The sequence below is a fragment of the Ursus arctos genome, unplaced genomic scaffold, assembly GCF_023065955.2.
Source record: "Ursus arctos isolate Adak ecotype North America unplaced genomic scaffold, UrsArc2.0 scaffold_19, whole genome shotgun sequence".
Taxonomy (NCBI): domain Eukaryota; kingdom Metazoa; phylum Chordata; class Mammalia; order Carnivora; family Ursidae; genus Ursus; species Ursus arctos.
This window is the reverse complement of record NW_026622863.1, coordinates 16,603,623-16,675,711: the sequence shown is the minus strand read 5'-3', so window position 1 is coordinate 16,675,711 and position 72,089 is coordinate 16,603,623. Positions and strand designations below refer to the sequence as shown.

Genomic DNA, 72,089 nt, shown 5'->3' with positions numbered 1-72,089 from the left:
CAAAGGGATCCAGGAAAGGTTAGGAAATTGCTGATTTTTCATGGTCTCCAGAAACCCTAATGCATCTAATTTTGGTGTAATATCTCCCACAAGTTAAGGCTTACAGGCTAGAGCAGGCTCTGTCCTCTGAACGCATGCTCTAAAATTTGCCTGGACCAGGGAAATGTCAAACATCCCAGGAGCTGGTTTTCCACTTGAGCTTTCTGTTCATTGTCGTGGCACACTGTGCACATTCTTGACATTGCATGGATCACGTTGCAATGTCAGTGTTTGACCATAATGGTCTCCCTCACTAGGATGGAGGCATCTCACAGGAGTGCCTTATTTTCATAAGCATATCTGTGTTTTTACTGGAACCTGGATTAGTCCTCAGTAGAGTGTAACTCAGATGTTGGCTGGGATCTCCGTGACTCCTCAGTTTTTATGTAAGTTTATCTGGAACGCCCATGTTCATGACATGGAGAAGCCTAAAGCCTTCTCTTTTAAGAAAAGTTCTAGGGAGGTGCCTCAATGGCTCAACGGGTTAAGCATCTGACTCTGGATTTCAGCTCAGGTCGTCATGTCAGGGTTGTAAGATGGAACCCTGCATCAGGCTCTGTGCTCAGCAGGGAGTCTGCTTGAGATTCCCTCCCTCTCCCTCTACCCCACCCCCCCCACTTGTGCATGCACTTGCTTTCTCACTCTCTCTCTCAAATAAATAAATCTTAAAAGAGAGAGAGAGAGAAGGCTTCTAGGAACTTATTTTTCCATGGAGGCTTTTGTTTCTGAGTGCACACCTCTGAACATGTGAGTTCAGACATGACCTAAAACACTGGTTTCAACACACACAAATCACTTACATATTTTCCCTAAATACAGTAGACCTTATTGGGGTAACATTTTACTTTGCATGCCCAAATTCACTCATCTCAATCCTTCCTGTATTAAGACAACCTTGCCCAAATCCCAGTCATGGGTTGCACTTACATACTCCCCTTGGTCCCTCTCCTTTTCTCTCTCTTTCCCATTGTCCCCTTTACCCCCAACACCAATGCTCAAGAACAACAAATTTATATCTCTCTTTTGTATTTTTTTAATCTCCAAATTTTTATAATAAGCTTACCCTGCCTGTCAACCCTAAACATAGTTATCAAGCTATTTTATTTTACCAGACCAAAAAATAAATAAATAAAATCTCATCTATCAAGAGAGAGGAGAGACATATATTAAGGCTAGTCTATAACAAGGTGGTAGTAAGAGTTCAATGCATTAGAAGATAAATAGCTGAAATAACATATTGAGTACACAGTTTGTATAGCTGGACAAAGGGTAGGGTCTGTTTGCCCAGCTCTAATATACAGAATAGTGTAATCATAGTTTATACCGCAGACACACTAATCTGCATTGGAAATTAGAAGTCACAGACTCATTCCTAGTGTAGGATGAATTCATCTCTGAGTTAGGACTTCCACACCCTATGAGGCAGAGAAAGCTATTGCTGAAAGCATTAAGCAAAGACTGTGCTAGACATGGCAGAGCATTGAGTGTTGCTCAGGCTAAAAGTATGAAAACAAAAGCTGGAAATTTCTTCTGTCCACATCTCTCTCTTCTTATTCTCTAGCTAACCAATCTGTTTATTTCTGGGTACTCGTATGAGGAACTTTTGTTTTGTTTTGTTACTAATTAATTAATCTAGAGAAAAAGATTTCTGCGGCCTCTTGATTTGCTTTCGAAACAACATTCTAGTGATTGTTAAGTAATCTTTACAAAACTCAGTTTTAGTTTCTCCATTAACTGATGGATTAACCACTACTAATTTTGGCACATCTGTCAGACTTGTAATTCGGAGGTTCACGCCCAGGCTGTGAAAGGCTTCCATCCCGATGGCATTTCCAACCCGATTTTCAGAGTGGGATTTCTGTCGGCCCCCAGTCAGTTTTTAATGCACCTCCCTCGTTGGAGCACCTGCATTTCATTACATCATTGCAACTAACTCCTCAGAGAGGCAGAGGCCTTTCAAATTGCTGAAGAAGAGCAATCCAACCTGCTGTGGAATTAAAATACACGATGGCCCCAGTTCTTCTATTCCAAAGTCTGCCATGATTGCACACGTACTGATGGGGACAGCAATTCCAGGAGCTGCTCAAGTATTATTATTATTATAAGGAAAGAGCCAATGAGATGTAACCTCATGCCTCTACTGATATTTTTCTTAAACTATGGCCTGTCTGCAACACATCTGGATTTTATGTTCTTGAAAGTGCACTAAGATAGTCACCATCTTTATGGACTGTGCCACCTAAAAAATATTTAAAAGCCTTAAAATTAGACCTACAATTCCAAGTCTGAGAAACTGTTTTCCTGAAGATAGCCAACTTGCCATCTACCCTCTCACACAGTCTCCCTTTGAGGCATGAAATTGAATGTACCAAGACGCTTGGTACTTATATTTAGTTAATTGTGGGTGCAATCAGCCAATTGAGGATACAATTAGACACTGCAATTAGCGGCTGTGGTCCAAATTATCGAAGAGAGGCAAAACAGGAGGTCTAGTCAAAGCCTCTTTAGAGATGCAGGTCTGTGGATGAAATCACTGATGAAAGTCATTCAAATGAATATATCCACGAAGCCAAAGAGAAAATGGGAAAATCGCATAAGCTCAAACGTATTTGTACAACAGCGGGATAATAACAGTATCACTTCACTTGCATATGAGTACATATTTTTTGCAGTTTACAAAGTGGCTATCAAAGTCACTGTATCACAGGCTTTTTTTACCTAAAAGATGTCCACTTCAACTACCTAGTAGAAATCACAACGTGAAATTTTGAAGCAAAGACAGAAAAAAATCTCTCCCACTAGCATATACCATCTGAGATCAAATGTTCTCTCTCCTGTTATAATTCCACAATTTGATAAGGCAAGAAGGGAGGAAAACTAATATTTACTTACCATCTCCTATGTTCCAAGACATGCAGTGGACACTTGACAAGTAATATTATATGTAATCCTCATAACAGTTCCACATGGGATATGTTGTTTCTTCTTTTACAGATAGAGAAACTGAGCCTCAGTGGAGGTAATGGTTAGACAAAACTCAATAGCACTGATAAAGTCTATATGATCTCAAAGGCTCTTTCTTCAAAATTACAATTTTCCAAATATGTGGCTTATTTTCTATAAAATTTGAATACCACCAAACCTAACTCTGGAAAATAGAGCTTGAACCAAGGTCTAAACTCCAAGAAAACGTCAATCACTTCATTAAGGTTGGTCTTAAACACTGAGAAAAGGATCCCTTTCCTTGGTGGGAGATCACGCTGATAATGAATAACAGCTTCACAGATGTTGTTCTATTGCATACATTCTCATCATTTTATATATACTTCACGTGGTTACGGTTCCTCCAGATATTGGGGGCTCGGGGAAGGAGAACTGCTTTGATGATTTACCAGTGAGTTCTTCCATAGAATTTTAATTTTGAATTACATCTTTGTTTCAGCATTTAATTAAATTCCTTTTTAGAAATTCACCAAAATGGCTAAAAGAGGGGGAAAGATAAATGGTCATATGGAATTCAATGCTTTTTAATTACAGGAATCCATTCACTTTGTAATATCAGTGTAACAACTCCTTAATGAAATTGAATTATTTCTTTTAAAATCGACTTAATTAATGATTCAATTTATATTAGATTGATTTTATAATCTAATTTTAACTATAATAGTAAAGTTTAGAGTTCCTTAAAAAAGATACTTTTAAGAAGTATTAAAATCTGAACTTCTCTGAAATGGAAGTTTACATGGGAAAAAAAAGATGCGTTTAGTTAAGACACTCAAAATTTTACTACTCTATTTTGTTTAAGGAAAAAAATGCAATAATTTTATATTATAATTAATTTTAGGGTTTTAAAAATCCAATTATTTCCTGAATAAGCTATTAAATGTTATTTCCTTATGTAAGAAGTGAATTGAACGGCTTAGAAAAGAATGGCTCCACAGTATTTAACGGGGTTTTAGTCTGTTAATGAATCCCAATACTCGAAACCTGTAGGCTCTCAAAGTGCTCACTTGAAACCTGTCCCCCCTTCTGCCTAAGCCTAGGCCTACACTTTAAATCTAGTCCTTTGTGTTTCAAAACTTGTTCATAATCATAGTTCACTAAACAGTTACAGAGAAAATGAGAGGAGTTTACTCTCTTCCACAATTTCTCATAGACTCTCCCTAAGGAAGCATATATTGACTAGCCCCTGGCAGTCAGTCTTCCAGAAACTTCCAGGCTTGGGATAAACCTGAAAATCTCCCAATAGTTAGAAAAACAGTGGCAAGAAGCCCTCATTAAATGCCTTCACCTTTCTGAAGGTCTCTCATATTGAAAAAGAAGGTGTGTATTTACCTCATCACAAATATGTGGAAATGAGAATAATTGTGATTATTGCTACAAATAATACTGATTCATTTACCACTTAGTCACTAATCATCCCTGTATCAGCTTACTATTGCTGTTGTATGAAATTACCACAAATTTAGTGTCTTAAAGCAATACAGACTTCTCTTACAGTTCCGGGGTACAGATGCGTAGAATGGGTTGGCAGGGCTCATTCGTTATGGAAGCGTTAGGGAAGAAATGCTTCTTTTCCTGCTTCTAGAGGCTGCCCACACTCCTTGGCTCATATCCCCACATCTGCTTCCATCCTCCCAAATCCTCCTCTGTCTCTGACTCTCCGTCTCTTTCCTATAAAGACCCTTACGATTTCATTGGACCCACCCAGATAATACAGGATAATTTCATCTCAAAATCCATAATTTATTCACATCTGCAAAATCCATATTGAGAGGCCTCAGGGATTAGGATGTGGACATCTCTGGGGAGCCATTCTTTAGCTTACCACAACTTCATATAGAATCCATTTTTCAGATTATGGATTCTTTCACGTGGAAAAAAGAGGAGGGTGGGAATGAATTCCACTTTCTTGGTCCTCTTGTGCAACCTTTCTCAACTCTTTCCCCCTGTCCTCACACACCTAAGGTTATATGTGCCTTTGCTTTTACACACACACACACACACACACACACACACACACATGTATATGTAGAGAGAGATATATATACACATATATATGTATACACACACACTCACATAAAGTTCCCCCATTCCATCCTGGAGAAGCAACAGTCTAAGTTAAAGATGTGCTTCTCCTCATCTATAAGGGAGCATAGATATATTTAAAGGGGAAAAAAAAACATTGATAACATTTTCACACATTAAAGACGACCACTCCCCCCCACACACCCCTTACAAATGATACAAGATCCAGAAGAAAAGGAAAAAGGGAGAACAAGACGCAAGTCAGATTCCACCCTGCCCTCCTTAGTCGCCTGAGGCTGCCCAGAACAGTTTCAATTATCTGTTCGTTTGCAGGATTCAGGTTTTGAAGCCTCAATTTAATTTATTTTGTGTATCACTTGCTCCCTTTTTCTCTCCCCTACTAATCCCACCTCCCTCACGAATCCATTCTTTCTTTTGAAAGAAGCTAGAAAAGCAAGAGTCACCTGTTTCTTCTGTCTCTTACCTTGCTAACCAGGAAAATTCTGTCTTCTGAGGTCGGTTAGTGGAGATAGTTCTCTTGGTCTGGAAAAAGAGTTTCATTCAGCAGTAAAATAGACCCACTACACAGTTGCTCTTCAGCCCAACATATGTACTGTCATTCAGGATCCCTCTCCCCAGCCCAAAAGAACCCTCTTTCTCCCCTCCCCAAATCTGAAACCAATTGAGAGACCAATAGACAGATGGAGGTAAAAACCCAAACTTCACTTCTAAAAAAGCCGGTTAGAAAATGCGGTTTCTTTTCAATCTCAGACAGAATAAGCATGCCATCTCTTCAGTCCTGAATTAAAACTCAAAGCCAGATTGTAGCGGCGTGCTGTGAATATACACCCCGCTTACTTTGAATATATGCAGAGCAGAAGGAGAGGGGGAAAGAAGGCTTCGTTCCGCTCCCAAAGTCACTAATCAGGTGAATTATTTTCTTCCCTTGGAATTTGTGAGAAGCTGGAATTACTTTCAGCTTCCTGGGAAATTAGATGGATATACTCCTCGTTTGGGAATCAATATGGTACAGGTTGGGGGCAAAAAAAGTGCTCCGTTCAAAGAGGGAAATTTTATTTCCAAAGGTAATGACATACAGGTTAAATGCTCTCAACCAGACCTATTAGCAAAAATGTCTTTCGAAACCAAGTATAATGAAATAATTTTAAAGCGCTATATTGCCACGTTGGAAAACATAGTGAAAAAAAGGCGTGAGAAAAGGTGACAAGCAATGTACCGTATGGAAGTAGCTGGAAGAATGACTGGTTTGGCAAAAGGATCAGCGTGCTTTAGGTGAGTCAAGAGAACTAAAGCAAAAGAATTTCAGATCGATGAATAGATCCTAGCTGAGCTGTGAATTCCTTAAGGGCAGATACTGAGGCTTTTTTCCATTTGTGTACCTGACTCTTGGGAGAGCACCTGACACATGGTAGGCGTTTTATACCTGTTAATGATGTCAAAAGAAAATTCAGAGAGCTTTACTCAATGGGAGTACTCTATTGAGTAGGAAACCGAGTATTCACAGAGGACTTCAACCCAAACTTGGTAGAAAGTGCGGAGGCACGATGTTACAGGATGGCTGATGAGGTGAAAATGAGGAACTCATTTTTTTTTTACTTTCACAACGATTTTTACTTTCACAACGATTGGTTTTTGCAATGGGGGCTTCCAGATGGCAGGGGATTGGTTTAACATGATGATCTTATGCCACTTTAGGAAAAGGACTTAACATTTTGTTTATGATTATCAGAATCATTCACAAGAAATAACCTATATTTCACTGACGTTCAAGAAATAAAGCTAAATTGTTTTGCTCACACAGCTTAAATGGCTTTGTCTGTTGGGGGATTTTCAAGTCTGGTCTCCATTTCAATTTATTTTAACAGTTAGTTGACAGGTCTGGGATATTGCCTTCACCTTCTGAGGCCTCAGTTTCCTGTTTTGTATATAGTGTGTCTGTTTCCAAAAGCCCTATCATATCTAAAAATTTTCTATGTAAGTGAGTCTTCCCCCTTTCCTCCCTAATCAGACCCTGCTACAAATTATTTTGCTTCTTCCAGATAGTTTCCTGACACAGGTTTTTGTTTTTTGGTTTTTTGGTTGTTATTTTTTTTAAATGGCTTTAACCTCATTAACAAGCTCCCAGTGAGCCCTTTAATAGACTACCTTAATGCCCAAATTCGCTGTGAGTTCCAGGAGAGAGAATGCTTTTGAAGGAAACCCCAGGCTGGGTTTCAGGTATTCTTAATCCTGTCTACACGAGAAGCATCGAGAAGCATCGTTAGATAATTTCAAAAGCATACGCCTTTAGGTTTCAAGCTGTTAATGTTTGCAAACCAGACAACCACCCTTAATACCACTGCTGGTTTATTGACACAAACTCTTCGCTTCCCACAGCTTGTAATTGAATCCCCCCACTGCTTAATTGGAAATAGAATGGCTCCACAACCAGATTTGAAACATCTTCTGAAGCTGGTAGGAACATCAGCTCTCCCTTTTAAAAATAAAAATTATATCATTAACTATGTTAAGTGAAGATTGGTGTTCTGTTGAATATCAGGAAATGAGTGCACCCCAGGACTGTCTGAATACAGGGCAATTAGGGATGTCTTTGGTCTTACAGTGTGTGTACACATAGCCTCCCTCCCCACCGAAGCAAAAGGCTAAAGCTGGATTAGTCTGTACCCTGGAAAAGTCCTAATGTTTGCACTATTTAGATCCCTTTTAAAGATGTTTTCTCTTAAACTTACATCCTTTAACCAGGAATCGCATTCAAAGAATTCATTATCGAGTCCTTATTGCGAGCCAGGGACTCATCGAGGCATGGTAGATCAATAGTGTAGGAGAGAGAATAAAAAGGAAAGTCCAAGAAACATGTAGAAACATATACACATGCTTAAACTCTATCAAACTGTATAGAGAAAATTAATCTTTGATTATTTTAATATTTTTTGGGTTTTGTACATTTAAAAATTTTATAAATTTTTTTCATGGCAAAATAGACATAATGTAAGATTTACCATTTTAATGATGTTTAGATGTCAATTCAGTGGCATTAAGTATTTTCCCAGTGCTGGTCAACCATCATCACTATCTATTTTATGAGACTTTTTTTTCCTATTTTTCTAATTGAGGTATAATTGACATACAACACAATACCTTAGTTTCAGGTGTGCAGCATAATGATTAGATATTTGTATATATTGCAAAATGAGCTTACAGGACTATTCATTGCAGTGCTGGTTGTAGTAATATATTAAAAACAAACTGATTACAAAGGGGATCAGGAAAATAAATTATGGTATCTTTGCTAAGGTATTATACAGGCAATAGAGTAAAAATTTCAAAGTATATTTAATGCCATGAAAGCATTTAAGTAAGTAGAGGAGTATAGTACAACTTAGATATTTTATTTATTTATTTTATAGGTTTTTTAAAAAATTTTATTTGAAGTAGGCTACACACCCAACGTGGGGTTTGAACTCACCATCCGGAGATCAAGAGTCACACTGTCTCCCGACTCCTTACTCCTCACCTGGCCTCCTCACTTGGACACCTGGGTTGGGTGTCCTCTCCTGCCCTGTCAGCATGTCAATGTCAAGTCAAGATGTTCTGTACTAAGACGCGGCACAATGAGTCTGCAGGTGTGGTGGGGTGGAGGCAGTCACTTACTCCTCACCAGCGACTTGCCATGGCATCGGACGTCTTGTAATTCTGGTCTCCGTGTGGTTCTCCCACCCCTTTACCCTGCCCTTCCCTCTGTGTGCGGATTCCAGCTGCATGACTCTTCTTTCTCTGGAGCATACCTGCAAAACCATGCCCACCTCACTGCCCTTCCCATTGCCCATCTCATTTCAGTTAGCAATTAGAGCTGTAATGTAAGTAAAACAGGGTAACGAGGCCAACCCCCCCCCCCCATTTTAAACAGTGCATTCAGGGAAGGCATCTCCAAGAAAGTCACACTGGATCTGACACCTGGGAAGACAGAAGAAATGTGTCATTCAGCTCTAATTGCTAACTGGAATGAGAGTATATATTGGAGGAGGCAGGTGCTATACAGGTTCAATCAATGTTTGTTAATCAATGAACCGGTGTTGCCACCCCACATGTGCGAATTGTGGATCACAAAATCTGAAAGAGATGATGCATTGTCCCCCCCAGGAGTTTGTTCAAACTCCATGCAGTCACACGGTGGCAGGAGAACTTCTCTGAAAGACTTTTTCTCTATCCAAGCATTTCATAAGCAGTCTAGTCAGACAGAGCCTACTGAAGAAATGACTTCCCTTTTCAGGGTAGCCTACTTTACATCCTGAGGCTCTGCCCTAAAAATGAAGAGAATCTCTGTCTGTAGCTGAGCACTTGAAAATGAGCTGCAGTGCTCAGTCAAGTAGCATGTGTGGAAGGCCTTCAAGATGTTCAGGATGGACAAACGGTTGCCAGTCATGAGATACGCATGCACACTCACAACCATGCTGAGAGCTTTGATGTTGCCCTAGGAGCATGAGACTAGGTCAAGCTGCACTGTTAGAGATCTGATAAGCCTTCCCTGAGCGAGAGACTAGGAGATCGGAAGGGTGAGAACGGGTTAATGAGGCATCTAGACAGAGTGGAAGGAGACTCTAAGCCTTCCAGAGAAGGAACAGCATGCGCACATTTCCTGGGCAGCAGGAATAGGGATGTGTAAGCACAGTACCACCCTGAGATCTGAGAAGGTAGGACTCTGATTTGGACTCTATGAGGATGACCAGCTTGTCCGTTTGGCTGATTTTAGCCTTGAATAGCTTACATCTGGGAACCCTGCAGTCCTGGGCTAATAAGTCATTAGGTCACCCTACCCAAGCTTTAGAGGGCTCCCACTCTGGTCCTCTTTCAGCTGTGCCTCTTTTAACAGCATAAGATGTCTGTAGAGCCAAGCGGATTGGCTCACCTGCAGGTACCCCCTTCTAGAACTTGCCCAGGTATGTAGCCCCCAAAATTCCTTTCCTTGACTGTCCCAAGCTTGCTTTGAGATCCTTTGATACCTCTTCCCTAAGTCTGCCCTTCTGAGGATGGATTACATCACCAGAGTCTGCATCCCTTACCCAGAGGACAGCAAAGCATAGCTATTGGTGGAAATTATGGTAAGTGCTTGGAAATGCAGGCTGGGGTTACACACATATTCACTTGAGCTTCTGGTGAGAATGAAGCCAGATTTGGGATGGGCAAGGCAGCAGATCATAATCTTTGGCCTTGGGACTGGCTCTGCCTAATCCACCATGTCCCAGTACAGATTTCTAAGGAATCTGAAACTTCTAAATTCCTACCTAGTCTTCCAGCTCATTATAAAAGTCTGTCTTTCATAAGATACAGTGCCCATCTGCATTTAATTGTCTGGTAGCTTGCTTTATACCTTTTATATATGTAGACATGGGGTATATGACCCTCCATTTTTTTTTTTTTTTAAGATTTACTTATTTACCTTAGAGAAAGAAAGAATGAGAACACAAGTGAGAAGGGAAGAGAGAGGTGAAGAAATCCCAAACAGACTCTGTGCTGAGTGTGGAGCCCAATGCAGGCTTGATCCCAGGACCCTGAGATCACTACCTGAGCCAAAACTAAGAGTTGCCTGCTCAATCGAATGAGCCATCCAGGTGGCCCAGCTCTCCATTTGTATGATTGCACTGGTCTCCACAAATGTTATTTTTTGTGAAGGGAACAGTAACTGTTACTCTTTTCTTTTCTTTTCTTTCTTTCTTTCTTTCTTTCTTTCTTTTTTTTTTTTTTTTTTGTGGGGAGGGATGGAGGGGTGGGGTAATGTTCAGGTGTGTAGGGAGAAAAATGGTTCAAGATGAACAAAAGAACCAAAAGAATCATCAAAGCAATAACAATCATTATCCAATGCTTTGGTAACACTACTGTGCCTCCCAGATCTGACCTCATAATTGAGAACTTACTGTCCATTGCTTGGAGTAGCCCTCTCTGGGAATTAGTTAAGGCTAAAGATAGCTGCCTCACCCAAAGGACAGACCCTCACCCCAATCCAGGACAATTCAAAAGGGCCCTTTGAGATCTGGAGCTCCCTGTGGGGCTGGCAAAGACCTTCTCATGACTGTTCTCCAGCCCAACTTCCTCCTCAGCCCAATCCAGTTTCCTTGCCTTTACCCCCAGGTACAGATCCCAAGATACTTCTAATAATCTTTCTACATGTTACCCTCTGTCTCAGAGTCGGCTTTCCTGTAAACCCACCGGCCACCATGTTTCTAACTACCATTTTACTCTTAGGCTCTTTCTGAGCATTTTCTGTACGTCGTTTCATTGAATTCTCCTAACTTTCTGATGAAGTCAGTGCTCTTATTAATACTCATTTTTGAAATGCTGAAGCTGAAAATTCCTCAGTGCGTGTGGCTGAGTAACAAGATCACACAGTGAGTGGGGGAGCAGAAGCTTCCACCTCTGGCTAGCTTCTGGACTTCACTCTAGCGATGGTAGGCACTCCTTGGATTTTGAAATTATATTTTCAGTCACGATTCATTTATTTACCTATCTTTTTTATGGGGGTTGGGGGGGTGGGTTGGTCATCTGGATCCATTCAAGGCTGTAGTTTGACAAAGTCCATATAGGCTATCATTCCCCTAATAGATTTATAACACAAAAGAAAGCACGACAGAATGTTGATGATATTCAGAAGAAAAAAAGAAATGATGCAACAGGGTGTTTAAAAGGTAGGAAACACTAACTTGCTGTGTTCTGAGTTCTACAATGCAAGAGTCCTTGATACCACAGCCTAGTTGGTAGAAGGCTGGTGGAGAGAGCACGATGCTCTAAGATACTCAATAAAACAGGGACGTGAGGAGGCACACAGGCAGCAGACCTGTTCTCGGGCTGACATCATTCCTAATGAACTTCCTTTTTCCTTTTTAGTTTCCTAATCATCTATTTAGCCAGTAACGGTTACACTTTTTTTTTTTCTTTTTTCGTGGGGAGGGATGGAGGGGTGGGGAAGAATGTTCAGGTGATAACTTATGGAGGTTTCCAATGAGATGCAGTGTTTGAGATGTGCATTCATGAGGAGTCAGTAGAGGTGAGAGTGTTTTTAGCAGCTCCTGTGCAAATCATGACTTCTTATTCTTGCCTCTGGGCCCTAGCTTAAGATGTTCCCTCTGTTTGGGAGCATCTTTAATCTCTCCCCGATGATTCCAACTCTTCCAAAAAAGGGGGTGACGTTAAGCTAATTCTTGAAGGCCTGTTCCTTGGCTCCCTGTTAGATTAGCCATCCTGGCTGTGTATAGCTTGTACTGCTCCCATTGCACAAGTCACTGGGGTAAAAGGGCTGTTAAATTTCTCAGAGCCTCACCTCCTCATCTGTAAAATGGGAATGCACACTCCTGTCCTGAAGGGCAGTTGTAATAACCTTAATTACTTTCTATAAATTCCTATCCAGAGTAGATCCTTGAGAAATTTTTACTCTTTTCTTTCTGGACATACATCAAAATACTTATTTATGGAAATGTGCAAGGATAGGCTGGGAAGGATTTATCCTTCATAATCTAATCTCTTTTCCAGTTTCACCTGGGGAATGGCTAATAACTGACTGTGTGTTGCTAAATGCCTGAATCACATCCCTATATCCCCATTTCTCTACAGTCAAAAGAGCAGCCTGAGGGATACCACCTGGTTAATAACAGCTTTCTTCTGATAGGGAGTTAATAAAGGCATAGCCTAATGCTCTTTTCGATGAGGAAGTCTGAGTTCTTACTGCCATAAGGACCTGGCAACTGAGGGAGTGGGGTGGAGAAAAGGTGAGAAAAGGGGGGGGGGAGGGTGAGTAAAGGGAAGAGGGGAAGTGGGAGGGGAGAGGAGAGAAGAGAGATTAAAAATGGAGAAAACGGGAATTTAAGTTCATCCGACCAGGTCCTTCATACCCAAGAAAGAAGCCTGGTCAGGCTGCTCCAACTGCCTGCTCCCTCCCAGCTTCTGAGAAATCCTCACAGGTTCAAGATGTGCTACTGAGTATTCATTAGAGCCTAACACTTTGTCTTAAACCTACTGGCCTTGCAGAGAGGGCTCACTCTGCAATTTGATGCAGTTGCAAGTATGCTGGAAAACAATAGCTTTAGACACCAGGGAAAATGATATGCCATTCAACAAAAGCCCCCTGTCATCTGCTTTGTGATTGGAAATGAGGTGGGGAGCAGTTTCCCAAATACTGTATATTACTGAGCAGATGTATAAGAATCAAAGGGAAAATGGTTGCCAGGGAGACAAGACACTCATGCCAACTCTGTTGCAGACTAATCATAAAACGTCTCCAGGGGGCATTTTATAGCCACAAGCACAGACAGGAACACAGCCAAGCCAGGGATCCAGATGTTGCCCTTGGAACTGGGCACCCATTTCAGGGGCTGGCATCTGCCTTCTGCCAAACAGAATGTGTGTGGCCACATCTGCTCACTGCAGAAAGTTAACACACACTAAAAACAGAGGAAAGGTTGCCATAAAATAATGATTTGGCACAATGCAGAGGGAAGACATTAAATATTAGATAACTCCTCTGTTAACCCTAAGCACATTTCTGCATTGCTCTTTCCTAACTCACAGCTCACCCATATCCTATCTCTCAGCAATTTCCATTCCATTCACCTGAGAACAATCTTGTTTGCAAATAATACCTGAATAATTTACAATCTGCCTAAGTGCATATGACAGCAAAGGAGAAAGAAAGTTGGAATGGACTAGTTTCACCAATTAGTCCAATAAAATACAGCTTTTACTTTACAGCTCTTAAAGAAGACATGATATACATTTGTATCTGAGACTCTGCTATTAAATTACTATCTCCGATAAAAAGAGTGGATGACAAGGTATTTTCAAAGTGTTTATGTTCACTTTCATCTAGTCTCACTTAGAATGATGAGATTTTTGAGCAGTAAGCTATGCTATTTTAACATCTCAAGAACTTTTTTTATGACCAGAGAAAAGTTCAATGAGGCATAATTTAAACGAGTGCTGTATCTGATTTTGTATATATGTCTAGCATTTTCAGTTTACAAGTCTTTTTTCACTTATCTTCTATGTTATTCCTAAACTATCTGAAGCAGTTGCTTAGAACAGGTACTATTATTTTTTTTTTTTTTTGAGTTGAGGACACTGAAGCCAGAGAAGTTTAACGATTTTTTGATAGTCAAAGCAGTAGTAATAAGAGACTTATGATCAGACTACTACATGTGAACTGCTGACCGCAAACTTTTTTGTCCTCTGCGTTAAAAAGACCATCCTTAGCTTTTGAGGAACAATGATCAAAACTTACCCACACATGAATGGCAAAATTTTAGTTGGCTGGATTGAATCAGAACCTTCCTGGGGCGCCTGGGTGGCTCAGTCCTTAAGCATCTGCCTTCGGCTCAGGGCGTGAACCAGCGATCTGGGATCGAGCCCCACATCAGGCTTCTCTGCTATGAGCCTGTTTCTTCCTCTCCCACTCCCCCTGCTTGTGTTCCCTCTCTCGTTGGCTGTCTCTACCTCTGTCAAATAAATAAATAAAATCTTAAAAAAAAAAAAAAAAAAGAACCTTCCTGCCTGAAATAGTTTCCAGTTGGTGTGACAATTACCATCAATTTAGCAGCTAAAACAAAACCCATTTATTATCTCCCTACAATGCCTGTGGGTCAGGAGTCTGGGAACAGCACAGCTCCCCAGTTAGAGCCCAACCTTGCTGTTTTCTGTTCCAGAGACTCTGAGCATGAGCTCCTTTCCAACCTCATTCAGGTTATTGGTGGAATCTAGTTCTTTGAAGGTGTAAGTCCGACTGGAGGACTCCATCGCCTTTCTGGCTGTCAACTGGGGGCCACCTTCACCTCTTCGAGGTTGACAGAGTCCTTCTCACATGTCCCCCCCATGTTCAAAGCAGCAGCATGTCACACCCCTTCAAATTTCTTTGACTCCTCTTTTCCTTCCAGAGTCTGCCATTTAAAGGTCACATGAGATTAGATCAGGCTCAACTGGATAACCTCCATATCTTAAGGTCAACTGACCTGAGGCTTTAATTACAACAGCAAACTCCTTTCCCAGCAGTACTTAGACTGGTGTTTGATTGAATAACCAGGGTCCAAGGGTCTTGGCTGGAGAGGGACATCACTAGAATTCTGCCGAACACTCTACACGAAATGTCCTCAAACCAACAGCATCAGCATCACCTGGGAGCTTGTTAGAAATGCAGAATTTCAGGCCTCACCCCAGATCTAGTGAAGCAGTAATTTATCAAGATCACCAGGAGACTCATATGCATATTAATAAGAAGCACTTGCTTAGACTGTAGTTATTAGGGTGTTGTTGTTTTTTTGTAGCAGACACTAAGTTGGCAGAAACGAGAAGTAGACCATTCAGTTCTTTATTCCATCTTGTGAGTGTTTCTTCTCTCCCATTCTGACATGGAGAAAGGGGGTCAGAGAAGGCCAAAGGCAACTTTATGGATCATGGCCTGAAAGTGTACACAGAGCTGTGTCCTGCTGAGCTGTGGAAGGAAAGGGATTTTTCAGAGCATTTGCAATGGAGCTTTTGATGGTTTATTACTTCTTAGCCTTTAGCATTCTTAGTGGCACTTCTTTGCTGCTGAGAGTGGACGATCTTGAGAATATTATGAAATCTTTTAGTGTTTGTTTATGGTGCATGGCTGAAATGTTTGAAACTTTAAATGAAAATAGATCCCTCTGCAGAGCAGGGATAATAGTTAGAAGACAAAAATCAATTTTGTTTTCGATGGAGGGAATTATGCACCATCTGATTGTTACAATATGCTGCATTATTTAGAATGTATCTCATAGGGGCCAGCTTTCCATGAGTGCATATTGATTTCATGTCCACTTAGCTATAGACAGGCATGAGACCATAAGGAAGTCCAAGTGCTATTGGTCAAGGGTTTTAAACATATGCTCAGCTGCCCAGTGCTAATCAACCTTACCAGGAGTGCACTGAAACAACTAACTGTACCTCCACTTGGTGCCAGCATGCCCACGATGTGGCAACTCCTCAATCCTGAGTATAACGGAGTATAATGTAAAGCGGATGTAATGAAAGAATGGTGAGATCAAAGTTCTACTGGGACTATTGTAGCCAATGAAAAAGTGAACATCTGCTGAGAAAGAAAAAAAAGAGAGTGTTCAGATCAAGAAGTGTTTGAATTCAGGACATGAATGTGTGTGTGTTTAGGGTAGAGCAAAAGAGGGAGGCATTGAATGTAGGAAGAAGCCACAAGACCTTTTTAACGGTTTAGAGCCAGAAATACCTAGAATACATTTTGAAGAAGGGCTATGACTCACATAATATATGCTATGAATGCTTCTTTATTGCATTATATTAAAACTGCACCATTATCCCTGGTATATGGTAGATATAGTAGGATTTCTTTCATGCTTTAGATGAAGCATAATGGGAATTTATTCTCTGATTTCTGATTTTCTCCCTAATGGTAATGTGTCCAAAACTGAAATAAGGACGCCTCTCTAATATTAATGGTACTAATATCAGTGGGCTAATATTGTCACATTTAACAAGCATGTCTTGAATGATGGACACCTCTCTGCCAGATGCCACGCAAGGTGCTGTGAATACAAACATGAAGATGTCTTTGTTTCAAGAAGCTAGCTGTCTATGGATGTAGACGGGCAGGCAGAAAATGATAAGATAATTTGATTTGAGTACCAAGAGGCACGTGAAAATTGTTATGTGACCACAAAGAGGGAATGGCCAAATGTGGGAGAGTAGGTAGAGGGGCTGAGTAAGTCTTCGGAGAGATGAGGACATAGTGATGTGTCTTCAGGGACAACAAAAGCTCATCCAACTGAGCAGAAGAGGGACTCTGAAAAGTAAAATAAGTAGGTTATTATTTTTTTAGACCCTTAAAAATAAGTATATTGGTGTGGACGAATTGTAGCAACTCTTTAGGTCAGTGAGCAGATGAAACACCTGTTTATAAGGAGGGAAATTGGGAAAAAATCATAAAAAATAAAATACTGTATATAATATCTGAAAAAATACTTTATAGATTCTAATATTGTGTAAATACTTTGCTCCTTGTCTCAGGATTGTCCCCTCATCCTGTTGGGATGTAGCAAGTAGTATTATCCACATTTTACAGATGCAAAAGTGGAGGTAAAATGATTTGCTCAGGCGTTTAGAGCAAGGAAATGTTCGAAACTCTAAGACTGCCATTTCTACTATAATCAAAGACCTCCCACAAAATGAAACTTTCCACTCCATGTTCTTTTGGCTATCGTCTTCTGGTTAATTCTCAACCTTTCAAAACTGGATGCAAGAATTAATAAATGTGAAGCTGGGGCGCCTGGGTGGCTCAGTTGGTGAAGCGTCTGCCTTCGGCTCAGGTCATGATCCCAGGGTCCTGGGATGGAGCCCCGCATTGGGCTCCCTGCTCAGTGGGGAGCTTGCTTCTCCCTCTCCCTCTCCCCCTCCCCCTGCTTGTGCTTTCTCGCTCTCTCCTTCAAAAAATAAATAAATAAATTATTAAAAAAAAAAAACAAAACTAATAGATGTGGAGCACAGAGCACAGTGCGTGCTCCCAGAAATCAACTGATGGATTTAAGGTTCCTTTTCTTCTTCCTTCTGCAGAATTACATTGCCACCACTTTTCAAATAAATACTCTACATGTTAAGCTATGATACCATCAACACCTGTGCTCTACACCTAGCCCACTGACCAGCTCCCTCCACGCTGGATCTCCAAATCACTCATCCTTTTTTTTGTTTTTAAAGATTTTATTTATTTATTTATTTGACAGAGATAGAGACAGCCAGCGAGAGAGGGAACACAAGCAGGGGGAGTGGGAGAGGAAGAAGCAGGCTCATAATGGAGGAGCCTGATGTGGGGCTCGATCCCATAACGCCGGGATCACGCCCTGAGCCGAAGGCAGACGCTTAACCGCTGTGCCACCCAGGCGCCCCTAAACCACTCATCCTTAAGACATGCCTTCATCAGTCTTCTGTTTGAAACTCTATGTGGGTTTATTAATAATAACTAATGTTTATGAGAACATAAAGTGTAGCAACCTCTGGGCTGACCATTTTGCATGTATTATCTTAATTAATATTAAAAATAATCCTTACAAAGTGAGCACTCTAATCATCCCTCCCTTTAGGTAGGGGTCAAAGCCAGAGTGACAAGGTTAAATTTATTTACACAATATAAAGAGGCAGGGTCCTGATTCATACCCGTCTGTTTGCAGTACACATGCTTTTAACCCCTAAGCTTATGCTGCCTCCTGCAGCAAGCTGATGGCCAAAAAGGTAGAAAAAAATACTTATTGGATATGCAGAGTAGATACAACACAGGTGAGGAGCTGTAAACTTTGTCTTCTCTGATTTGGGATCTGGGCCAGGGAAGATAGAAGTATATCCACTGAAAATGAAACTTTTTGCAATTTGGAAAAACTGCAGAACATTTCCTGAATAAAACTATTTTCTCTTTTTTTTTTCTCTTCCTTCCTTCCTTTCTCCCTTCCATCTGCCCATCCAGCCTTCCTTCCTTCCTTCCTTTTAATTTAAAATTAGAAGCTCAGAATCAATTGCTTTGCTTTCCTTGGCTGGAGTCATTTTAGAGAACGGGCATCATCATCTCCATCAGCAGCAGCAAATACGATCATTAGGCTGTAAATTGCCCTTACATTCATGGTCGTTTCCTAGTGCAGTTGGATTTAAACTTGGTTATTACATTACAAAATGGAATGTGTTAAGTTTGCTCAAGTTCGGCTCTGGAGTTTACATCGGAGTGCTGTGATTATACAGTACTTGGACTAAAGCTAAAATTGACGTTTTCTTAGCATATATAAAGATTAGATTAAACTATTTCCCCAAATAAACAAAGACTAAGAAAACCCCAATCAGCTTAAAGGTCTGAGAATAGACCTCTCACGTCACATGCAAAACTTACTATACGTGCAGCAGCTCCAATGTCTAAGTCAGAACCACAGCAAATGCTGCCCGGTGATTGGATTTGGTGCCAAAACCTATCAACCCCAAATGCTGGAAATGTTCACAGCTGGTAGAAACTCAGCAGTACGGACCTGAGAGTTGTTTAAGGTAGATACAAAGAGGTGACTTCTTGCTGTAGCAATTATCTGATCCTGTTTCGAGATTTCTTACTTATGTCAATTTTGATTTTATATGTAAATTTAAAGTTCCATCAATGGCCAAAAAAAAAAAAAAAAAAAAATTCCATCAATTACAATGTCACTTCCATAACAGCATGATGTCGTGTGGCGGTGTAGTGGTTTTCACACGCTTATTCAAACTGCAGATTTCTGGGTCATCCCGCCGCCCCCCCTTACCCCCACTAGAGATTCTATAGTTCTGGAGATAAGGCCCAGCCAGGGATGTCCCATGAAAGGCAGCCCCTAAAAATGTGCAAATGCATTCCCAGCCAGGAGTCTACACCCAATGGTGAGTCTGCTATAGCTGATCCACGAACTTTTGAGAAACGTATGTCGGGACAGAGCAATGGCTTTGCAGTCAAAATGGCTGGGGTCCGAATCCCAGATTCTGCCAGTCAAGGACTCCAGGAATTGGAGAAGTCTGTTAATCCCTGGCAGCCTTGATTTCTTCATAATAGAGATAGGAATATTTATCTGTCAGGGCATCTCGGTGGCTCAGTTGGTTAAGCATCTGCCTTCAGCTCAAGTCATGATCCCAGGGTCCTGGGATCGAGCCCTACATCAGCAAGAACATGCTTGTCCCTCTCCTGCTCCCCCTGCTTATGCTCTCTCTCTCTCTGTCCAATAAATAAATACAGTCTTAAAAAAAAAAAAAAACGAATACTTATCGACCAGGATTGTTTAAAGGATGAAAGCAAACACATGTTCATCACCTTGTGTTGTGTTTATGTGTAGTAAATACTCAATAAAACAATTTATTTAAAACCTTATGTTAAAAAAGTAAAAAGATGAGGATGGTGACAAAAACAGCCAAATTCTACAGTGCATAGTAACGCACTGTCCCATCTAGGAAAAAAGAATGCACCCTATCTCTACCGACCATCTTCCCAACCCAAACACACATACACATCCATAAACACACTTTTAAACTATGCTTTAACTTGTAACAGACCATGAATTCCTCACTCGGTTAGAAATAAAGAGACCTTTCTTAGTTCAGTTCAAATTCCATAAACATCTACATAATATTAATTAAAATGCTGTGATGCTGTGTTCATTGCTTGAGAACCTTAACATGCTGTGGGTTGTTGGACCCACCTTCTAACCGAGCATCCAATCACACACGATCTACTCACACCTACCCGACCCTTGGGAAAGGGGTCTGTGACTCAGAGGCTGTGAATCTGTCACTGAGACTATACCTGAAAAAAATTAAACGTGGGTTTTGAAAAAAGAAACTAAAGGACTATTCCTCCATTTTGTGATTTTTAAAATGAGAGTCAATTACCATGACTAATTCACTTAATTGATTTAATTTAATACAACAAATATTAAGAGTTGTCTATTAACCAAAAATCAATGCTAGTGGCCCATATATACCAAATGGAATTCAAAACAAAACAAAACAAAAACATGGTTCCCTTTCTCTTTGAAATCTGACTAGAAGGGGATACTACATTAAGCATATTTTAACATATATACAGTAAAAAAGAAAAAAAAATGAAAGGAAACCTCACCTAAAATATAGTTGAAGGCTGCCTGGGTGGCTCGGTTGGTTAAGCCTCTGCCTTCTGCTAAGGTCACGATCTCAGGTTCCTGGGATTGAGTCCCACATCAGGCTGGAGAGCCTGCTTCTCCCTCTGCCTTCCCCTCCCCCTGCTTGTGCTCTCTCTCTGTGTCAAATAAATAAAGTCTTTAAAAAATAAAAGAAAAAAGGCAAAGGAAAGGAAAGGAAAGGAAAGGAAAGAGAAAAGAAAAGAAAAGAAAAGAAAAGAAAAGAAAAGAAAAGAAAAGAAAAAAGAAAAAAGAAAAGGAGAAAAGAACAAATAGAGTTGAGAATCCCTGAAAGGGGAGCTCTCAGGCACTACCACCAGCAGTAGGAAGCATACCTCCCTTCCCGCTACAGGAAGAAGCTTGCTTTACATACCCCTGCGCAAGGAAGGAAAAATGACCCTGTGCAACAGTTTAGCCAATAAGAACCCAGGAAGACAGCCCCGCCCAACTTCTTCTTTTCCCTACAGAAGCAAGCCCCTCTCTTCTGTTCTCTGGACTTGCTATGGTTCACCGTATTGTGCCTGTCCTGAATTGCAATTCCTCATGTTGCTGGTAAAATAACTGGCTCTTTTGTTCTTTAATGTCAACATTACATAATTAAGTATATTCACCATCATGGTGGCAAATAGAGGCAGGATTTCAGAGGTGTATAAAACAGGAAGAACACACACACTTTGAGAATGTTGTAAGCAGGACGTTTCATGAAATGATAAGATGAAGAAGAGTTAGGGATCCCCTAAGCGGTTTTTTGTTTTGTTTTGTTTTGGAAAGATTTCATAGTAACCACTGAAATCTCTTCTTGTCAAGAGAATGACAAAGAATATGCCATGCAAATATTTCTGGTTTTGCTTTTAATCTCAGATTTATAGTCCCAACTTTATAGGCAAGGTAGAGGAGAGGAAAAATAAAGAATGCTTATTTCTCTTGTTTTCTTCCTAAAAAAACAAATGAACAAATGAAATGGAGATATTTTTAAAAGTGATTTCTCTGCTAATAAGAGAATGAGATCCAGGGTGTTATGCAGGCATAAACGTACAGTGACGGTAGCTTCAAACCTCATCACCAAGTTCAATTTAGCTAAAGTTATTTAATAACATGAATGGAATACCTTAATGGAGGGAAATTGGAGAAATCTTAGAAAGTAGTCTAATATCATGTGAGCTCTTTTCTTCCAGTTCAACTCAAGACCTTTGCAGGCTCGATGCTGTGCATACCAATGACAAATTTCTGACATTTGAGACTGCAGAGTATAATTCCCCCTGTTATCTTTTGCTTTTTGTCAATTGAAGGTCTCATGTTTGAGCTTGAGTATACACAAGTCTTAATTCATCTTAAGTATCTACAGACCCCGAGCTCCTATGGAGGAATACAAGTTCTATCACAATGCAACCAACCCCCACTGCTTACTATTCTTCCTGCATCTTTATTTACCCTCCATGCACACATAAGCATGCACACATGAACACACTGCTACTATACCATCATTGGCAATTTTTTAAATATGCCATGACCTTCCACATTTCTGAGACTTTGGGCATTGGCTTTCTCATGCCTGGAATGCCTATTTCTAATCCTTTACTGGCTCAAAGAATTCAGATGTAGATTCAAAACTTAGCTCAGGTCTCCACTTCTTTAGGAACCATCTCTTCTTTCAACCAGACTTCCATCTTCTGGGGCTTGGGAAAACACCCTCCTCTATGACAAATCTGTACTCAAGTACATATTTCTATTGCTCCATTAAACTATGTCTCTGTCTTGTCTACTCAGGTCTGGCTCCATGGATATGTGACCAGTCACTTCACCCTTTCCAGAAGGATTTCTGCTTGGGGAACAATGCTCTATAGTTGCTATCTTCAAATATTTAATTTTTTTCTTTGCATTTATGCATTGTATGATGGGTCAGTGGAACATGTGCCTGGAGCTTGGGGCCTTGGTTCACCCATGGTTCTACCTCCCATAACCTGAGAATAGATTTTCAGCTGTTCATTCCCTTCCTCCCTGGGATCATAGCCCATCCAGCCTCCCCTCCCCATCCCTGCTCCAACACTGCTGCCTCTGTCCACTTCCTGCAGCTGTGGGAAAGTCTGGGTGCAATACCCCATAGCTTCCTGGGGAGGGGCATGATGGCAGCCATCCCACATTGACCCGACAGTACCCCAGAGTTTCTGGCAGGTGGCTGGCCATAGGGAAGCTGCTACTTGGTGGGAATATGTCTCAGTAACCCTTATCTAGGTACCTAGCACTTCCAGGCACCAGGCTTAAAGCTCCTTGGGGAGTTTGTCCATATGCCATGGTTGAGGTGATGGGCTCATGAGAAAAGGGAGATGCTTCACTCAAATTCCTACACCTCATCTCTGGCTAGGACACTGGGAATAGGTCTGGCAGCTGATATGAGGGGCAATGTACCTGTGAGAGTCCTCACTTGCTTCACGAGTATCTCCCTGCTCTGGAGCACTCCATCCTGTCTAGGGCTCTCCTCTTTTCCCCCTTCCAAACTTTCTGAGGCTGGCTTACGTTCCTCTCTTCTGGCAAACTCAAGGCACCTCGAAGGATGGACCATGTATTAAGAGAAGGTAATTTCAGCAATTCTGCATAAAGGTTACATGCTCTGATTTTTGCATTTAAAACTGTCAATGTACAATATAAAGATGAATGGTAAAATGCATGCTAATAACTCAAGATTTTAGTTTTTTTTTACTTAGAAAAGCATTTGCTGGCATATTAAAAAAATAACAAACAAAACACCGTGACAAGTCAAGAAGGAGAGACCATGAAAAACAGAAAAAAATCTTTGTGTGTGCCTCTAATTACACTTTTTTCTGCTTTTTGAACAAAGGACCCCACATCTTCATTTTCCACTGAGTTTCTGAAAGTCGGGGTACATGTTTTGTCATCTTGCTATTCTGTATCTAACATAATAATATGGCATTTATCAGGTGCTCAAAAATGCTTTTTGCGATAATTTACATTAATTGAATTTGATTTATGTTATATATGTGTGTGTATGTAAATATATAACAAATATATGCATGTGTATATTATATCAGGTATAATACCTGAATACCTACATATTTATGCTTATAAATTTTTATAGTATGAATTAATATAAACATATGCCATAAATATATAATGATATATGCAAAAGGTAGGTATAAAATATATAGAAAACTGATTTTCAAACATTTTGGTCTTTCTGGGATCATTCTGTATTAAGAAACTACTGCTGCCGTCTCTCTGAATTTAAAAGGTCATTAATCCAAATGCTAATTTAATCAATATTATATTTTTAAAAAACTATAAAAAGTAAATTAATATCAGGTAAGCAGATTCATTGCACTATAAGCTTTCAGAATGTGCCTAGTGTCAGCACATTTCTATGAGAAATGACTCCTATTTATGCCAAACAGAACTCACTTATGAAAACTCACTTTCTTCATTGTTTATACTTTGATTCATTGTGAAAGCGAAGATAAATATGAATACTCTTACAATTTCTGGTTTGTCTACTTTCCGAGTGCTTATCATTTTTTTAACACCTGTGGCTAAATGTAGACAAAACGGATTTTGGTGTAAGCAGATGTCTTTTAATATGAATTTTTCCAGAACATTAGGCTCTAAGTAGCTTATTTTTTCTGCAAGCAACACTTTCATTTATTTAAAAAGTAGGAAGTATGTTTAATGGTGCATGTGTATAGACACGCAAACTTACAGAAGTAGACACACACGCATGTAGTAACTATCCATGCAGACACAAACACAAATTCACATACAGACACACACACACAAAGGCACATATGTGCACAGAGGCACACCTATGTCTACACAGGCACATATGCACAGGTACACAAATACATATGGGTGAAAAGACACACACATACAGACATGAACATATCACACACACATTGACAGAAACACATACACATAGACAGACATATACTGTACATACACACAGATCTGTATATACAGACACAAGCTCACAAATACAGACACATGCGCACAGGTACACATCTATGTGCATATACACAGCTCATGCACACGAACTCATGCATATACCTATACACAGGAACATATACACATACTCATGGATACATGTAGACACAGACTCATGCATGCAGACACACAGACACTTATACACATGTCCACATACACACCCACACATACGAAAATCTTCTGCCACATGCCTTTGGAATTGAACAGATTTGTTTGGAATAAAAGGAGGAAAGCTGGACAGGATGCTTCATTAAAAAAGAAGGATACAAGAGAAAAAGCAGGAAATAAAAAAATATGAAATCATTATGAATATATAAAAAAAAGATGCTACTCCTTCCTCTCTGATAAATAAGTAACTTTAGGTAAGCACTCAACAAATGTTTCCTGAACACCTGACAGGTTCTGTCTCAATGCCAGAGTTCACATGAAGCATGCATCATATTGACACAAATGAGTATAGGAGTCTTTGCTTCATTTTCTTAATACATTGCCAATTTATTGCAGAATTGTGGGAATACCATGATATGTCTGTAGGGCTGCAAAATTTGCCACCCCAAAACATGTCTCTTTGACATGTGGATTATTTTAGGCTGATGATTTGTAAGAAACAGAAGGCTCAGAGGTAATCTTTGACCCTTCTCCTAACTGCCTAAAAGAATGTAGCTGGAGGACCTGCTCCAAGAAGGGAGCTATCACTATAGGTAACCACATTATAATATGAACTACGGGTGGGAGACAAGGAGGAATTTAGCACAATCTGTTTGTTAAAATTCCTCTCCATGTCCCACTGTTTCTGTATGACCCACTGAACATTTGTTTACCAAATATTTACTCTTTCTCATCTTCTGGGAATGGTCTTCCTTTGAAGTCCCAGACTGCTACTCACTTCTTTGTAGCTCAGGACAGCATATAAGCTTCAACTGCCTGGCTGCCTGTGAGTCTCAGATTCTTATGGAGCACCTGTATGTACGTAGTTAAATTTGATTTTCTCCTGTTAATCTCTTTCATGTCATTTTAATTCTTAGACCAACCAAAAGAACTTAAAGGGTAGAGTAAAATGTCTTCCTCCCCAACGTGTCCTTAACATTCAGAGGAGGTAATAACATTAAAGAAGATGAGATATACCCCATAAGCCCTTCTTTCTCCTCCTTGGTCTTTTTTTTTCCAACTCAAAAGACAAACACATTATCTTGAGAAACTGCAAAACACCTCTCCTCTCAGTCTGACGGTCTCTCCCTGTATTCCCTCCTATCATGGCCTTTTGCATTGGTTTGTGGCCTTCTTTTGTGTGGGTGTCTGTATTTGTGTTTCTTTCTATTTTATTGTCTTTTGTTTTCCAGATGCAATATTCAAAAGGAGAAGTTTAATACATTTGGTAGATATATCGAGATATCAAAGTCACAATGTAGCATTAAACAGAATATACAGATCACTACAGGACTCTAATGAGGAGGACAGATTAAAAATCACAGCCGAGTTCACTGCCATCTGTTGGATCTTCCTTCTTCTTCTGGTTTATAGAGTTTGGGATCTGAGTTCAAGAAGATAGAATGGCAACTGAGTTTTATAAAAGGCTAGATTATGGATTCTGCTACTCAACAATGTAAACTCTGTTGAATTCTCTACCCACCAAACTGCACACAGCCATCATTCCTCACTTGAACGTGGGGACAATAATTAACTTCTTAGTGGAGTTGCTATAAGACTACACTGATCTGGAAGTATATATTGGATCAAATAGGATTTTTACTATAAAACATTTACCAACAGTACCTGGCATTTGAAGCTCTAAACAAAGTTAAAAAAAAAAAAAACTTTAATAAAGTAAATAATATTTTCCCTATAAATCTTACTAGGGTTTACAAGTTCTTCTAGAATATTCTTTGGTTATCTCTATTTCATTTTAAAGTAAAAAATCTAGGAGTAAAAGTACTTCTTTTCCATCTCTTTCCTTACAGAAAGCTTTGCCACTGTATTTACACATCACACACACACACACACACACACACACACACACACACACAATACACCTCATTCTACTTTTCAGTATCAATAGGATTCTCATTCAACAGAAAGGGAGCAGAATTGGCCACGCCAAAATATGCTTTTTGGCATAATGATTATTTTAGGCTGGTTATTTTTAAGAAACAGCAGACAACAGGGAAAGCTCTGAAAACAAAGTAAAAGTTATCCTTTTGTGAGAGACATTTACATTTATAAGGGAAATCTCCATTTGTAAGAGGCTCTCTCTCTGTCTAAGGAAGTGAAAGACAACATATCTCTAGAAACTGTTATCAATGGAGAAGGCAGTGACTTAAATCTGCATAACAATCATACCTTTGGTTACTGTGCTTTGTCTACAAACCTCCCATAACTGGCTTTTCTGTCCCACATTATCTTCTTCTGTTTAGGCAGAGGGGTATTTAAGGTGATGTCTTGGACCACTGGGGGAGTTCCTCAGTTTTCGTGGGTCTCTCCTAGGTACACAGGACGGATACATGTTACTGAACTTCAGTTTGTTGCTTTCATGTTAATCCATCTTTTATTACAGGAAAGCCTCAGCCAAGAACCTGGAAGGGGAAAGGGAAAATTATTTTTCCTCCCCTACACAACCAATATTAATTAAGTGCTGACAGTGTTCCACACACTTACCTTCTGAGGTTGTTCTGTCTATTAAATGAGAAAAGACATACGCATTCTCATGCTGATCTAACAGGTGGAAAACTGAAGTGCACAGAAATTATTTTGCGGCATCTCCCTCCTACCAATTTAGTCTAATCTCCTTTCATCATAATTCATCCCCAATCCTGTTTCTTGCCCCAACTCCTACAAACACACACTCACACACTGTATCCACCTGCCCTTCAGACCTACTTGTATAGTCTCTAGAGAGAATGTGAGAAATTGTAAATGACTCTTTGTTCTGTCTTAAGTTTCCTGCAGCTTGAAATTTTTCCACTAATTAAGTCTTCAGGCCTCAGCTGAAATGCCTGAAATGTTTCCCCTTCTGTGAAAGTCTCTCTGACTAATATAGGCAAGTTTGGGTTCACCGTCTCTCTCGATGATATTCTTCCTTATTATAATTCTGCCTATTATTTGAATTTCTCTTCTTATGGAAATTGTTTGCAACCATTATTGTCCTCCCCAGTAGACTAAACATCTTGAAATCAAGGGCATATCATGATATGTACTTAATTTGTATTATAAATGAACCAACAGTATACCCAGGGTCACAGGAGTATAAGTAAAGTTTACAGTGTTTTGTTGTTGTTGTTTTAATAAACATATCACAGTGACCTTGATATTGCATTCTTACATTGGCGTCTTCCTTTTCAACTGTTTTTTCTCTTTTAATAAAAGGGACCTGCTGTTAGGAGAAGAAAGAGCCCCTGGTCTCATAATAATTCTCCACATGCTGGAGGAGCTGGTGATAAGGTCCTGGATCACATGTAATGTTGTTGACCTTTACTGACTCTATTCTGAACATCCACAGGAATTGTCTATAGAATTAGAGCAACTCAAAATAGAATTCTCTTCATTTAGTTCCAACATACATTTTGAGAGGGTAGTAGTAGTAGTATTTAATTTGTCATTTTCTTGCTTTCCTTCCTAAATAATGATTGCTTACTCGTGTTAGTGCATAAATACATAGAATTATTAGAGGGTAAAATGACATCTCTTTCTGTTTCTTGCCTAGGCCCTAATAAATCCTGAACTACAGCTTTAAATGTAATCTATTGTTTTGATACTATTAGGAGACATAAATTGAATCACTGATAAGCTCACAATGATCCTTTATTCAGTATTGATATCTTGGTAATTATATATTCAGGTAAATCAGGTTACACCTGACCAGGGTAAACTTATGACCCAAGAATGGGTCAATTAACTTGCCCCCAGCTACAGAGATTGGTCAAACTATTGCCATGAAACTAGTCAGAGGAATCATGCCTCATTCTCTCTAGGGTAGAAAAGGCTCTCTGTCATAGGGCAGAATGCTCCCCTCTCTGCATTTGCTTTAGAGAGAGACTAAAGCTAAAAACCAGGGAAGAGTGTGAGGAGAAAAGAGAAAAAGAAATAGGAGAGTGACTAAGTTGTTGTTTTGGCATGCCTAATGTCCCATCCCTGCCCTTTCTTAGGTAACACTAAAATAAAACACAATTCCCCCTTTTGGTCATCATGGCAGAAACCAAACTCCTAGCACTTTATTAGGCTGAGTGTGGTCTTTGGACCAGGAACACTGACATCACTTGGGACGTCTCTCAGGAAGAGCCTCAGCTCTCAGGCTCCACTTCAAACTTGCTAAACCAGAACCCGCATTTAAAAGAAAATCCCCAGGAGTTGTATGTGCACAGGAAAGACTGAGAAGCACTAATAGAGCTGCATTGCTTCCCTGTTTCTCTGTGTTCAATTCACACTGGCCTTTTTTCAAACTTCCACAACCAATTCCAACCACAGGCTTTTGCAAATACTGTCTTCCCTGCCTTGAAAACTCTTCTGTTCCTTTTCTCCTGGCTAACTTATCTTTAAACTTTAGATCTCGATTCAAGTGTCATTGTGCCCAGGCATCTTTCTGAACAGGTTAAAGTCCCTATTATATGTGTTCATATTATAGGAACCTTTCAGGTAAATGTGATGCATATTAAGTTTCATGATTCTGAGGGGGAGAATACGCCACCCCAAAATAGGCCATTTTGGCCTGTTGATTATTCTGATTTAAAGTTACTTAAGAAACAGCCAGTGAAAGAAACACACTCTGACCCTCCTTTGACCCCCAGAAAGCAGAAAATAAATCTCCCATGTGAAAAGTACCCTCCCTGTACGCGGAGGAGGAGAGACATCCTTATGACCAGAGTAGGGAACTTCAGGAGCAAGAAGGACAAACTTTGTTACTGCTTCCCTAATTTACTGCCCCGAGCCCAAAGCTTTCTGTCTTTTCAATTGTTCACAAATTCATTGTTTCTCTGTCTAAAAGGTATAAAAGCTGCCTGCACTGGTCACTTCCTTGAGACCCAGATTTCTATGAGCTCCCATATATACACAATTAAATTTGTTTTTCTCCTGTTAATCTATCTTATGCCAATTTAATTATTAGACCAGCCAAAAAACATAGAAGGGAAGAAAGGGAAAGTTTTCCTCCCTTACAATTCATTGATAATAATGGATTTTTTTCCTTACCATTGTATTCTTAGTACCTAGATTGCTACATACTACGTTTTCAGTAGATACTTATTGAGTGAATGTATAGATGAATGATGAATTCTACCAAGAAACAAGCTGAAGCCCAGAAAAGTTGGCTGATTAACCCAGTCATCGAAAAAGTGGTAGATCTGAGTTTATAATCCAGGTTATTGCCCTTATGTCTCAGAATGGTATCTTCGAATTCTCCTTATTTCCCCTACAATTTGTTCACCTAAACTGAGAAAATTAGAAACAAACAGATGCCAGATGGAAAATAAAAGTCCAGCCTTGAAAATTCATGAAAACAAGAGGAACTTCTTTGTAAAGCACCTTCTTTTCTTTAGTCAGAAGGACCGTCAAATATTCTGCTCCTGAATGAGTGGCTTGGCTGATTCAAGTATATCCATTATCAAGTGATGACACTTCTGTTTGGATGCCAAGTTCTTTGGCCACAGAAAAGATAAAATGCAATGGCTCAAAGTGACTGGCAAGTAGGAAGTGCCCAGCAAGTGGGAACCCAGGTAATCATCTGATGGATGTTCCGTCCGCAGTGGACCTCTCAGATACAAAATGAGAACAATTTATCAAAATAAGCTTATGGCATTTCTATTCGGGGTGCAGTGCAGTACTTATGATGGGAAGGTTTTTATCAGCAGAGCAGGGTAGGGAAGGGCTCATGGAAATTTAAAGCAATCATTATTGTGGCAAGCCTTGGCATAAAGTGGATGCAAATGGGATGAAGTTCCTTTTTGTTATTTATTTAATTCTTTAGTTAGTTATTTCTGCAGCTCATCTGAACAACTTCTTTTAAAAAGATTTTATTTATTTATTTATTTATTTATTTATTTATTTATTTGACACAGAGAGAGAGCACGCAAGAGAGAGCAGGAGAGGGAGAGGAAGAAGCAGACTCCTGGCTGAGCAGGGAGCCCAACGTGGGGCTCGATCCCAGGACCCCAGGATCATGACCTGAGCCAAAGGCAGACGCTTCAGCAACTGAACAACTTCTATACTGTTAAAGTTACCAACTGGCCCTGCACCCTCAAAATTCACGTCTTATGAATTATTCCTAAGCAGCCCTACACTTATTATAGCCAATATCCCAGACAATTTCTCCTTGCCCACCTTAGATCCCCATTTCCTGAAGTGTTTATTATTGTCTTAGCGTCTGAACTTCTATTTTGTATCACAGTAATAGCCTGTGCTTTCGTTTCTTCTGAAAGTGGCTGATGGGCCACGAATATTGTTCTCAAAAGCTTTGTTTAGGTATAACTAAATTTCTGTCATTCTTGGATTCATTTATTCAGCTACTTACTTTCTGCACTCAAGATCCCACACACTGCTAGATGCTAGAAGATAAAACACAGCACTCTTGCTCATATGCATGTAATTAAATGGTATTCAATATACATTATTACATAATTCTGATACAATGAGATATTTCTGTGGAGACAGAGTTTGCCCCTGGATATATTAAAGATCTCAGAAGACCCATGCCCAACCCAAGACCCTGCCTGGGCACCACTGTGCTTCCTTTGGGTTTGTCCCCATGCCATCGGTCTTAAACTGTCAGGCAAACCATCAGGTCTACCTGTGTCCTCCCCTTTCCACCCTTTGCTTACCTCTACTCATACATTTACAGAAACAGAAAATTACAAAGTCCTGCTCTGTAACTCCCATCAGACATTAAATATCTTGTTGTAAGTAACTGTTCTCAATTCATCTTTATAACCCTGGTATCTAACACTGTGTCTTCCATTCAGAGGCACTCAGTAAATGTTGAACTCACTGGCTCATTTGATAAATGCAAAACAGCTTTAAGTGTCATTTTCTTCAAATGGAACTCAAAATAGGATTAACTTTGTCATCCCTCAGAAATGAAGCCATTTCTAATATGCCTTCAGTGAAGGAGAAGAGGAAGAAAAAAAAAAAAACATTTTGCAAATTACAATAACTTGACAGCTGCTTGCTAAACAATACCACATTAATTTTCAACATTCTACACATGGCTGAGTGGAAGATCCCTTAATCCCAGGTCCCATTTGATGTTTGCCTCATTGTCTCTGTCCCCTCATTGTATCACTTGCAGAAATCACCAGTGGCTGTACACTCTCTTAAACCTTATTATTGCCGGAGAAGTCCTAGACTAGGTTAATGCAGATCTGCTTCCCAGAGGTATGTTAAAATGGATTTAAGTTCTTTATTTTGAGTGAATGACTTTGAGAAATTCCTGTCTTTATCAGTTACTACCAGAGAAGCAGAACTTTTCAGGAGTGACAGTAAACTAACCACATATTCTTGAGTTCCAGAGAAATAATACCTTTTAAAGGGATTGAGATTAATTTGGCCATTTATGAGGAGGCATAATCAGATGACCTTGTGTGTTGGAGCCAATGAGACACTGTGTCAGGAGTTTAATTTACTGGCTCCTAAAGACCTGTATTTGGGGAACTTTTCTGAGCAAATTCTCCAAGCTTTAGTCATGCCACTATGATTCTTTTGTTCTTGGCTTACTGTTTCCAACAAATGATTACCTTCAGAGGAAAGAAAAGGGAAGAGTCTAGAAGGGGCTCTTTGCTTTTTGAAAAACTGAATACAGTCTAACAGAGAAGAGGAATGGTAATTGCAATGGAGCCAGCATTTTGGTGAGTAAAGTGTTGCTTGATATGCCCATTCTCGTCCAATAATAAAGGGATTAGGACAATTCATATCTTTTGCTATAAAAGCTGTTTTTTTTATTGATTTGTTTATTTTGACTCTTTCAAAAAATTCAGATACTAATAGCATTTCAGAAATCACTGACAGAGCATATCAGGAGTCCCGTTTCTAGGAATAATGATGTAGGTTGGGAAATTATGGGCCAGAAAGAACATCCTGATAGCACACTGCACGCAAAAGCTAAATGGTACCTTAAAGTCCTTAGAAAAGTCTCCTTTTGGGGACTAATAAAGCATCAGCATGGATGTGGCAAAAGTGAATACTGAGCCAAGCACCTTATCAGGCCATTCACTGAGACGTTGTGATTTTCCTAATCCTATTAAGGTCACTCTTCATCACTACTCAAAATAATAAGGAAGGGTACAAGAAAATATTTTTATCATTCATTCAAGTTTTGAGTGCTCTACAAAATGAAACAAGAAGAAATAAGATCAGTCAAAATGCAACTATTCCTGTAAGAAAAAACAAAAGAATTATAAAATGAAAGGAGGAAACAATGATCAAGATCCCTTTTTCACAGGATGCCTGGCTGGCTCAGTCAGAAGAGTGTGCAACTCTTGATCCCAGGGTTGTGAGTCTGAGCCCCATGTTGGGTGTAAAGATAACTTAATTTTTTTTTTTTAAGGATCTCTCTTTCATGTGCATGTACTATCTGATAAAATTGTAGCTTGTGACTTGTACTTCAAAAATATATAGGGACACCTGGGTGGCTAGTCAGTTAAGTGTTCAACTCTTGATTTCAGCTCAGGTCATGATCTCAGCCCTGTGTTGGGCTCCACGCTCCGCAGGGTGTCTGCTTGAGATTCTGTCTCTCCCTCTGCCCATCCCCACCCCCAGCTCACACGAGCTCTTTCTCTTTAGAATAAATCTTTTAAAAATACATATATAGAGATATATATATACAAACATATGTATATATGCATTGTGTACATATATGCATATATATGCATATATATTTGGAAATTGTATCTAAATACATAGTATATATTTTTATATATATTTATATAGTATAGTTTATATATCTAGATACATATTTAGATATATATAATATATACAATTATATATATTTGGTTCATGGACTAGAATGCATAGACTTAAATGAATCGAATGCTTTTCGTACCTGACAGCTACTCTCCTTTGTACATGATAGCACTTCGTTAATTTCTCTCAAAACAAAAGTTGTGTTCTTGTGTATGTGTGTGTGTGTGTGTGATATATATACGTAATTTGAAGGTGCTCCAAAATGATAGCAAATAAGGATAAATATGTGCCTCTGTGCATTCACCTCTATGCTTCACGGTCTGACCTTAGTCTACCATAGCTTCCTCAACCTTAGCTGTCACTCTCCAAAACAAACCATTATATGTGAACATTAGAGGCATATGCACCCTTTCGAGTCAAAAGGAGCCATTTCAAGTCCCAAGGGTGTATTTGTCCATCTTATTATGGTTTCACCTTGTAGGCTGGGAAACTATGGGCCTCACCTTGTCCATCTGGCAGATTTCCACTCATGTTTCATGAATGGAAAAAAAAAAATGGCACCTATTTTAGAGAACATCACAAACTCCTTCCCATGAAGGGTCATATTCTCAGTGCTTCACTAACAACTCTTTCACTCTGCTACACAAACATTCATTGTAATCTGAAATTATGTCTTTTCCCAGAGCCTTCACCTCTACAGACTAGGAGACACTGAAGGGCAGGCAACATACATCTTTGACTTTCCTAGAACTACGTTCTAGATGCAGATTCTAGATTCTAGAATGTAGTCCTATTCCACAGGTATTTACTCTGTGAGTGGGCTACTAGACATGTGGTTTACATTTTAGGATTCCTTTCACCGCACTTCTATCATAAGCTCCATTCCTCACATTTTAGTTAACGTCTTCCCACTCACAGGCATGAAATTTTACCAAGAAACTATAAATAATGTTGTAGTGGTGATCTGAATGAGCGTATAAATTCTTGGCCCACATAATCCCTCACAGTTATCCTTCAAAGATATTGTATAGGTTTAATTCTTCATCTCTGACATTACTGGATTGAATCCAGAAATAGAAAATAAATAAAATTGTGTCTCCTCTAGAGAAGACCACAGGCTTGTTTGTATTTAGAAATGCTCACCACATCTTTCGTGCTGTGTTCTCTAATGGATCGTACATCTTTTTCTACCTTAACAATCTAGATTATGCTCACTTTTCTTAACAATTGTGCAATCCAATCTCCTGGATAAATAGCAACTATTTCCATCATACTAAATAGATAAAGTTCTATTGAAACAGAAAGAACATTTTTCAGAGCTCTTTTGGTAAAGTCAAAAGTATGAACTATGTTTTTTGGTATGTGTGTTTGTTTTTTTTTTAATTTTCCTAGCTTTGCTTTTCTCTTCTATAACATAGTAACCTAATGAAGTATTAATAACATATATGCAAAATAGCCGATTGTTTGGCACATGACGGATGTCCAATAAATATTGAATTTCGTATCCCTATCTTGTTATAATTGTTTATTCTTTTGTCCACTTATCTTTTCATGCATTTATTCTTTCATCCTTCTATCCATTTATCTAACAACTCTGCAATTACGCCACCCTCTATTTTTCAATGCACATATACATCAAGCATCTTTTATGTTACTAGTGACTTTGCTAATTGCTGAGGATATAGAGATGAAAACTGATAACTGCCCTTAAGATCCTAGCCCAGTAGGCATGGCATCCGTGATTCACAATAAGAATACAACTTTTGTTATGGGAGAGAAATTAACAAAGTGCTATCATGTACAAAGGAGAGTAGCTGTCAGGTATGAACAGTATTTGATACATTTAAGTCTATGCTTTCTAGTCCATGAACCAAACTGTGCTAAACACTTTACGTAAATTATGGTATCTGAGCCTCACAACATCAGAAAATTATACTTATTTTAGAGGTAAAGGTTCTGAAGCCTATGTAAGTCAGTCACGTGGTCAACATCAAGTTGCAAGTAGTAGATCTTGGACTTGAGCCCAAAACGTGTTCTCAAAACTACTATGCTGTTGCCTTTGTGGATAATGGTCTTCAAGGCAGATGTGAAGAACATCATGGTCTAAAAGTGAAGGAAAGCAGATTTGTATTCTTCAGTTTCATATTTATATTTTCCAGAATGGAGTGAAAAAAGAACCTGGATACATAATGATTAATGACAGCCTCTTCCCACTAGGAAAACACCTAAGTTCCTGAGAGCAGTGATTAGACTACTGAACAGCAGATAGAAGGAGGCAGACTAAGGGATCATAGCACCATAAAATCCATTATATATATATAATATGTGTATATAATATATGTATATAATGTATGTAGAATATTGTCTCTTTTGCTAATAATGGGTATTGGACTATATATGTGGAGTATATCCTAATTGTGTTTTGTTGAAAGAAGCAAATTCAGATGAACCATGCTTTGTTGTTGTTGTTGTTTTTGTTCTTTGGGCCTGGGCAATAATTTCTGTGGAGTGTAATGAGAAAAAATACTGTGTTCAACATTACTTCAGTTAGCATCACTCTGGGCACTTTTCTCAAATGAAAGGAATTGATTTCTCTATGTCTCTTATTTTTAATTAGAAGTTATCATGTGGACTTCTTTCATTCCTCCTTCCCTTTCTTCTTCCTTATTTAATAATTCTGTCCAACAGCCATTGGGGGGATTGAGTAAGCTTAGGAGGGTCAGAGACTGCATGGTAGCAAGGGATACCCACTTGGAGGTGAGTAGGACACAACCATGTGGGGAAGGAGTGGCCGTGGTGGCCAGCCACAGGAAGTGAGAGCTCAATAGGTAGGGGAGGAATTTGTGCAGGAGTGTTGTGAGTGGCAGCAGAAGCCCACACAGGATGCTAGAGCACAAACAGCATGAAGAAGACTCACAGACTCCACTTTGATCAAGTGATCAATGTTATTGTCTTCAAAACTGGGACACACTGAAACTGTAGATCACCTGTTAGGAGTCAATGACAAGAATACAGCAATATTTCTGTCACATTCCTGCCCAGAAGATTGTATAATATAAATCTGATCATGAGGAAATAACAGATAAACCCAAATGGAGAGAGATTCTGTAAAACAACTAACCTATAATCTTCAAAAGTGACAAGGTCATGAAAGTCAAGCCAAGAACGAGGAATCCTGAGGATTGGACAACTAAATGCAACATACGATCCTGGACTGGATCCCTTTGCTATAAAGACATGATTGGCACAATAAGTTAAACTTGAACAGAGTCTTGAATTAGAAAACAGGTATCAATTTCACTTTCATTGATGGTTGCATCATGGTAAGGCAAGGGAGTGTCTAGGTTGTACAATATCACTTGCTAAGGTTTTCAGGGGTTATAATGCATCATATTAACTATTTTCTCTCAAATGGTTCAAGAGAAAGAAACTGCTATTCTTACAGGGTTTTGGTAAATAGCTTCATAATGATAATTTAAAAAGTTTTAATCGGTCATGAAGATGAGGACTGAAAGTCCAATCTCTAAAGGGTCGTAGAACCCCTGGTTCAAATTCAAGTCCATCCTTTACTAGCTGTGTGATACTGACAAGTTATGTAACCTCCATACATGTCAATGATGGGGATATTGTTAAGTTTCAAGCAAAGGATTAAATGCCATAAGCTTTCATGTGAGGATTCAGTTCTTCAGTGCATGAAAAGCGATTAGAAGAGGGCTTGACATAAAGCACCGAATCAGTTTAGCTACTGTAATCATTATTATTACTAATTATCATCATCATTCTATTGAATGGTTCAATTCTAGGAACTCATAAGACATAAACTGGAATTTGTAGTCATAGAAACCTGGGTTCAAACGATCGCTAATGAGTTAGGTGGCCCAGAGAATATTTCTTAACTTTGTGAAACTTCACTGTTTTCCATCAACTTCTGTGACCTCACCCTGAGCTACAACTCATCTTTGCTCACTATTTCCCATCTACACGGGCCTTCTGTCAGTTCCTCCAAAAGATCCAGTTGTTACCAGCTCTAGAGAATAACTCGTTCTCTTCTTTCTTCCTGAAACACACCTTTGCCCTTCCCTGGCCAAGATGGCTCTACTACTTTAGAGCCCTGCTTAAAATTAAGTCCTCACGGTCCCTGATCATTAAGCAATTCTCTTTCATAGTCTCTATTTTTTTTATAGAACTTAATGAAATTCGTATTTTTTTTTTCCATTTTTATTGTCTGCATCCTACCCTAGACAAAAATATTCTTGAAATTGGTGTTTAGGTCTTTGATTTTCCCTGATCATTAAGCAATTCTCTTTCAGAGTCTCTATTTTTTTATAGAACTTATTGAAATTCGTATTTTTTTCCATTTTTATTGTCTGCATCTTATGCTAGACAAAAACATTCTTGAAATTGGTGTTTAGGTCTGTTGATTTCTGTCATATTCACCATTGTGTACCCAGGATATAGTACCCAACCCAGAATATAGTAGGTTTTTTCCAAATAATTTTACAATGAATTAACATACAAAAGAGCAGAGCACAGCACCATGCACTTGAGATTCATTGTATCAACTCTACACCATCCCTTCAGGGCTGACAGCAAAACAGGTACCAGTATCACCATGACCATAAACACAGGCTTGCTCCTTACCCCAGGCAAAAATAAAAAGTGTCAGTAAATCTTAACAATTCTCAAGTAAAAACTAATTTTCAGGTATTAAACATCCAGGCAATTGAGTAAAGGAGCCTCACCCAAATTATGTAAGGAGACAATGCTGCATGCAAATTTTCAGTTCCCACTAAAAAATGAATGATTACTTCAGAAGAAAATAATTGCTTTGGCACTAAATGCAGCTGTTATTTATGTCACATTATTTATAAGACTGATGTGCATAATATTCTTCCAGCCCTCCTATAAATTAAAACAATTCAGGAACATATTATCTACAGACACTTATGAGAAGATATGTTTACAGTTGCTACACTGCTGATTCTAATAAGAATAGGGTATTTTCTCAAAGATAGAGACATTTTATGTTAAAAAATGAACAAATAACCTCATCATTGTCACACAGGAGAGATGGCTGACCAATGACCAAGTTACAAGGTACGAAAATGTCCTCATGATTTTAAGCCACTTAGCTTTAGTTACTTCACCTTAGATGAGAGTAACATAGAAAGAACTGTACATGGGCACTACAACGAGAAAGCATGGCTCAAACTCCAGTCCCTTGTGTGTCAGCTCTAAAACTTGGGGCCTATTATTCACCAAAATAAGCTTCATCTTCCCCATCTATAAAATGGGAATAACACTTACTTTGTAAAGTTGTTTTAGGGATTCAGTGAGACAATGAACATACCACAGCTCAGTGCTTGGGCTGTTATAACAAAACACTACAGACCGGGTAGCTGATAAACAACGGAAATGTGTTTCTCATAGTTTTGGAGGCTGGAAGGTTGAGATCAAGGCACCAGCACTATTACGTTGTGATGAAGGCCCTCTTCTGAATGGCAGACTGCCTACCTCTCTCATTGTGTCATCAGATGGTGGAAGGGGTAGGGAACTCTGTGGGACCTCTTTTAGAAGAGCACAAATCTCAAACATGAGGATTCCACCTTCATAACTAATCACTTCCCGAAGGTCTCACCTCCAAATACCATCAGCTTGGGGATTAAAATTTCAACATAGGAGTTTTTTTGGCAGGGTGGGGGGAGGAAGGACACAGATATTCAGACCCTAGCAATGGCCATATAGAGAACATTTGACAAATGACGATGATGATGATGAAGGTTTTGGATGAAACCATTTAAGTCCTTCTTAAGGAGTTTGGTTGATTATTAACAAGACCTAATGCAACAGCAGTTTCCATGTACTGACCTATTATTATCAAGAGGAGGGAAGAGAGTTTGATTTTCCTTGGCGACCATGATCCAGAACAAAATGAAGATGGAAGCAAGATTTTCCCCTGTTGTGGATGAAATCTTGCTAGCGGGGGCTGGAGCGGCTGAGACACCTCACCTACACACAGCCTGCGTTAGGCACTTGATGTGAGGAAATGGCGCACGGCATCCCTGTATATCCGGTTTCACTGTCAGCACCCTATTGCTGATGAGGGAAGAGATACCTTCAGAGATTCAGCAGCTTACCTATAAAAACCTAGAGCCAGTTCAATGATGAATTTGGCCAGAAACTTGAGGAATTGTTCAATAGTTTCTTCTCTGATAAAACGGACAGGGGAACTTGATTTCTAATCCTCTTCTGGCAGAAGCTAGTGATGCTGGCAGGGACTATCAGCTTTTAAGTGAGTGTAATGGTGTGCTTGCATGAAACAAGGTGCCTCTGAGTGGAAATGTCTTCTTGGGGTATCCTGTAGAACAGATAGCTACAACGAAAGCGTCTGTCTGCAGGTCTCCTCGCAGCCTCTGCCAGATGTCACTTAACCAGCCCGAATCCAGACCCAGGTCCACCTACTATCTGTGCTTCACCGACACCCTTGCCCCGGGTCCCTTTGGAGGTGTACCGACTCTGTTTTACTTCTAAAGAAACTCATTCTCTCTTTTTAGGACGGAACTTTCTTGGAGCAGGGACTGGAATGTTGAATATCTGCGTGTCAGGTACGAGGCTACATGCTTTAGATACGTTATCTCTAACTCCTAAAACAAACCTGGAAATGAGATAAAGTACATTGTCCAATGTCGTGGAGCTCTAAGAGTGAAACCACAGGGTTCATTAGGTCTGTCTGCCTTCAAATCCATGCTTATCGGACTACAGCACAACACAGAGAAATGTATAATTATCCTAGTACCTTCTACCATCATTATTATGAAGGCGATTAAAAGCTAATAAATACTTTGGTGATTCACAGTGAATCATTATTCTGTTAATCTAATGGCACCTTAGATTTATATTATGCAGTATAACTTACACATGCATTTTATGTGATTTCGTCCTTGGTCCTCACCCCAGCCTTGTGTTTCCCACATGCAGCCTGCTCTCCCCCTAGACTTAGAGGACCATCTAGATGCAGCCAGAGACCGGGAACTGAAGCTGTTGGGGTTTAGCATCATTATTTTTCTTATACCAGGACCTTGCTGATGGGACTAATACCAGATTCAACCTAAGTGGGCCTGAGGTAAAGAAGTAGAAAAGCTTATGCATATTCTTTCTTTCCTTTGTTAAGTTACTCTTTCCCATAGCTGGATATCAATTAAGAGCCCTATTTTAATCTAAATGAAATCTCTGAGCTAGCATTGAAGCTTCCCTCACTCAGGGGGCTTATATGCCAATTGTGGGGAATTGGCTTGCCCAGCTTCAACTAACAGATGTGAAGCTGTAGCTTTCACTAGCCTATCCAACTTCACTGTTATTTCCCTAATATTAAAAAAAAAAAAATCTACCTTTTCTTCTAACCAGCTGATAGGCAAAAACCTTTTTACATACATTAGATCAGAACTGACCAACAGATTTCAGGTGCAGTCTCAAAACTTGAGTTCTATCATAGGAGAGAAGATCAGCTTGCCTGGTGTGGGAGCAAAACAGAATGTGAAAGAAGGAAGAAATAAAGAGAGACGCGTGACTCCAGAGATCATGAGATGTGCATGTAAATTACTTAGAGACTTTCGAATTTAAAAATAAAAAAATATTATCTAACATAGAATGCCCATGATTACATGGTTCAAACAACCCGCCTTTACCCTTTGCCTCTCTTAATTTTTTAAATGATGGCTTCATGAAAGAAATGCAAACATCTGAATTGCTCAATAATGAGAATAAAACTGGCACCCATTATCTGGATTCTTCTGTGGGATCGAGATGCTAATGAGCAGTCAGTGTTCACAAAAGCCTCACCTTAGTATAATGAGAGATTAGTAAACTAGATTGCATCGCCCCTTGAAATTGTGCATTTGAATCATCTCTCCCTACAATGCAGCTCTTTCCAAATGACACATTCTATAGCAGGCCAATAACTCATTTCTGCCTCCCGGAAGGTTTCTCTCCCTATCTCTGAACCCAAAATGCATTAGTCATAAATATTAACATTTTGTTAGTGCGGGATCTTAGGCCAATTTGAATTGTTGAGATTGGGATGTGATTTGACTTGAAAAGAGTAATGAAGTTATTGTGAGTCCAAGGATAAAAATGAGTTTTGCAGAAGAAAATATCTGGAATGGTGTATAAAATAAGTGACAACCTTTGGTTTCTTTAATTAAGCCCCAAATAAGGAAAATCACAATGAAGATATTTAGGCCCATTTTTACAGCCTTAAAATTGGATACCGACCCTTCAAACTCATTTTTTTCTCTCTTCCATAAGCCATGAAAACAGCCTTTTTAAAATTAAAGAATACTTAGCACACATTAGCTGTTACTATTAATAACTCTATATGCTTCATCTCATGACATCTTCACAAAAATTTAGCTGGATAATTATTGTTATTATTCTCCCTGAGACTTATTGTGCTGCTACTTAACTTCCTACAAATTGCAGAGGTGAGATTTGAACCCAGAACCATTGAAATCCAAAGCCTGGGATCACAGCCACTAAGTATACACACTGCTTAAAGTTAACGGTAAGAACGGGGTAGGGAAGAAATCGCTCTGCCCCTTACTTTGGTAAGCTCTTCCTTGCTGCTTAGAGGATCATTTTGAATTCACATTTCTCCTAGCTTAATGATGACACACATCATTAGGCTCAAATAGGTAAACTTAAACTATTTTTACATGCTTTTTTGGCAAAATAAGATTCTGTGTTAGACACCTTCAAGGCGGTGTTTGTGAGCAGTGCACATTTGATATCTTTAAATGTCTCTATATTGATGGGCTCTTTGACTACTTAATGTTTTAAGGTAATTAAACCACAAAAACTCATTGGAATAATGTTTAGGGCTGACTTAAACCCTTAAAAGCCATTAGCTGTTAACTGCCAAGTTGCTCTGAGTCTCTGTCTGCATGAAACTGAATCATATTTGAAAGGTTTTCTGGCTAGTGGCAAGATTCATAAAACCCTGACAGCTTTACATCCTTCATCACAAACCAGGAAATCAGAGGGAAGGGAAACAGCCCTTGATTTTTCATCAAATCTTTCTCTAGAATCTTCAACTAATTAACCCCATTTTGCATTCGCGTGGAAAAATTGCAAATATTCGTTTACCATTTGTTTAATTCAATTCCGATCAAAGAGTATTGGCGCTACACCTGTAGGGATTGGTACAGGGGATGGAGAGATTAATAAGAACAACCCTGCCCTCAAGCAGCTTTAGAGTCAAGAGACACCGGCAGATGAATACACTGAATAAAAACATTTCGTGTGGGGTGGTAAACCCACCAACAGAGGCATGCACAAAGCAAAAAGGGGCAGGGGGGATTGTGAGCGGGGTCAAGGAAGGCTAATAGGAGTTGCCAGGCAGAAAAAGTAACAGTCTTTCCGACGGAAACAAACAAACAAAACAATCCAAAACACACAAGGAAAAAAGTAATGGTATTTTTCACTCAAATTAAGATTTCAAATAGAGTTCCTCATAAACACACATACACACACACACACACACACACACACACACACACACACACACCCCTACACTAGAGTAAGTTTCTGACTTTTGAACACCTGGCATTCTGATAAAGATTATGAGATCACCTGCTGTCCCTGTTTACCCATGACTCTCTGCAGGGTTGAAAATGCTTTTGTCACAGAAGACTGCGGCATGCTCATAACCCTATCCCTCCTGGCCTCTCTGTATGCCCACCACCAGGGCTGCAGTGGGTGCCAACCCTTCCACCTGTCTCTCTGCGGAAGCAAAGCCCTCTCCCAGCATGGACACTCCCGCAGCCCCTCCTCTGATTGCCCTGTCCTCGGAGGAGCCAGGAGAGCCTCAGAGTTTTGAGTTCCCTGTTCAGATAGACATGGTGAAGCCCATTTAGATTTCAAACATATTCGACGTTGTTTCAGCTATAAAATTAGGTAATATAGCAAAGAACATAACTACCATTCATGGTACCAGTTTGATGGGAAGGCATATTCATTTCAATCAGTGTGGTCAGAACGTGGTGTATATAACGGACTGCAGTGTGGGGAAAAGCGCATACCTCTGGACTAAAATACAATCCCCCTACGTTGTTTCACACTTCTCCCAGGGACTTAGTTGGTGTGTCTTTATCGTTAAAGTAGGGATATTAATGTTCACTTCCTATGGCTGTTATGTGCATTGATAAGATAATGTTTATACAGTACCTCTAATATAGGCAATGCTTACAAGAGCTACACAGTTAGTATTTCTTTTAGTTAATGCTCTCTGGGTTATTGTTAAAAGATGGGCCAAATGAGGGGCATCAGTTGGTTAATCTTCTGACTCTTGGTTTTGGCATAGGTCATGATCTCAGGGTCGTGAGATGGAGCCCCACGACCGGCCCTACATTCAGCAGGGGTCTGCTTGAAGATTCTCTCCTTCTGATCCTCCCTCAAATAAATTAATAAATCTTGTTTTAAACAGGGTGGGGGAATGGGGTAACTGGGTGATGGGCATTAACGAGGGCACGTGATGTGATGAACACTGGGTGTTATATGCAACTCATGAAATTTCTGAACTCTACATCTGAAACTAACGATGTACTGTATATTGGATAATTGAATTAAAAAAAAAAAAAAAAGACGACGACGAGCCAAATGATTCAATGGCTTCCCTTTGTCAACAGAAAAATAAGTGACCAGAATTTATCACACAGCTCTAATCTTCTATCTTCTGATGACCATTTGACTACACATTCCTTCCTCAAACATATGTTACAGCTTAGCAAAAGTAGATGAGCTAACCTATCCTGAATGCGTGATTGCACCTACTCTCATCCTTTTTTTTTTTAAAAAGATTTTATTTATTTATTCGACAGAGATAGAGACAGCCAGCGAGAGAGGGAACACAAGCAGGGGGAGTAGGAGAGAAAGAAGCAGGCTCATATCAGAAGAGCCTGATGTGGGGCTCGATCCCAGATCGCTGGGATCACGCCCTGAGCCAAAGGCAGATGCTTAACCGCTGTGCCACCCAGGCGCCCCATGCACCTACTCTCATTCTGTCCCTCAAAATTCTGTTAAGAATGATCAAAGAATGTACTGGACAAGCTGTTTCTGCCACTTGTGCTACTGCACTCAACCAAGACATCAGCCCAAGCTCCTTTGGTTGCTGCTTTGCTCTATGACTGCTTTTCATCCTTCCGTCAACAATCTACAATAGAGGCCTTTCTTTTCTTTTTTCTTTCTTCCTTCCTCTTTCTTTCTTTCTTTCTTTCTTTCTTTCTTTCTTTCTTTCTTTCTTTCTTCCTTCCTTCCTTCCTTCCTTCCTTCCTTTTCTTTCTTTCTTTCTTTCTTTCTTTCTTTCTTTCTTTCTTTCTTTCTTTCTTTCTTTCTTCCCTAAGTTCCTCAAGTCTAAGCTTCTTAAGGAAATAAATTCTGTAAGAATCCTGATAACCTTTTTCCTGGGTTCAGGTTAAAGTGTGTTCCTGGAATATTCCTGGGGCCCTCAAGGTTAAACAGGACCACCTTGGTTGTCCGACCCCTTAGCCCCTATTGCCATTTTATATTTTAGGATAATGTTACCCATATGGACTACAGGTTCGGTAGCCCAGCCATTGAAATTCAGTAGCAAATCACCCTTTAACGTATATTATGTGGCCCTTTTTACTACCTGCAGAATCCTCACCATGATATACAATCATCAACTTTATGTATTGATTTGCCATCTGGTTCCCATTCCAGAATATAAGTTGCTTAAAATTAGCAACCTTGTCAATACTGTCTAACATTTGAATTCTTACGATGTTCCAGCTAATGTGCCTGGGAGAACAGCTACATAAATAGTTGGTGAATGTACAACTGAGGCTTAAATGGAATTATACATTTAAAATAATTTTTAAACTCCAGAATGCCATGAAATATCACACCTTTTTGTTAACACCTCAGTTGCACAATGGCTCTCAAACTTACATACAGCCACGATGCCTACCACCACTGTAACCCAGCTACCATTTAATGACCATTTATTTATGCTTACCAGTTTGTAGACATTATCTCATTAATCCTCGTGTAATATCCATGATAAAGGGTTATTATTTTCTCCCTCCCTTCCATTCCACAAATAGAAAAACTGAGGTGCATAGAACCTAAGAGATTTTAAAGGGAGAAGTGGTAGGAAACAGGTCTAGAGAAAATTATCAGCTCATGATAATTTCTCTATTCAGAGTTCTCATTCTGTCTTTGGGTAACAGAACAACACTGACTGGTACCTACATTTTTTTTTTAGAATTCTCAGACTACGTGAAAGAAAAAGATGAAAAAAATGCACACACACATTTACATGGTGTTTGTACATGTATAGAAGATACAGAAGGATACACACAAAACTAACTAGACTCTGAGATAGGAAGTTAGCCTCCAAAGTGGAAAGGATCTGCTTTTTATCTGATGTGTTTTGTTACTTTTCAATTTTTTTCTCACATGTATACATTACTTTTCTTTAAGATAAAAATGGAATGGAATGGAACAGGATAAAATTAAAAATAAATAAATAAATAAATAAAATAAAATAGTAAAATAAAATAAAATGGAAAGGAGAACCAAAGGACCAATCCAGGTCAGTGGCAGTGTGGAAGGAAGAGTGGTCATGGATTCAAGACTTCCACTGGACACATGGTTGCAGTTGTGATTTGACATAGTAAGAGTTAATAAGTCTAAAATAAAGATTCTGTACTCCAGGATGACTGGGGGTACAATTGGTAATCAAAGGTGATGACCTCTCAATGGCACCATTTTTTCAGGCCATTTAAATGTCTGATAGGTGCACATTTCATTCTCTAAGGATTTTTTTTTTTTTCGTATAGAGCATTTCATGGATATAAATAATGTTCTGGACAAAAAACTCTGGCACAGGATCATCCAGAGGAGGATTCAGCAAACTACAGCTTGTGGACCAAATCCATCGTGCTGCCTGTTTTCATAAATATGGAATATAGATAGTCATTCCCAATTGTTTTCATTGTCTATGGCTCTGTTGGGACTACAGCAGTGTTTAGAAGCTTCAGCAAGACCTTAGGGTCTGCAAAGCCTGAAGTATTCACTATCTGGCCCTTTAAAGAAAAAGGTTGCAAGGCTCAATTCAGAAAATAAAATTGCCAGAACTTCCTGGTCAGTTAGAAGCAATGAATGACACAAGGGGATTGAACAGACTTCAGAAACTCAAATCCTTACTGGAGCTGGACAGGAAACACAGTCACTCAGTGAGCTGGAGGAGGTATGAAATGATAAACACCAGCAGAGATTAGCAAAAGAAAAAGCAAACACATCGTAAAGCGGGCAGCACTTGTCAGCTAAAGCCATACAGAAATCTGGGCCAAGTGTTGCCAAATCTACTAATTTTTCCACCAAAAAAATGACAATTTTCATTATATTCTTTTTAAGTTTGTGGCTAAAGAAAACATAACTGTATATGGAGTACAGCCAATTGATGGCCAATTTGAAATCTCTATTCTAAAGAGAATTCAGGTGATTGGCTTGTTTAATTAAATGGTGCTGATGCTTTCAGTAAATGTAATTATGTTTGAAAACTGTTCGGTAAATTCCAAGTATTTGCCATGTATTCTCCAAATGTGTAAATACTACTACTACCACAACTACTACTCCTACTTCTACTACTACCAACAACATTAATAATAAGTATGATTTGAGAGTATTTTCTACTTCCTTGAGGGGTGAGTAGGGTATACGAATGGATGCTTTGCCGATATGCTGATATTCTACAGTCATGAGAGGAGCAGTGTTTTTCTAGCCATAAATCGGGGGGGAAATGCCTAGAATGGAGAGCAGGGAAAGTCAGGTTGCCTAGAAGAAAGTGTAGGGGATGGGGAAGCACTTGGGCAGGAAAACCTGACAGTACTGGGAGAAAGTCAAAAGCAAAACAAGCAAGAAATCAGACAAGAATAAGACAAAGAAATGGACGGGATAAAGAAATGGGAGGACATGATACATTTGAAACCATGATAGTAACCAGAGCTAAGGGCTGGTGGGGATATTGCCAGGCTTCCTTCAAAATGAAAAGATTTTTTTTCAGTGAATACATGACAACCGAGACTTTAAAATATCCAACTAGAAGTGCAAATAAACCAGAACAAGGGGGTCTACCCTTGCTAACCAGTGTTACTTTATTGGTAAAATATTTTTATTAGAATTAAAATGCAGCTAGTATCAGGAAGGAAAAAGGTTTTCCAAATCTAGAATGTGCTCCGTAATAATAAGTTCAAGTATTTGAACACAGTTAAAACTTCCTGGTTTTGTTTTGTTTTTTTTTTTAAAGATTTTATTTATTTATTTGACAGAGATAGAGACAGCCAGCGAGAGAGGGAACACAAGCAGGAGGAGTGGGAGAGGAAGAAGCAGGCTCACAGCGGAGGAGCCTGATGTGGGGCTCGATCCCATAACGCCGGGATCATGCCCTGAGCGGAAGGCAGACGCTTAACCGCTGTGCCACCCAGGCGCCCCTCCTGGGTTTTTTTAAAGGATTCACACACATACCATATACATACATACATACATATCCATATGTCTATATATACGTGTATATCTATATTACTTTTTTTGAGAGGGAGAGAGAGAGGGAGAAATGTAGTCCCTATGGTGTATACAAGAAGTACATAAGCAAAGAAGAACATTCTGGTTGAAATGTAACCTTCTCCATGAACGTTTATTGAGTCCAGCTCTACCCATTGAGAGGTAGAGGATTTAGTGTACATTACAAATGGGTTTAAAAATGAAAATGAAATAATCTTGGCCAACAACATTTTTTAAATCAAATGTTAAAAACGTTCATGGTAATTGCTGAAATCCAAGTGCATCCTGCCAAATGAGACCGAGTCGGTATAGCAGTACTAAACATTTCAGCTTTCACCTTGGGGTTGATGAATGGTATGAATTCCTCAAAATAATGTTGTTGGCGACCTGTCCGTGTTCATAATTAGACTTTCATCTAGAAAGATGGCTAATATTTTTGCAATTGGTTTTCCAACTGAAATGATAGCTAATGTGATCCCACGTCGAACCAAGGCAGGTTACTCCTACCAGACAGCAGGCATGGTTTTACTCCTGGATCTGATTTCCATGAACACTAACGATACATCTGTTTTCTCCTTAGTTCATTTGAATAGAACCCAAATTCGTATAAATCTACAAATGCAATGAAAATGTTTAAAATATAGATTATTTTAATAAAGTTTGAATGTAATTCTCATAGCTAAGATGGATTTAAATAAACATGTTATGGACAAACTTTGCCTACACAATCTCATTGCATTTCAATTTGGGATACCTCAAAATCTGGAATGACAATTACTTCAGTTCTTGCGTATCAAGGTCAAACATGACATTATATCAAGATGATTACCTTCAAAAATTGGGTTGTAAAATCTTTTGAAAACAAAGGTCTTAACCATGTATTGTAAAATTTTATCAAGTAACAAGTTTCAAAAATTCTTTTCCATTAATGCATTCCTCTCCCACCCCCGTGTGGCATCCTTCAAGAGAAGAAAATCCTATCATCACCACTAAATCCTTCTTAAAGTTCTCATTGATCATAGCCTTAGAACAAGATTATAAAAAATAGTCCTACACTGAGATAATGTGTAAGAGATTTTGGAAAATCTCAACACTCCATTTTAGATTACATCTAGCAGGTTTCCAGGCTCATGTTCCATTCCATTGATAAAGATGGATTATCAGTGTTTGCCTCTTAATTAAAGACAGACAATACCTATAGCTTCTTATAGTTGTAGCACAAATACCATAACCTTTCCCTTCTGTATTAAAAATCCTATATTTGATCTATTTGTCATTTAAGTGAATAATACCACTATTGTGCCTTTAAAGAAGCAGGTATTGACTTAGGAAGGAGCAATCTACCTTGGAGTAAGATTGTGTTTTTTATCGTGATTGGATTTAAAACTTTGCTACTATTGCCACTAGTTCAAAACTAACAAAAGAGAATAGTTGAATTTTAAGTCAGCTTTTGATGACGGTAATAATGGATATATAATTTTGCTTAATTAAAGTATTTTTAATTTTGAAAACAAGAAGCCAATTAAGACACTTCATGCTTTACTCCAAAATTACATAAGTGGTTCTGGATCAGAAGTGTTAATGATGGCAAATCTTCAAAGATACTTTTGTTGTTGTTGTTATGTTGCAATATGTTGGTATCCATGAGCCAAAAATCAAAGCAATATTTACTCTTTGATAAAACAATATTTGTTCTTAGATCAAAGAATAATTTACACATGGAATAACCATTTAGCACCACTATGATGTAGCACTGAAATATAAGAAACAATGTGTTATTCCCCATTATTGATAGCATTTGATAACTCTAGAATCATAAAATGAAAGCAATTAAGAGAGTCATCTACTATAACCCTGTCTTTTTTCAGGTTAGCAAAAAAAGAGAGAGAGAGACCCAAGAATAAACGAATTGTTCAAAGATCATGATAACTGGAGGTGAAAATCCACATATTGGGAAATTGTTTTTTGTTAGAAGCAGAGTCAGTGTAGGGGAAAAACTGGGGAGCCTGGATGCACCCTGAGACCTCTGTGCTGGTTAAACTCCTGTAAAGAGGGAAGTGAAGAACGCCCAGAAAAAGTATTAGGCTGCACTAGTGTCCTGAGAAAGTTTTGCCAAAACAAGGGGGTCCTGGGGCCAAGGCATGAACAAGGCATGAATCTTATCGGGGGTCCTGTGTCTCCCAGCAACCAGCCTGCTTTTGCGTCTGTGGGTCTCAGGACTCAGGCTTGGAGCAGCCAGGGGGAAGCCCCGCCCCACATGCAAAAACTGTGACAGAACGTGAGAGCTCGGGAGAGGGAGTTTTTTTGGTGGGGGAGCGGTGTGCGGGCGTCTTACTGGCCCTCACCGACTGAATGCCACTTTGCTCAGACGTGGAAAGATTGTTCTCTAACATTCTCCACCTGTGTGGGCTATGTTTCCTGCCTTCTAGAGCGATATTTTCTTTTACAGCAGAGATGATTCACTGCCGCGGAGAAACAAGGGCCACGTTGTTAGGGGGCCTTCACAGGAGGAAGCGAAAAGAGCAGTAGATTTAGGTGACGGTGATCATTAGGAAGTGCTTTCTATTCACTAGTTATTCTAACAGCCATTTCACATGAATTAACTCTAAAGCTCACATTAGTTAATAATTCCACAGGGGGTTGTTTTTTCTCCATTTTAAAAGGAGAATACAGGGCTGCCTGGGTGGCTCAGTCAGTTAAGCTTCTGCCTTTGGCTCAGGTCATGATCCCAGGGTCGTGGGATCGAGTCCAGCATCAGGCTCCCTGCTCAGGGGGGAGTCTGCGTCTCCCTCTCCAGCTGCCACTCCCCCTGCTTGTGCTCTCTCTCATATAAATAAGTAATTCTTAAAAAAACAAAAACCAAAACTACCCTCAAGCAGGTGTTATGAGGATTCAGTGGTACAGTAATTGGACTAAAAACCTACTATATCTACCAGCTACTTTTACACACCTCTCACTCCCCATCTCCTGTTTGATTACCATGGTGCAGCCCCTTTTCCTCACTCAGCATTCTCTGAGAACCTACCTTGCCAGAAGCCCCTGGGAGACTGTCAGTATTTGTATATGAGTCTACCATTTTCTTTGACTAGAGAGCAATACCAGAGCCCAGCAGTGAAGAAAATAAAATTTGGAGTTGTGGAGTCAGAAAGTCAACTTTACACAATTTCCCTCTTTTTAACCTCTAATTAACCTCCCTCGAATGGACACAAGCTAGCTGTGAATTCCTCTACTTAATTTTTCTAAGCCTCAGTTTCCTCGTTTCATATAAAGAAGGCCAATAATTCTAATTTTGTAAGGTTCTTAGGATTAAATACAGTCAATTTATGCAAACTGCCTGAATGGCAGGAAAGCAGGAGCTATTACTATAATTATTATTATTAGATTTTTAAAAATACAGTACCAAGTGGTAATTCTCTGGTTCATAGTCTACAACTAGTCTTGAATTCTAGCCTTTTCGTTTTGTTTTGTTTTGTTTTGTCTCTCTGGTCATGATAAACATGAGTTTGCTAGTCAACAGAGTCACTAGGGAAAAAAAATGGGGCACCTGGGTGACTTAGTCAGTTGAGTGTCTGACTCTTGATTTTGGCTTGGGTCACGATCTCAGGGTCAGGGGATAGAGCCCCACATCAGGCTCTGCACTCAGCTCAGAGTCTGCTTGAGATTCTCTCTCCCTCTCCCTGTGCCCACCCCCTCATGTCCTCTCTCTCTCTCAAATAAATAAAATCTGAAAGAAAGAAAAAGAAAGAAAGAAAGAAAGAATGAATGAATGAAAGAAGTCACTAGAGAGATAGGAGGTACTCACAAGCTAATTCACCAAAACAACAAGAAACTATCCTCAAAACTTCTCTTATTCATGGCAGGGCTAATGTAATGTTTCTTAATTTTAAAAGCTCAGACCCCTAATTTGGAAAAATCAAAATACTTTCTGGAAATAAATTTTAATAAAAACACCCAAGATTTATATATTAAATGAAAGCATGGTTAAAGGAAAACAATAGTCCAGTGACATGAAATCTAGAAATTCAATCCATGATATGAGTGATTTCTGCAAATTTCTCCTATTTTGGCATATGGAAAGCAGTATCAATTTAATCAAAATGTGGACAGTTGGCTGTTTGGAAATTTTCTGTATGAGTGTGAGAGAGAGAGAGACAGAGATGAGAGAGTGAGAAAAAGAGAAAATTTGAATAGGTTTATATTTTTAAACTTCTTGAGAAGCTACCTATTATTTGCTTTTACATAAAGGCATCAAATTTTGAATAGCTAAATAGAAATAGAAGGGAACCAAGACCCAAGTAGAAAATGCACAACCATAAACCCATTTGTTTTCCTTCCTATACCCAATTTCGACACCATATAGTGAAAAAAAAATATGGAAATGAGATTTGATGCACAAACTGCTCCAGCTTTTGAGGGAGCCTTCCATTGCTTCATGTATGAATGCATACAGTTTAAGAAATAGGTTCCCTAATGAATATAGCTCTTACTCCGTCCCACTCATCTTATATACTCTCTCTGTATACCTTGATTATTTTCATTACGGCACAAATCATAAACTCTACTCATTTTATTTTTAATTTTTCTTATATGTTCTTTACTATAATGTAAGCTCCAGAGGCCAGCATCTCTTCTTTACTCTTTTTTTTTTTTTTTAAGATTTTATTTATTTATTCGACAGAGAGAGACAGCCAGCGAGAGAGGGAACACAAGCAGGGGGAGTGGGAGAGAAAGAAGCAGGCTCATAGCGGAAGAGCCTGATGTGGGGCTCGATCCTGGATCGCCGGGATCACGCCCCGAGCCGAAGGCAGACGCCCAACCGCTGTGCCACCCAGGCGCCCCTCTTCTTTACTCTTAAATGCCTACAGCCTAGCAGAGTCTCCACACCTAGGAGATAGTCAAATGCTTTCTGAGAAGGAAGGGGGGACGAGATGTTATAAGTAAGAGATGGAAGAAAGGGAAAGAAACGCACGGAAGAGAGGGGAAAGCAAAGAGAAGGGCTAAGAAAAAGGAAAGAACAGAGAAAAGGAAAAGGCAAATAACTCAAGCCTCCTCCCGTGTGCTGAGAGGTTTAACTATTTCCTCAGGGGTCCCCATCACCACTTGCTTTATCATGTCCTAACAATCCTAGCTTGCTTTCTTCATCCCGCCATCCTATCTCAATGGCCTGTCAAGTCTCACTATGGAAACCATCGTTTCCTCCATGTCCTATTAATTCCAGGCTGTTGTGGCAGCACGATTTACCAAAGGTTTGCTCTGGCAGAGGGAGATTCTTTAAGACAGACCAACCCATACATTGAATATAAGATTTCTCTGTACCTACAAACCGATGGACAGTTCTCACACAGAATTTCCTCCTGGGAAGCATAATTGTTTTCTGCTTTGCCCATCTCCTCACTTCTCTTTACTCTCCCTATTTCCAGAAAATGCCACCTCGTCCCCAGTCTAGTTTGTCATGTACAGTCATTTAGGTCTCCTTCCTCCCAGCCCTGCTTCTATATTCATTTTTCTTCTGCTGCAAAGGTATTGCTTACTTACTCGTAATTTATTTATACCTTGCCTCATTCCGCAAAAGATTTGTTGTGCGACAGGATCACCTGCAATAAAAAAAAACAAAAAAGGAAATGTAAGTACGATATGAACAAAGGATTATGACTAATCCAGTTCTGTTCAGATGGAGTCAAAAATGGGAACAGAGCAAATTACTTAAAATAAGATTAGGGTCAGGGAAGGTAAACGTTAGAATGTGAACTCTAGACCTGGGCTGAGTGATGAATAAAACACCAAAAAAACGTACTTCCGGTAAATCTTCAGACTCTTGACTGACTTGAAGAGTTGGCTCTGAGCTTCCAGGCAGCCAAAATTTAAAGGGAAACCTGGCCTGTTCTACAATGTTTTTGTTTTCCGCATGCAGTGAACATGCCAGCTCCCTGGAGAGAAGCAAAGCTTCCCCTATTGCTTAACTCTAAAAGAACATTTCATGTACACAGATATTGAGACATAATAAACAGAGGGCAGAGAAATTAGCTCAGAGGCAAGATTCCAGGCCTCAACTAATAAACGTGTCTTCAAATGAGTGAGCAAAGAGCTAATGGAAAGGATAAGGGGCTGGTGGATATGAGATGAGAGAATGGGCGGGAAATAGGTGTCTGGTGGACAGAGATACGTGGAAAAGAGGGAGTTTGAGTGAGAAGGCATCTTGTTCCTTCTGGATCCCTGCAGGACCCCACGTCCCCAAGCTTCTGCCTTCTGGCTAGATTCCCTTGTATTCACATCTCGACATGGTAGGAATGCAGCCTCCTCACTGAGCCACCATCACTTACAGTGGAACCCGGGGCAGACAGAGCTCTGGGCTACAACTTTAATATGCCACTCACTGAAACAGCTATTTCCCTTAATGGTCTCTATCCAAAGAATAGCCCAGTGAAGGTGACATTGGCTATTAACCTATTCTGAATGTGGGAGGCCCCCACAAATGATGCCTGAATTGTTTTCAAGAACAATTTGGGTGTGAATGGAAACTGCAAAATAGGCTCTGTCACCCACGAATAAAAGATCCCTATCATAGATGCAGAAGTTATTCTGCAAGATTCCCTAGTTAAGTAAGCAGGCGTATAACCATGAGTAGATATATATGAGGATGATTTTTCAAACCAGTAAAACAAAAGTAACAGGCTTTACCACTGATTGTGTTTATTAAATTGCTCAGCATGACATTGTTAATAGTCTCAAAAAAACAATTTGGGTGTACAAAGTGACCCAGAATAGAGCCTATTATGATGCCTAAACTGTTTTAAATATCCACCGAGTGTTTTTTATGAGTTGCCCTTCAAGGAAGGAGATTTTAAAGGCATAGGAGGTAGCTTTTCTCGGCCTCCATCGCTGGCTAATCTCAGACTAATCATTGAGACATTCGTGGCTTTCCAATGAATATAGGTCAGGAAGACACAGCTCAGTCTTAGGCCTATATCCCCAAGGGGAAAATACGTGTGTAGTGTCCGTGTACATACATGGTATACGTGTGATAGATACATAGATACAGATACAGATATAAATGTGTGCATATATTATGATATAGGGACACATTTATATTAATATATACACATTTATTTGGATACGTGTGCGTGTGTGTGTTATTTGCACCGAAACCACCCTTACCTGATTCTGCCATCATTAGGAATTCAGAAAAGGGATAAAAAGGATGACTATACTTGGAAAAATTTTTGTTAGGGAATATTCCTAATGAATTAGACTCAACCCATTGACTTGAATGTCAGAGACAGCTTGAAATAACAAGTCAGGAAGTAGGAAATTTATTGAAAGGGAAAGTGTAGGATGAGGGGGAAGAGATGAGAATGTTTAGGGAATGGCAGAAATCTCGCACAGGAAAAGCTGTTTGGAAGTCCAATGCCCTGTGTGAACTCACACCGAAACACGGGGCTTTTCCAAAGGGAGACTCAATGTTGGAAGCCCACATCTCTGGGGAAGCTAGAAATGGGTTGCATGTTAGGGAGAAGGAAAGAGTCAAGGTCGAGGAGGGATGAGCACTTAACACGCATCCAGGATACAGCCAGATGTTTGCTAGGCATTTAAAGTATATTACCTCCTACAAGGTATATGATAAACTTCCCTTTTGAAATCCCAAATCTCTTAATAATACATTTTTGTCGCTTGTTCATGCAAAATCTGATCTGACCTATACTCTTTGTGTGGCAGGACCAGACCTGAAAGAATGTAAGTCAATTGTAGTATTTTAGAAATCTGTCTAAATATTCAAAAAATTTATTGAATTATTAATATGTCAATGCTATATAATATGGAATATATGCTCGATACTATCTTTCTAAAGTCTGGAAAAAATTCTCTGAATTCCGAAATGTTTGACACCAAGAGTTTAGACTGGAGATTGTGGTCCTTTTTTTTTACTAATGTAAAGACCTCAAAATGTAATGTCTATTTTTTATGATTTTTAAAGTATTTGTTCATTTACCCCTCACTCCACCTCTTTGAAGTAGATGCGATGATCCTTATACATACATAAAGATACATAAAGCTTATTGAGGATTATTTACTTGCTCAAGGTTACACAGTTCACAAATATCAAGAATGTCATTCTGACTTTAAAAGATTTTATTTATTTATTTGACAGAGAGAGAGAGAGACAGCCAGTGAGAGAGGAACACAAGCAGGGGGAGTGGGAGAGGAAGAAGCAGGCTTCCAGCGGAGCAGGGAGCCTGATGTAGGGCTCCATTCCAGGACCCTGGGTTCACGCCCCAGGCCAAAGGCAGACGCTTAACGACTGAGCCACCCAGGTGCCCCCATTCTGGCTTTAAATGTCATTCTAAACCCCGTGATTCCTATCAGAAAATTGTCTACATGAACATAAATGCAGGAGAAAAAAAATTCAAGACTAATGTAAAAAAAAAGTTTATTTCTGTGATATCAACATTCAAGAACAGTGATCCAATGAGCCCCAATGTGTTTTGTTTTTTTTTTTAAAGAAACAGACAAAAAGTAATTAATAATATTAGAAAAAGAAACACTTTTCAAGATCTGGTTAAGTCATTATTCCAGGAGCACTAGAAGTTTGTATTTGAGGTTTCTGAATCAGTTTTGCAAAGATAGCACCTCTCTTTGCTCTGTGATCAGGCAGTTTTCAAACCTTAATGGGAACAAAGTCAATGATGAATGAAACTCACATGTTCCTACCTTCCTATATATTTTGACAAATATAAAATTATCAGCACCCTGGCGAACACTCCTCACTCCCACTGAAGGTACTTGATAAATATATATACTGAATGCATCAATGTTGTTTAATTAATAAGATCTCTGTTTGGCTCTATTTTTTTTTAAAGTGTATTACTAAGCCTCAAAACTGTATTCATGGTAATAAACTGCAGAAAGGCCTCACAAACTGGTTGAAAAATGCCCCTACAACCTATTACTTCTCGATCTGCTGCTCTAAGGATTAAAGCAGGACTTGCTTGTGTAGCAGCCTCAACGTGGCATCTCATCAAAAAGGGTTTGGGGATATGGAGCGGTAGAAGATAAACTGGGGCATATTGAAGATTTTAGGAATTTATTTGAGCAAAAATCCATTAGAATGGGGTAGCACCAAACCGCAAGTAGTTAGGAGGGCTCCACGGACTGAAGCCAGGGGAAAGACATATAGACAAGTGCAGAAACTAAAGAAAGGAAATTATTTGGTTGGCTATAGCTTAAAACCTAGTTGGCTGTTTGTGATTGGTTGTCCTTCGAGTTTCAAGTTTGCAATCTGGAAGCATGTACAGGCTTAGACTTTGGTTTGCTTATGTAGACCATCAGGGCATTAGAGCCACCATCGTCTGGTCTCTTTGTTTCATTAGCTTCACAGGAAAAATACACTCTCTGTCTCTATCAATGAACACACACACGTGTGTGTATGCATGCACCCCCCCCAAACACACACAAAGTAGAAACAGTCTATTTCTATTTTTAAATGGAAATAAAGTGATACTTTTTCACAAGGAAATCAAATGCTTAACAAGTTGATATTTAGCAGAACAGAGCTTTTGGCAGTCAGCAACTGTGCTAAATACATAGCATTAAATTAATTACGAGTTATGCAGCATCTTTATAGGCCATACGTTCAAATGCTAGATTCAGAGACTTCCTCCTTCTACATTCCAGTGGTTTGGTTGGCCTTTTAGTCCAATTAAACACAGAGCATTCAGCCTCGAAAAGCACCCACACTTAGCAATCTGAAATCAAATGGTTGTGGTGATCGCCCTCCCACGTACAGTGAGATGTGACAATTTAGAAAGACAATGGGTATGTTAATCTATTCAATGGAGTTTCGAAGTTAGTAACATTCAAAAAAATAAATAAAAGCATAAGGCTACAGCTGTTTAGACATATGAGCCAACAACGGAACCAGCTATCCATTCATTCCTTGTTAGCACAGAACAATTCCTTTGCCAGTGGGTTAGATCTTCCGTATCATCTTATTTATGACGATTTGCAATCTCGTCATTATTTTATCAGTGGGTAATAGAGATCATGCATCAAGGGTCAACTTTAAAAGTTATGCGCTATTGGAATTTGTCACTCTGCCAAGAAAAATTCGCATGAGAATTTTTTAAAGTTTAGTTAAAAATGTCTTAGACGTCAATTAATAGTTTATTTTAATCAAATAAATATGAATTACACAATTCCTGCCTTTTAATTTATATTGATGTTTTCTCCAATCTAGCATACTGTCCTATATTTAAATGTTCAACCACTACCTGGAAAACTAATACCAAATCTGGTGAGAGCATTGCGCTAATCACTTTTTAAGTGAGCAAGTGCATTATCTCCTTTAATTCTCAGAAAAACTAACATTTGGGTACCAAGATTATCCAATTTACAAATCAGAAGCTGTTCATATAACAGTTAAATAACTTAGCCTATGCCACACAGTTACAAAGACTAGGGTTGCTATATTGCATACAGGATACCCAGTTTAATTTGAATTTCATATAAATAAACAAAAAAATTTTCTTTTTAATGTAAGTAGATCCCACACAGTATTTGAGACTTACTGATGCTAAAAGGAAAGGGTTTTTTGTTGTTTATATGGAATTCAAATTTAACTGGGCAACCTGTACTATTATTTGCTCAATATGGCAACCTTGCCAAAAAAGAAAGTAAATTGACCACAGGTCGATTTGACTCTAATGCTAATAATCTCCATCACTACCCCTCCTTTCAAAAGACATCTGACGTCCAGGTAGTGATTCAAATTTAAAAAAATAATAATAATTTTACTTCCTTTCCTCATTCTGTCAGAGAATCATAACAGTGAAGATATATATCTCAGTACTCTTTTTTTTTTTTAAAGAATTTATTTATTTATTTGAGAGAGAGCAAGCAAGAGTGAGAGAGAGCACAAGGAGGGGGAACGGGAGAGGGAGAGGGAGAAACAGAATCCCTACTAAGCAGGGAGCCCGATGCATGGGATGTGGGGCTTGATCCCAGGACCCTGAGATCATGACCTGAGCCTAAGACTGATACTTACCCAACTGAGCCACCGAGGCACCCCGTTTTTTTTTTTTTTTTTTTAAGAACATTATTTCACGTTCTAGCTCTGAGGGAAGTAAGAACTCAACAGGGTAACATGGACATATGGGTAGTTGAATAGAAAAGATGAAGACCGGTTTTAATTATAATCTTTACTTTCTCCCCACTCCAACTGAGCGTGTACATATAGGATGCTCGGGAGTATATAAACAAGAAAGCCAGGACTCTTTTGAAGGAGACCATTCTAAAATTCCCAACAAACCTACAATTCTGGAGTGATATTCTTTGCTTTAAAAACAAGGTTACTGAAGCTGAGGGAGAGGGGCTGAGGAATTTGCTGTCCATGTCAAAATTATTTAGTCAAGGCAGAGCTCAGATCTACGGTTATTGAACTCTCACGGTTATGTTTACATCTGTGTTTCATTTGCTCCACGGATATTATTAAACTGAGTGCCTGTAAGTGTGGGGCACAGCTCCAAGCCCTGGAGACACCAGGGTGAACAAGGTGAAAGATGGAAAAGGTAAATGTGTCAGGGGCCGTGTGAATTTTGCACTGCTGATGGAACAAATCACCACACACTGAGCAGCTTCAAACAACACAAATATATGACTTTGCTATTCTGAAGGCCAAAAATTAGAAATGGATTACACGGGGATAAAATCAAGGTGTCAGCAGAATTGTGTTCCTTCCAGAAGCTCTAAGGAAGAGTCCATCTATTTGCTTTGAACAGCTTCCAGAGGCTTCTCATAGTTCTTGGTTGGAAGCCTCTTTACATCAAAAAGTCAACAAAGGACAGCCAAATTTTCCTCACATCACATCACTCTGATACTGACTCTCCTGCTTCCCTCTTCTTCCACTTATAAAGACCCTTGTGATTACACTGGACCACCTGGATAATCCAGAACGACCTCATCTCAAGGTCAGATGACTAGCAATCTCAATGCCATTTGCAACCTTAATTGTTCTTTTCCATGTAAACTAACACATCCACAGGTGGAAAGCAAATACCTTTGGGGAAACATTATTCTGCCTACTACACGGGCTTTCTTTATGAAGTATGGGAATGGGGAGAATAGGGAGATCATTATTACCATGACCAAAAAATCCTATTTTGAATAATACTCTCCATGAAGACAAAAAAATAAGATAAATTTAACATATATGAATATAAATATAAATAAGGTAGACGGTGAATTGAAAGTGAGAGGACACGAAGGTGTGGGCAATTTCAAACTAGACAGAAAAGATCCCTCTGTGAATTGAACGACAGGAAGAAGTTAATTAAGTCGATATCCACAGAAAGGGCATTTCAAGCAGAGAGATTAAAAAGTACCAAAGTCATAAAGTCATGAACCAGAATGAGTTCAGAATATTCTTAAAAGAGAAAGAAGATGACAGAAAGATAGTGAGCTAAGGAAAGAGAACAGAACAAGAGTAATATCCAAGTTCCTGAACTTAGTTTACGTGGGTTTATGTGATCTGGTCCCTGCTTATTTCTCCACCTCTCCCTAAGTGTGATAGTAAACTATCAGACAGGCTTAAGCAATATTTATACAACAGTGTTGGTTTTGGGTTTTTTGTTTTTGTTTTTGTTTTTGTTTTTTTAGTTCACTTGGCTGCTTTATGGAGCATGGGTTATAGAGGGCAAGAGGGGAGCTCATGAAACCAATGAGGAGGCATCTGAAATGCATCATGGGAAAGAGGATGGTAGCACAGAAGGCATCATGGGAAAGAGGATGGTAGCACAGAAGGCAATGTCACACATACAATATTCTGTGGAAGTAAATTCTGCAGTGGGGTTTCTCAGCCTGGAAACTACTGACATCTTGAGGCAGATAACTCTTTGTCGTGGGGGAACTATTCTGTGCCTTGTTGAGAAACATTGATGTACAGGATGTGGCAAAGGCGTAAATGAAGATGAGGGCAGAAGGGAAGGAGGAGGAGGAATCTGGAATGACCCCTGCGTGTCTAGCTTTCCTAAGTATGATCTTTTCCCAGTTGTTCTCAGTACACTTAATGTTGGTTTTTATATTAATTAGGAGATTGGTGACACTGAAGTCTTTAAGAGGAGCTAAAGGAGAATAGTTTGTAAGAAAAGCTTAAAACACTTTTTTTTAAAAGATTTTATTTATTTATTTTAGAGAGAGAGGGAGAGAGCACACAAGCGGGGGGAGAAGCAGAGGGAGAAGCCGACTACCACCTGAACAGGGAGCCCCATTCAGGGTTTGACCCCAGGACCTGGGATCACGACCTGGGGCCAAAGGCAGATGCTTAACTGACTGAGCCACCCAGGCACCCCTAAAACACTTAAAAAAAAAATACTTCCTCTAATAATAAAATGGCAGACTTGACTCTCTGGAAGTGAAATTTTATGGGCTTCTTTTCTCAGACACAAAATAATCAGTTTGGGTTCTATTATGTTGAGGATGATTCCATTTCTAACCTCTTATCTCTAAGCTCCAAAACCATTTTAAAGAGAATTCACTTTGATTGATTGATAGAAGAAAGGGGTAGGAATCTGGGAAGGAAAATGTCAATACATATATATTTGCTAAAATTTCCTATACACAGAACAAGAACATCACAGTGAGTTATGCTCACCTGAAGCATAAGAAATAACACTAATAACTCTAAGCAATAACTCTAATAAACACTAATTTTTGCCTTTAAATTTTACTCATAATTATTTACTTACAATGATATGACCTGACACCGTAACTTGATTAGGAATTCCTCTCTGGCATAGACCACATTTTATTCTCCTTTTTATCCACACTTGCTGGCACATAGGTTGTCATCATGCATATTCCTTGATTTTTGTGTGCAGAATAGCTCAGACCCATCCAAACCACCTTCTATGAAATTCCCTTTCAATTCACGTCATTCCACAGGAGCTCGCTAAACAAGGTACCAAGTCTTCCTAGACCCATGACTGATCCATCCTATCTTCTGACCAGCATGATTGGTCCAACTTAGAGCACTTTTCTTGATTCTTCTTCTCATAATTATTTTTGCTTTGAGATTCAATTTCAGTTGTGCAGAACGGATAGAATGTTAAGCTTTAAACCCCTATAGACAGGATTCCTATACTACGAAAAAGTTGGTCTGAAGAAGAATCACATTCAAAAAGATGAAAAAACAAGAATTACAAGGTCTGTACTTTTCTGGAGTCATTGCTAAGACTAGCTCTTTTCTAGGGTGGGTGAGTCAAAAAATTCTTCATGGTTAAATTTGTTTGAGTCAGCCTACCATCTTCCCAAAAAGAGTTTCGCATTGTAAAGTAGGCAGTTAAAAAAAATTATTGATGAAAACGTTGGTATAAGTAAGAGTTCTGGGTGTAACATGTGTTTTCCTCTCTTTCTTAGCTAGAGGGGAAAAAGACGGAACAAAACTATTTTAACAGAAATATCTCACAATACATCTCATTTATAATGTAAGGACAAAATAAAGAGGAAGTTTTTAAAAGGGGGATAGTATTGAGGAGCTAAGAAATACAGTGGATGAATGGGAGTGGACTGGCTCTCCAGAGTTTATTTGGAAGCTGTTCATTCATCAGAATGTTGATGAATGGCTCCCTGTGGAGAACAAAGCTGGCAAACAGTTTGAAAACATCAAAGCTAGAGAGAGGACATTGTCCTAATCATATAGAGTTTCGAGTGTGACTGTTTATTGATTAATAATTTAATTGTTCATTCATTCATTCACTTATTCATTCATTCAGTAACTGCTTACATAGTGTACACAATGTGCCAAGAACTTTGACAGATACTATGGACATGAAAACGAACAAAAAAATGTCCGTCTTCGAGGGTCGCAGGTCTGAGATATAAATCCCACAGAGGCAGGCAAGTAATGCAAACTGGGAATGCCAGCCATTTACAAAACAATAAGAAACAGTGGCAGATTAGAATTTGTGAGCCCAAGCTCTTAAAAATTTCAATATCAGTTTTGTTTTTTGTTTTTATTTTGTTTTGTTTTGTTTGACAAAACAAAACAAAATTATGTCTGGGGACCGGGTGAGAGACTGTAGAGCCTATGGACTCCCTGGTGTCCAACCTGTGGTCTTAATATTTAAGCAAACAATTTTAATGTCATGTGACAGGTTCTATGGGAAAAGGGAACTATTGAATTCTGTGAATTCCCTTATGAATGGGCATCCTGGCAGACCTGATATGTCAATCCTAAAGAATGAGTAGGCCCTACCCAGGTAAATGGAGAAAAGTATCCCAGACAGATGGAAAGAGTATGTTCTAAGGCCTGGAGGTTAGAAGAGGTCTTGGAACACTGGCACTATGCAATAGCTATCACGTGGCTGGAGCCTAGAGCCTCCGTGGATAATGAAAAATGAGGCTGCAGAGTCAGCTGACTAACAAGGTTATGTCTAAGCCTGTATGGTCTTTGGTGAAACAGTTTAATCTATCTAGCACATTTAAAAGAAACAATAAAACAAAGAAAACCAAGGTATGTTTTCTAATGCTCTGCTCAGGCTTGCAACACACTGCTGTCTCAAGAGATTTTCTTCTGCTGGCTAAGCATCTTATGCTTGGCATAAAACAACATTGTCAAATGTAAGCTTGATTCCAGCAGGAAAAATTAAGATACTCTAGACCCAGTTATTTACTACAATTGTGCTGAAATCCACATACCTGCTCACCTGACAATACGTATAGAGAATGCCCTTTGGTTTTCCTATAAAACTCACGGTTTGGGCTAAGCACAGTAACAAAATTGACAGAGATCAAAAGGAAGGAGTCTAAAGAGAGACCAAAAAAAGTTGGGGGAGGGGAAGCTGTATTTCCCTAACTAGATTTCTTCTTTTTTACTTTCTATTTATCGAAATCTGATTTATATTCAATGTTCAGAAGCTCTTTGAGGGCAGAAACAATTTCTAATTCTTCTTTCTATTCTCAATGTATTGAACAGTAGTAGTACTTAAAGCCTATTCCTTATACGCATTCAGTGAATAACTAACTGAATTGAAAATTATATCAGTTATCTACTGCTGTATAACAAATTACCCCCAAAATTATTAGCTTGAAACAACAAACACTGATTATTGTACAATTTCTGTAGGTTAGGAATCTGAGAGTGGGTTGGCTGGTGGATCTGGCTCAGGACCTCCCATTATGAAGCAATCAGTGTTGGCTGGGGCTGCCGTCGTCTCAAAGCTAACCTGAGGAGGACACATATCCAAGTTCATTCATGTGGTATTGTTAGGCCTGACAACATACACTCCTGAGCTCACTCATATGAGCCTCTCCAGAGGGTTGCCTTAGCTAGCTTCCCCAGAGCAAGAAGTCCGAGAGAGAATGTAAGAGAACACCCAACATGGAAGTCACATTTCTTTATAACCTAATCTCAGAAATGACAGCTTATCATTTCTTCCATATTCTATTCACTGCAGGTAAGTAAAAAACTCCAGTCCACGCTCAAAGGCAGGAAATTATACAAGGGCGTGAATACCAGGAGTGGGTTTCATGGTGGGCCATCACTGAGACTGCCTATCACGAATATCTGAAAGAGAAGCTGGTGGGGTGCCTGGCTCAGGTTGAGCATGTGACTCTCGATTTTGGGGTCCTGAGTTCAAGCCCCACATTGGATGTGGGGCCTAATTAAAAATAAAATAAAATAAAAATAATAAAAAAGAAGCTGGGAAATAGAACACCTTGCTACTCTATAAAACTGGGATACTCTTATTGAGGAAGAAGCTAATAGACATGGGAAAGTCAATTATTACAGGTTGAGCAACTCTGCAGAAGGTCATGGACTATGAGATGTGACCTTACCTTATGACTCATAAAATTATCAGTAAAAATCAACCTCAAACGGCTAGAAGCTAACAGATTCTTTTCGGTGGAAATCAGAGAAACTGACTTTTATGCATAGTTCTTTCATAACATAGAAGCAAGCCAGAGAAGAGAACATACGAGTATAGAGGTAAAGGCAAGACTAAGGCAGTGTGTCCCAGGAACTCAGAGAAATTTGGGGAAGATACAGGAAATCATACATTTGAGTGGAATTTGAGTGGAAGTTTATTGTAACCAGATCTGAGGAGCATGGAGATTCCCAATGTTTTCTCAGGTGCCTATGTATTTGTGAGATCCTATTTTAATGCCCATTTCTCCTGCTAGACAGAAAGGAGGCTCCCTGATGTCATGAGCTATATTTTATTAAACAATTCAATGGAATTGAGAATTAGAATTTTAAAGAAGAAAAAAAACCCTGAAATAATCAAGGACATCCTTGATTTTTCTAGCTCTTAGAACAGGTGCAGAGCAGATCTTCAATTTTATTTTTTTTTAGACTGAAAGAAGGAATGAAAGAATGTGTTTACACATCTTGTCTCTGCAATGTAGAGATCTATTGTTTTATGACTGCCTTCCCTTCTGAAAGAAGTAGCTGCAGGCTACTGCATTAGACACCATCACCTTCCATTGCCACAACACACATTGCCTTCTGACAAATTGCACAGAAGACTATAAGGGACTTGGCATAATAGGCTTACTCAAAAGGATGATTTGCAGCCCAATCATCCTCCCACAATAAGAGTTATACAGAGAAGCAATTAGTTGAAGTCAGCAAAGTATAGAAGCAGAAGAGACAGTGACTAAGCTGCCTTAATGGGAAAACACTAGAGTAGGTACCGCTAGGAGACCAGATGACTAAACACTCAATGTATAAATAATTATGAGAGAGACTCTAACTTTTGGAAATACATTCCAATTCTTAGTGAGAATTGACTATGGCTATCGAGGCTTTGTTTCATTTCTTTCTCTTCTTTTCTTTTCTTCCTTCCTTCCTTTCTTTTTTCTTTTTTTTTTTTTTTTTAACACTTGTGATCCTGTTGACATGAAATTCCCATTATCTAAGCTAAAAGAATGTGTCTGTGGCTCTTGGCATTTGTATGTAAGTGAGTTATATTATTTTTGAAGCCCTATATTTTTGAAGAGCAAAGATCATATTATATTCTTTTGGGAGGACTTTCTTTAACCTTCTTGTTCCCAGCAAGCTGTTCACATAATTTCTTTGTACTCCACACTAGATAGTAAACTCCACAAGGGAAGGAAGTATATTTGTGTAATTCACTAATGTTTCCTACATAGCAAAATTCCTGGAATATAGTAGGTTCTTAATAAATATTCATCAAGTGACTGTTTAATGAATTGGCGTCAGTTTCAAAGCCTCATTATAAACAGGATATGAATTTTCATTCTCTCTTGCCCTGATTTAATAGCTCAAATTCCTTTAATAAATCATGCATTGCATAAAAATCCTGTCACAAAAGACAAAGACACATCGTATTCTGTTTACTTCTTTTTTTCTTTCTTTTGAGCCATTGATGCTTCTCTGCGTAAACAATTATGATGTCTAATTTCACTTACAATTTCAATGGAATTGAGAATCAGATTTTTGGAGAAGGAAAAATAATACTGAAATAAACAAGGAAATTATGAGTTCTTCAATTTCCTACAGGAGCATAAAAGCATTTATGTGACTTGCTTAATTTTAACCTTAGAAGCTTTATAACTTTTCTTTATAAGTAAATGTGCCAATGCCTCTAGCACCCCATCTCATATGCTCTCCACCTAATTTCTAATCCAACTATTTTTGCAGCAAACCAGTTTCCCACAGATATAACCTGATGGCAATTTTACCTGAGCTGCACCACTAATTCTCCATGTCTGCCTGAGATCTTTTCTAGACTAAGATCTTTTCTATCTGCATGTGTCTGCCAAGGACTCAGACAACTATGCTAGAGGAAAGCCGACACTCTGTTTAGTCATAGTTCTCCCGGGAAAGAGAACCAACTGTGTGTGTGTGTGTGTGTGTGTATACATAAATACAGAGAAAGAATATATGCAGGTATGTATGTGTGTGTGTGTATATATATATATATATATATATATATATAAACATATATAGAGACATGTGTATATATATCATATAAAACAGGATATACACATGTCTATATATATCCCGTATAAATACCCTATTTATATATATAGAAAGGTTTACTGTAAGGAATTGATTGAGATGATTATGGAGGCTGGCAAGTCCAAAATCTGTACAGCTGATGTTCCAGTTGGTGTCTGAAGGCCATTATATGCTGTAGAACGAGGAAGACCAATGTTCCTGTCTAAGGCCTTCATGTTGGCTTTCCCTCATTGCTCATTTCACTCTTTGCATCATTCTGCTCTTCCCTACATGCCCCGCCTTCCCTTCCTAAAATAAGTTATTTACGCTCAATATCTCAGGCTCTCCTCTCCTGGGGGATGGGGACAGGCTAATACAATATGATCATTAGAACATTCTTTTCCCCCCAGCCTTATTGAGGTATGACTGACAATAAAAATTGTATATTTAGATTGTTAAAAAAAGGGTAATTATGTAAGGTGATGGATGTGTTAATTAACTTGATTGTGGTGATCATCCCACAATGTATATGTATAATAAACCATTGCATTGTGCACTATAAAAATATATTCTTTCATAGATATCCTGTTCACAATGCAAAATTATCTTTGATTTACAAGGTCTCCCAAATGCTCACTACCCAAGCAGTGTCTTTGGGACTCATTTTCAAATATCTGCGAAGGAAGATTTACACAGAGAAGTGGTAACTCCTATAGTTAAAAGTCACACAAACAGAACCTTAGGAAATAGACTGTACGATTCTTCACTAGATTATAAGCTTACTCAAGGTGGAGAATGAGTCCATTTTGTTCGTGGCTAATCCCTAAATGTCAGACATGTTGAATGCAAGACCACAAAGCAAGTAAAGTGAGCTATTCTACTAGAAATCAGAATGTTCTGACCTTAAAGCCCAAGTTTACCTCTCACTGCCTGTACTGTGCCTTATGTGTCCTGTAGGAAACTATTCTTTGGCTTCTTTATGGGTTTAGCCCATAAACTTGAGATTTAGATTAGATCACAAACGTAGAATCCTTGTGCTGATGATTGCATACATTCATTCTGTTAAAACTAATCAGAATATAAAACTGACCCTCAACTATAAAATGGAAAGCAAAACTAATACACCATGCTCTAAAATAGTTAAGAAATCATAATGGCATACTATATCATGTCTCAGACCCATGGTCTAGTAAGTAATAAATAATAATACCAAGTAAGCATATAAACAAACCCTCAGTGTTATCCCCTATTTTTTGTTATATCATGTTGCTTATACCTCTGGTGGGAGTTTATTGCTTATTAGTGCACAGATTGACCAGGTTCAATTACTTACAAGAAATTTCTTTGATTTTAAGAAAAGCCAATCAGAGCCTATTAGCAGGATTCAATAATTAGTGTCACTGCACCAAATTAATGTGACTTTAACTCAATGAAAGACAAAAGGCTTCAGAGAATTGTTAACAAATTTGGGAAGGCCTTTTGAACTCTTTTTTTTTAAATAATGAATTTTAATTATAATTTTATGAATGTTTAAAGTCTGGGGGCTTTATGTTTGGAAAAGCTGACTACAAAGTCTATAGTCAATATGCTGAAAGAGTAAATATATTCCTTTGACAGACAGAACATGTTGAAGGAAGATAATTTGGAGATTATAATTTCACACAAACTTTGATCCATTGTATCTATTTCCTCCTATCCCACTTACTAAGGCCCATGGTTATGGGACATCAAAGAGGCCACATTGTACATTTATTAAGAATAAGGATTTTGGAGTCTGACTCTGTGGGCTGCCATATTGGTTTCTTCACTTATTAGTTATTTGGTCATGACTGAGATACTTGGCCTCTCTGTACCTAATATGGCCTCAATGTTTGTGTCCCCAGCATTCATATACTAAAGCCTGAGCTCTAACTCCCAATATGACAGTATCTGGAGGTGGGGCCTTTGAGAGGTAATTAGGGTTAGAGGAGTGTGGGACCCTATAATGGGATAAGTGCCCTTACAAGAAGAGACACGAGGGAGCTTGCTCTCTTTCTCCCAGAATGCTTGCTCAAAAAGGTGATGTGAGCACATGGTGAGAAGGCTGCCATCTGCAAACCACAGAGAGAGCTCTCACTAGACCCCAACCATGCTGGTATCCTGACCTTAGGCTTTTAGCCTCCAGCGTGTGAGAAAATAAATTTCTGTGGTTTAAGCCACTGAGTCTATAGTAGTTCATGATGGCAGCCCAAGCAGACCAAGACCTCAGATCCCTCATCTGTAAAATGAGGATAGCAATAGTATGGTTTTAGCCTATGGTAGTATTACAAGAATTGAATAAGTGAGAACAGTACTTAATATGAAGTAAGAGATACAGTATAAGTTTCTGTTGTTATTTTTCCTTTACTTAGTAATAGATTTGAAGTTAATGCCTGTCTTTGAAATTTATATCCGTTCAAAAAGGAAGACAGCTCAGAACTGGGGTCTGTTGAAGGCTCTTATTTGTCTCTTTCAGAGGAGGAAGATGCAATCATTGGCTTCTTCCTTTTCCGATTCTAAAAGATTTGAGAATGCTGAGGTCTATAAATAAAATCCTTTGAGTTAAGGCCTCATATATGACTTCTAACTGGATTTCCCTATTCAGAGGGTTCCAGCAGATCACACATGTAATGTCAGTAAAAAAATAATAATAATAAAATAAAAAAAATTCCAATAACGTTGAGGAGATGCAGTTAAATGGAGCAGACTGAAGATGATTTTTCTTGGCATTGTGTACATTTTCAGATGAGAAATTAGAGATGCGCCATGCTTAACCCAAGCAGGAAAACACACAGGGAGTTTATATGATGTGAGCCAACTTATTCTGGAACATCAAATCTGAAACTCCTGACAAAATGGCATCAGGCGTTAAGTTATATTCTGGAGAGGGGATGACACCGCATCTACCTTGACAGTCCATCTGGTAGATGTGAATGTCATTTAGCGGTCTACTTCCCCATGAGTGGCATGCTAACATCTCAATAAAATAAGAATGCAGGCCGAGTGTCAATCATCCCATGCCTTCTCAGTTTCCAAGGGATGTGTCTCATCTGTAACAGCACGGAAAAATTGCCTTCCTCCTTAAGAGATGAAAATATTAGAGCAGCTGGTAACACAGCCCAGAATACCATCAATAAATTCTGCAAAGAAGGTGGACCGTGGGAAATAATAGTTGACTTTTTTTCTTAACAAATTAATACAATCATAACCTTCTTTTTATATTTAATCCTCTGTAGTGTATCTGGGGCAGACAGAGAGAGAGAGCCCAGTAGCTATCATGCATTCCTTTCTCCCTTACTAGTCTTTTGCTGTGGAAGCTGGGAAATGCTGCTTACTTATTTCTGTAGCTTCTCTTAAAACTGTAGCCATGTATCCGTTTGGGCTGGTAAAACTTAATAGGAAGTCTACTGAGGTAGGGGATAAAGGAGAGATTCACTCCAGGAAAAGGGCCTTTTCTCTTCAGCTTCTCAAACACACATGCTGGATGTTTAAAGCCACAGCAGCCATCTTGTGACCATGAGTCAACGTGCCTAACAGTGCTAGAAGCTGGACTTTACCAGTAAAGCTAGGAAGGGTCCACCTCTCAAATGGAGGCTCCCTGTGGTTGGCAGGAACTTGGCATCCATGAACTTTAACCTCCCGGGTCATACCTAGGAATATGTTACTTACCATGCCAAAAGACACTTCAATGATAAAATTAGTTATGGACTTTAAAATAAAGAGATTCTCCTGGTGGGCCCAATCTAATCACTTGAGCTTTTCAAAAGCAGAGAAGTTTCTCTGGCTGGGGTCAAATAGATGCAGTAGAAGAGGAAGATGATGGAGAGATAAGGCAGACAGGTTTGAAGGTGAATAGGATTTGATCTGCTGCACTAGCTTTGAGTCAGGGAATGCAGGCGAACTCTAGAAGCTAAGCATAATCTCCAGCTGACAATTAGCAAGGGAAGGGAGACCTCAGTCCTGTAAATCGCAAGGAGCTGAATTCTGCCAACAACCTGAATGAGTACAGAAGCCGATTCTTCCTGAGAGGCTCCAGACCAGGAAGAAGACTGGCCCATACCTTGATTTCAGTCTTGTGAGACTCAGAGCTGAGAAATGAGCTAAGCCAACTAGACTTTTGACCTATTGTTTCATTCCTGTCTCAGCCTATCTAGAGTAATGCTATTGGCTAAAAATGCCTGCGGGCACTCACTTGGCCCCTGGTAATCTTCTCATAGACATGCCCCCTTCCTGAACCAATGTTGTAATGAGACAGACCCTTGTGGTTCTTATGAGTGCAAGAATCCCTTCAACAACAACCATCAGGGAACTTTGAAAAAAACAAAGGTTTATTACTTATAAGACCTGGAAATTACATAACACACCTTGGGCCATACAGTGAGTTCGCAGGGGAGAGGGAGGGAGGAGGGGAAGGAGGGAGTGTAGGGGAGGGATAGATGGAGGGAGAGAGAGAGAGAGAGAGTGAGCATATGGGCCTCAGGTTCTACTTTTTATTGAGGTCAAGGGTGGAGGCCTAGGATTTCCTTGACTTATCTTCATTGGTGAATTTAAAACAACAGAGTGGGAATTTAGCGCAGGAAGACAAAAGTCAAGTGGCCCAAATGGTCAATTCTTGAAATTAACCAAGATCTCTAAAACAGGAGTTTTTTTGTGAGGGGTGGGCTGTGGGGGGAGGGGTGGGGAGCCGGCACTTTATCTGGTCCTAAGGCTGTTTCCAGATGGCATCTTTGAAACAGAAGTCTAGGTATTCAAAGCTTAAGTCAGGCCCTTGTGTTAGAAAAAAAGAAAATAAACAACAGCAAAGTCATGGCTTACGCTATACCCGTAGAACTGTGAGATACTGTGTGTGTGTGTGTGTGTGTGTGTGTGTGTGTGTTTAAGCCACTAGGTTTGTAGTAATTTGTTAC

At 39.2% G+C, this 72,089-nt stretch overlaps 1 long non-coding RNA gene across 1 annotated transcript; it reads right to left on the bottom strand.

Moving 5' to 3' along the window:
• Positions 1 to 25,227: 25,227 nt before the first annotated feature.
• On the bottom strand, positions 25,228 to 54,063 carry LOC123000799 (uncharacterized). Its single transcript, XR_006409057.3, has 4 exons — positions 54,004 to 54,063; positions 53,745 to 53,803; positions 27,087 to 27,319; positions 25,228 to 26,280 (listed from the first exon to the last, which is right to left on the bottom strand). It is a non-coding gene; the product is annotated as an uncharacterized LOC123000799 (long non-coding RNA).
• Between the last annotated feature and the right edge of the window lie 18,026 nt (positions 54,064 to 72,089).